Raw genomic sequence first — 72,089 nt, 5'->3', positions numbered from 1 at the left:
TCCTGTAAATTGCTTTATCATCTAAATATTAATAAAATTCCACTTTTACCTGGCAGGATAGTTCATTTTTCATGTGATTGTCTTTTTTTTTTTTTTTTTTTTTTTTTGGCCAGCAAAATGTTGTTTTCCACATTAAGAAAAGATTTCCCTAATTTTGAGAGAAGTTTAGGTATGTCTTCAATACCTAATACAAAATAATGGTATTTAGAGTATGACTTGAGAAGCTGAGTTTTAAAAATTTAGGATATTACTATTATAAGGACCATAAAGTTTCACTGGGATAACTCTTTCCATATACCAGAAAGTCAGTTTTGTAGCTAAGTGACAATGCAACTTTAAAATTTTTCCCCAATCTCTTAAACTGGGAACTAGAAAAAATATGGAGAATATTCCATATATGGATGATCTGTATCTTGTAAGCTATAGAATTTGTGTTATATAATGTGGAATTAATTATTAAAAAATTATAGAACCTTTTTCTTGAAAGGAAATGATTTAGTGACCAGTTGAGGACTTCTTTAAAAGGGAAAGATAGGACAATGGAGAAGAGTGAATCAGGGAGCAGGCAGTTTATTGGGTGTTAGGAGGAAGCTGATGAAGAAAAATAATGCCCAAGACAATTTTTCCAGAGTAGAAGAGTTCAAAGAAAGCACAAATCAGTGCCAGTAATGACACCATATTAAGTTCATCCTGTTCTTCCCTAAGCTAATCATACAATCAGGCCAGCTTCCTTAAAAAGGTTAGTGACATTGGTGAGATGATTAGGCAGTTATGGTCCATGCAACATACAAGAATTATTAAAGAGAATAGGATTTTAGTTCAGGTGATTAGTTAAAATCTAAAATATGTGGTAGAAAAGAGAAATATTTTTAAGAAAAAAATAATGAATTTAGTGATGTTAAAAAACAAATTGTGACTATTGTTTACTCATGGCTTCAAAAATGTATTTTTAAAGTTCTATCCCCAAAGTATTGATGTACCTACTTGCAGAAATTATTTGGGATCTGGGTGAAATTTAGATTATTCTAAATTTCGGTCTCTAATACTCTTTTCAAAGTAACTAGAGGTTTTATTTTGAAGTTTTTATCATTATTATTGTTATTTTAAGAGAGAGAATGCACATGAGCAATGGAGGGAAAGAGGGAGAGAGGGAGAGAATCTTGACTCAGGGCTTCATCTCACAACCCTGAGATCATGACTTGAGTCAATATCAAGAGTTGGATACTAAATGGACTGAGCCACCCAGGCATCCCTAAATTTATATTTTTAATTCTAGTTGGTTAACATACAGTGTTACATTAGTTCAGGTGTACACTACAGTGATTCAACAATTTCATATATCACCGTATGTTCAACATGACAGATATACCCCTTAATCCCCATCACCTATTTAATCCATCCTTCCATCCACTTCTGCTCTGGTGACCATCACCTTGTTCTCTATAGTTAAGGTCTGTTTCTTGATTTGTCTCTTCCTTATTTTTTTCCCTTTGCTTATTTGTATTGTTTCTTAAGTTCCACATATGAGGGCAATCATATGGTATTTGCCTTTCTTTGTCTTGTTTTGCTTAGCATTATACTCTATCTCCACATATGTCATAGCAAATGGTGAGATTTCATTTTTTATGGCTGAATAATATTCCATTGTGTGTGTGTGTGTGTGTGTGTGTGTGTGTGTACAAGACCTCTTCTTTCATCAATTCATCGACATTTGGACTGCTCCCATATCTTGGCTATAGTAAATAATGCTGCAATAAACACAGGGTTGCATATATTCATTTGAATTAGTATTATTGTTTTCTTCAGGTATATACCCAGTTGCATTTGTTTTTAACTTTTTGAGGAACCTTTGTACTGTTTTATACAGTGGCTGTACCAGTTTGCATTCCCACTGAGAGTCCAAGAGGGTTCCTTTTTCTCCACATCTTCCTGAGCACCTCTTGTTTCTTGTGTTTCTGAATTTAGTTATTCTGATTCTAACAGGTATGAGGTGATAGTTCATTATAGCTTTGATTTGCATTTCCCTAATAAGGGATGGTGAGCATCTTCTCATTTGTCTGTTGTCTTCTTTGGAGATATGTATGTTCATGTCTTCTGCCCATTTTTAACTGGATTTTCCTTTATTTTTTGGTTTTGAGTTGTATAAGTTCTTTATAGATTTTGGATACTAACTCTTTATCAGGTATGTCATTTGCAAATATCTTCTCCCATTCAGTAGGTTGCCTTTTAGTTTTATTGTTTCTTTCACTATGCAGAAGCTTAATTTTTTTTTAAATACTGTTCTAAGGTAGTCCCAATTTTGGTTTTTGTTTTCTTTGCTTTAGGAGACCTATCTAGAAAAAAGTTTTAGCAACTGATGTCAAAGAAGTTATTGCCTGTGCTCTCTTCCAGGATTTTTATGGTTTCAGGTTTCACATTTAGCTCTTTTATCCATTTTGAATATATTTTTGTGTATGATATAAAAAAGTGGTCCAGTTTCATTCTTTCATATGTAGCTGACCAGTTTTCTCAATGCCATTTGTTGAAGAGATTGTCCTTTTCCATTGGATATTCTTTCATTCTTTGTCAGAGATTGACCATATAGTTGTGGGTTCGTTTCTGGGTTTCCTGTTCTGTTCCACTGATCAAAGTATCTATTTTTGTGCCAGGGCCATACTGTTTTGAGACCTAGAGCTTTGATATACAACTTAAAGTCCAGAATTGTGATGCCTCTAGGTTTGTGAAGTACTAGTTTTTTTTTTTTAAGAGAAGCTTCAAGCTACCTTTAAAAAAATGTCTAAACTTACTAAACTAAATAAACTTTTTACTAATGAAGTGATACTAAGTAAATACTAAAGGATGCATCACTTCAGGAATAGGCATGAGTTTATAAAAACCTGAAAAATCTGTGAAAGGAAGAACTGGAAACCTACTATATGCCTAGCAAAGAAACCAGGGCTTCAAAATAAGAGTCCATCTTGGAGAACATTGGTTGGCATTGGATAATCTTGGAAGTGTTTCCAGATCCAGGTATTACCAGGTATCACCCCTCCCACCACTCAGGAGTCACTTATTCCATAACAAAGATCTGTAACTTAGATTGCTGTAATGATATATTTCTCCTTCTGAGTATTTTTTATCAGGAGTTCTAAAGATAAGCATAAAATGTACCTCAAAGATAAGTTAGATCCTTGTGTCAATATTTGATGCTAGGTTAATGCAAGTATAATAATGAGTTTTAGAATAATTTTTGATAATTTACCCATTTTTTCTATTTTAAAATAGCTTAGAGGCTTAAAGTTGATGTGTGAAATTATTGCCATGATTGATACATTTTAGTGTTGAATCATTAGCTTTTATACGTAGGATTTATATACTAGAATTTTTTGTGTGTATTAAAATTATAATTGTACTATTCCATGCACAAAAGTCTTTGGACATTAAATACAATCTCAATTGATATCTGAACCCAATGGCCAGAAAAAAATTTAATAAGATCTTGGTGAAAATGTTATTTCACAAAATGGTGGTCAGTCTCTTTTACTGTGTTGGGTGACACCTGGCTGTGGAGTAATGCCTTCTCTACTATAGATACTGGATTTTGTTGTGCTGCCCAGGGATATTTGTAATTTTCTCCAAAACAAGATAATTACAAGGACTATATTTTCTTTTTTTTTAATTTGAGGATGTAGTTTCATATGAAAGCCTTTTGAGATATTGAACTTTTATCATATAATTTTCAAGGTGAAATTCCTGCTATATATCGAGGAGGAAAGAAAAGATTAAGTTTCAGCATTGGTGAAGGTATTGGTCTCAGTTAATGAGAATATTATGGATTACTCTTTTTCTACTTTCATATTTTAATTTCTTAAACATAGATGACCTATTTTATTTGGAATTTAAATACCAAAAACCACTGATGATAATGTCAGTCAGAAAACCACATGGTGACAAAAGAGGAAGGAGAGGTGGGTAGGTTGCCTCAGATTGCTATGAGGCTGTGAGTCTCTGTGGGCTGATGGGGAGCTCTGAGCAAAGAGTACTCATTAGAGGAATCTTGCAGGAATGACCAGTTTTACCGCCCTACTCAGTTGCTGGCTAGAAGCAGCCTGGGGAGGATGAGGCCCTGGTGTGAACACTAGAGCAGATCCTCCAAAAGCAGCAGCCAGAAGCTGCTAGCTAACTGTCCTCCACTCAGCAGTTCTTCCCCCTTTTTTTGGAGGGGGGGTGCAAAATGGTGGTTTATTAAAACACAGAGACAGGATCCATGGGTAGACAAGGGAGACCTTAGCAGTGATCCTCCATGATTGTCACCCTGTGAAGCAGGCAGAGGAGAAACTAGTAGCCCAATTTAAAAGTTTTAGACAATTAAAAATGTTCAATGTCATAGAGGCAGACTTTCGGATTTCACAGTTGCCTTAAGTGGGGTTTTAAAGTATTTTTAGGGGTGCCTGGGTGGCTCAGTCGTTCTCAGTCGTGGCATCTGCCTTCAGCTCAGGTCCTGATGCCAGGGTCCTGAGATCAAGCCCCTCAATGGGGTCCCTGCTTGGCTGCTTCTCTCTCCCACTCCCCCTGCTTGTGTTCCCTCTCTCACGGTGTCTCTCTTTGTCAAATAAATAAACAAATAAAAATCTTAAAAAAGAAAGTATTTTTAGAAACTTAGTGGTAGAAATAGTCTTAAAAGATGACCATTGTCTGTTACTTCCATTCCTGTAGGTTAGTCTTCTCCAGAGGTGGCATCAATGGCCTCTCCCCTTGAATCTGTGTTGAATCTGTGTTGGCCTTATTCCTTGCTTTGATGGATAGGACATAGCCAAAGTGAAGTTCTATAGGCTTTAAGAGGACAGGCATCTTCCTTTTGTCCCTCTTGGGAACTAGACATCATATAAATAATCTGACCATAAATTCATTCCAATTACGATAAAATATCAAAACCATATTGAGATACATTCTACAAAATAACTGACTAGTGCTTTTGAAAAGTGTCAAGACCATGAAAGACAAAGCCAATAAACTGTTACAGATTGGAGAAGCTTAAGGAAAAAATAACAACTAAATACAATGTGGGATCCTGGGTAGAATCTTGAGATAGAAAAAGATCATTGGTGGATCAGCTGGTGAAATTTAATAGGATTAGAGGTATAGTTAATAGTTTTGTGGTATGTTAATGTCTTAGCTGTAATAATGTAAAGTTGTTTAAGAAGCTAACATTAGGAGAACCTGGGTGGTGAGTGTAGAGGAACCCTCTGTTCTATTTTGTAACTTTTATATAAGTCTCAAATTAATTCAAAGTAAAAAGTTAAAAAAATTAAGTAAAAATATATACATATTGTATTATCTGTTACTTGCAGTTTCATGTCTTAAAGAGGAAAGTAAATTAAAGATGCTAAATAAACTAGATGTAAATAACAACCCCCCCAAAACCCCATTAATTATATGGACTTTAGTACAGATTCCGTTAAGATGTTTATCAGATGACTCTTAGGTACAAGAAAGAAACAAGGCACTTAGGGGGGCACCTGGGTGGCTCTGTTGGTTAAGCATCCTACTCTTGATTTCGGCTAAGCCATGATCTCAGGGTTGTGGGATTGAGCCGGGCCTTGGGCTCCATGCTCAGCATAGAGTCTGGTTGAGATTCTCTCCTTCTCCCTCTGCCCCTCCCCTTGCTATGCATTCTATAAATAAATAAATAAATAAATAAATAAAATCTTAAAAAAAGAAACAAGGCACTTAGGAAGAAACTACTAAACTATATGCCTCATTAATTTCAAAGCCTCTGGTATAAGAAATGAATAATTATAAAGAAAAACTTATGGGGAGTTCTAGAGTGAAGGAGTGATGGCTGCTGCCTGGGATTCCAGGAAGAGGGGAAACTATGCTGGGTTTTCAAGGATGTGTAAGAGTTCTATTAGCAAGGATGTGGGTGGAGAAATACAAGTCTAGGTTGTGCATGTCATGGGTAAATATATGTGTACTGCAAAACATAGGAATTGTGTGTAAGACTTTTATCTCCCTCAAAGTATTGTGTAATGATTGAAAGATATGTTTGAATTAAGTTGTATATGGTCAACAATGTCAGGCCAAAGTATGAATTAATAGGTTAATATAATTCTTCAATATGAAAATATTTTCAGTAGGAGAAATATATTGAATGCTTTTTACATTGAAATTACACTGAATGCCTAGGGACTGCAAAGAAATACAAGATGTGGTTTATATATAACTGTTCTTCATAAAATGGACAACGGTCCATCTCGTCCTCTTGAAAACTTGCTATTACTTCAAGGTCCAGATCAAATGCTGTCTCCTTCAAACAGAAATTTCTGTTAGGAACATTAGCAGCAACCTGCTTAGACTTTAGTTCACTTTTAGTAGATCTCTGGTATGAGGTATGGCCAGTGCTGTTTAACTTCAACTCCAAAGCCATTTCTTATCTGCATTTAAAAATACAAACCTTCTTTTCTCTCTTATGGAACACCATATTGCTTTCTATACTAATGATAGAAAAAGCTTTTCCATAAATGCTTTCCAATCTCTGATACTATTCTAAGTACAAGTTTCAGTGCCTATGGCATTTTTCAATTTAGAAGTGAAATATTAGTAGATATGGTTCTTTCTGTGTACCTGAATCCTATGTCAGAAGCAACAAAGATATTCTAAGATACAAAAGATGCAGACAATATCTATCAGTCCTGAAGCCAATTGCTGACCTGTTGCAAGTGTGACCATATTGGGGAGAGGAAAGTAATGCTGAGATGATTGATCAGTTGTTCTTAATGATATTTTTGCTGATTTCCTGCTGATTTTCCTATTGCTCTTTGAGCTTTTTTTTTTTTTTTTTCCTTTTACATATTATTCTATTCACAGTCTGGCAAAAATTTGCAGAAAAAGTATCCAAGTGATGGGCTCACAGCAGGTGCTGGATCAAACAGGCCTTGTTCTCTGGCCCTTGGGAAGTCTGCATGGATCAGAGGAATCCAGGGGTTGCCCTTCAGATGACCTGTAGTAAAACTGCAGAAGACATGCTCAGTTTCTTTCCATGGATAAACAAAGTGTAGATAAAATATTTTTGTTAGCTTGAATAGAGGAATTTATTTTATATATACACTGCCTATCTGTACAGTTGATTGAAAATGGCATGAAGTAAATCTTGTCTAATAGATACTTACAGAAGAATATTATTTAAATACTTAACTGTGGAAAGGATACTATTTTACCTTTTGATCTTTGCAGGGATATACTGGTTTTAACTGAATATGGGACAAAAAAAAATCACAAGAAATGGGAAGGCTGTATAGTGAAAAAATTGCACTCCCAATAACACACAATTCGAGAAGGTTAATATGAGCTTCAAAAGCCTGACAAAAATGTCATGTCAATTTTTGAATTTTGTCCATAGGTTTTAGCTATATTAGCTTTTAAGTATGGTATTTAGCTGAGACTACACTAATATAATCTTGCCTGTTTATGGAATGTGAAATGGTTTTTTAGTTTATTTGATGTTTATGAAGATTACAATTTGGCTAACATTTATTGATTATCTATTTGTATATAGCATTGTTTTAGAAACTCAGAATGCAAAGCAGAATTGATATCACTTCTGTCTATACAGAACTTAATATTTAGTCAGTTAGTAAAAGTTAATAAAAATGAGAGAAAAAGAAAATGGACTAAAATTTTTTCTACTGAAAGGATTAAATTTACAATAGTTTTGCTATTTGGGGAATCTCAGATCCTTTTTTTCCCCCCACCAAGGCAAAAAGGAATATATGTATATGTATTTTTCTCTAGTCTGGTCAAAAGATAGTTTTTTATGTGGTTTATAAAGGCAGAGTGAAGGAGATTACATTTTTATATTTTAATTAAAAATGTTATTTTTAAAGATTTACTATTTGATAGCATAATTGATAAACACATGGATCAATGCTTAAGTTGATATAGTGAATTTTCTATATCTGTATAAGAATTCTCAAAATTATGGAAATATTTATTAGGTTTATTTTCTTCAAATTAGCAGAAATATGTAATATCCTTACAGATATCACTTAAAACTTATGGTTAAGAATTTAGCTCTATGGAGACTGTATATTTGAATCCCCAAATAAATGTCAAATTCTACTTTTCCTGGAAAGTAATATACAATTGAAGATTCTCCTATTCCAGGTGTAAAAGAAGGCTACATTGTCATTTAACTTTTTCTTTCCCCTAAGTAATTGATACGTCCCATAATTCTTATACTATATTAGGAAAATCTTGACAATATATTTATTAAGCATCACACAGGTTTTCTGTTTACAAATTTGCAAGGTAACAGTCTACTCATTTTGGACATGTAGTTTGCTGGCACTTGGAGGGCAATTAAGATTAAATTCAGATAAAACAGAGTGAAGATTAATACTTAGTGAGTGGCTGATGCAATTTGTGATTTCATGTATTTGCAATACTTCATAATACTTGCATATTTATGCGTGACTTCTTATTGAAATCATGGTGAAGTGTGAATCATCATACAAGCAAATCTCTGGGTTTTTGTTCTCTTAGAAAGATGCTCACTAGGAAGAGCATATATTAGTTTTGGAGTGACCTATGCTTAGATGAGGATTAAACTAGAATATGGTTTTCAAAGTGCTCTTTGTTTCAGGTCAATCATTCTCATAATGATGCCATCATATTTTTAGTCTCCGCATTAGATAAGCATTGCTATTGCTCTCTACAATTTTCAAGTCTATGGTTTCTTGTTGTGACAATTTATATATGTTTTGTAAAAATTTAGAATTTCAAATTTTTATTTAAAATATTATACAATTTTTAAGCGTACTTTTGAGGGCTCTGGTTAATAAGAAGACCAAAATTACAATAAAACATTTTGAAAAATACTATGAAAGACATTAAATTACAGTGTATTTACTAAAAGGCAAATTAGTATTGATATCATCTTAGGAAATCCTGAGCTAAATGACAATATGATAGTCAAAACACACATCTCCAAGACCTTTATGCTAGCAGAGACTACATTAATATAGGCAGGTCAAAGTAGTGTAAAACTGAGAAATTTTTATGTGCCTTTATTGTGTTGTTTTTATAGTAAAACCTAGCTACTGAAGCCTAACTTAAAAGTTGCAGAATTATATACTCTTAAAATTTATGCTACTCAAAAATTTTAACACACTTACAACTTTAACAAGGCCTAGTAGAAGTCCTTACAACATTTCTGTATAAATGGCTAAGAATTATTTATGATTAGTAAGCTGATTATAAATGCATGTATGTGTGATACTAGAAGGACCATTAGCAAAGTTATTCCTTTAAAATGTTTTTTAAAATGTTGTTTAAATTTATGTTTAAATGTTGTTTAAACATTTAAAATGTTGTTTAAAAATGTCTCCTGTAATCTTAGTTATACCATTAGTTTATAAGAAAACATATGCTTCAAAGATAATATAAAGGTAAACACATTACCAGTTTTATTTGAAATGACCACAAAAATCAGAAACATCAACATCCAGTTTAGTAAGAGTCCCATGTCTAATGGTTGAGAATTCAAAATTATTGAAATAACTAGTTTTTGCTATAAAGATCTACTTAGATTTCTTTTCCTATTTTCCCTTTAGGAGTAATTTTCCCTCTTGTTTATGGGCTACATAACCATGCCAACTGATATACACCAGGCTGAGCAAGACTGTCCTCTCTTTTGGGCCATTGACTATCTGGTTCATATCTTCCCAGTTGGGTAGTAGGGCTGTGGGAGTAGCTGCCTGCTTAAAAGACCTTACAGGATCTACAGGAGGGGATAAAGAACCATAAGAGAGGACATAGGCACCTGATCTTAAGGCAATTGAGTGAAGAATGAAAATTTAAATTGTATGTGAATATGAAAATTTTTAATTTTTAAATAATTTTTAATTCCTTGAAATGCAAAGTTAACTAAAAATAGAAATGTTTTCTCTCTCCTATTTTTGAGAACTTTGTATGAGTGAATTTTTCTAAGTATTTCATGTACTTTCTCTCTTTTTTCCTGGAACTAAATTAGATATTAGAAATTAAAGTATTCCTTATGGATTGAAGAGAATGTTAAAGGTAATAGTAACTCTTGTGAAAGATGAAGAAAAAACTCATTAGGAAACATGGAATTTCTGGCAAAATGATTCATTTTTGGCTAAATTGCTTGTTATAAACCATTAATGAGCAATTTCTATATTGTCTTCACAGTCAGTGAACTTTCTAGAATGATGTCTAAGAAGATAGTTCATGGGAAGGCATTTTTCCTTTTTTTCCCCCCTTAGTACTTGACCATTTTCTTTGAGGGAATGTTAATAAATAAGAGCTAGCTGTACTTAGATGGTCCTTTTATGACCTATAACTTTAATCCTTGAAGTATGGTTCCTGGACCAGTAGGAGCAGCATTACTTTATAACCTGTTAGAAATTCCTGTTCTTGGGCTCTACCCAGGATCTGGGGAATCAGAAACTCTAGGGGTGTGGTTTAGTAATTTATGAATCACCCTCCAGATGATTTTGATACATGATAAATTTTGAGAACTACTTCTCTACATGATGAGTTTGGGCCATGAAATGTCATTTGCCATGAAAAAACATTAAATACATGTATCCACTCTGCTAGTAATTCTAAAGGAAGTTCTATTTGTGTGAAACATTGAGTCAGAGAGCATCCCATTTAATTTCCCTCTGTAGCAGAAAATAAGTGTGTTAATTTTCAATTGATTTCTAGTTAATAGTTGTGTGAGATTTATATAAATATTTCTAAATATTGGGGCACCTGGGTGGCTTAGTAGGTTAAGCTGCTGCCTTTGGCTCAGGTCATGATCCCAGGGTCCTGGGATCGAGCCCCGCATCAGGCTCTTTGCTCATCAGGGAGCCTGCTTTTCTCTCTCTCTCTCTCTCTCTGCCTGCCTCTCTGTTTACTTTCTCTGTCAAATAAATAAATAAAATCTTTAAAAATTTTTTTCTAAATATCATGCAGAATATAAAAGTCTTATTAAAACACATCTTTATCTATAAATGAGATTTCAAAAGAAAAATTGCATAGTAGAAACTTTGACCAGTATAATACTGTCATCCAGATGTTTTGTGCACCCTTTGGGATGTAGCTCATTTCAAGATCTATATAGTAGAAACAAATTGCGCATTTGTAGAGCCAATGACTAACTGAATTCTCTCAAGAACAGCATGAGGATGTTTGAGCAAGTTCTGTGTTCTGCTATTTTGGCAATGAGATATCAACAATGACACCTTAGTAGCAGTAGAAGCATATTTTCACCATATGGGTTATATAACTTAGGAGTGTGTTCCTTGGCTACATTTAAAAACTCCAGTTTAAGAAGATAATAAATAAGATCAACTTGAATAGGCCATAAACCACATCATAGATTAAACATTTTCCTTCAACTTGATTTGCACCTTATTCAGGATATATACTAGAAAGAAGCCAGTTAGTCACAGTACTTAACTATTAAAGGTAAATTCAAGAAATACTGCCAATGTGCCAACCAAAATTTGATTTAAAAACAAAGTGAAGATTGTTATCTTTATTATAAAAATATTTATTATATGTCTTTATTACTTCTAAATATGTTTTATTTGAAACTTTATTTTTCATTATATATTGACTTTCCTTAAAGACGTCGAGGAATTATAGAAAGATCACTCAAACAATATTTAACATTATGACAATAATTAACTTTGAGAGCAGGAGGTAGAAGTTTTCAGATGGGTAAAGAGAAAAAGGGAAGGAGGTTGGAGGTAAAGTGGATCAGGATGATTTTTGCTCATTATAGATAACATACTCTGGGGTCTGGTGCAGTGGAAAACTATGTACTTTAGTTGGAGCATGAGTTTAGTTCAGCATGGATTAATAAAATTGAAGAATATCTGGTCATTTTGAGAGAAATTGGCCACTGAACACTTATTTTGTTATTAAATGGAACTTGATTTTTTGAAGACTATAATACATTATATATATTATATATGTATATTGTATATTGTATATGTTATATAGATACATTATATGTATTATATATACACACACAATGTACAGTTACCCATACAACATATTTTTCTTTTTGTGTGTGTGTGTGTTAAAAGCATCTTTTTTCCAATTTAAATTCAATTAGCCAACATAGAGCACATCATTAGTTTCAGATGTAGAGTTCAGGTATTTATCAGTTGCATATAACATCCAGGGTTCATCATACCGTATGCCCTACTTAATGGATACTTCTCCAAAGAAGACCTACAAATGGCTATACAACACATGAAAAAATGCTCAACATCACTTGGAATCAGGGAAATACAAATCAAAACCACAATGGGATACCACCTCACACCAGTCAAATAGCTAGAATTAATAAGTCAGGAAACAAGAAATGTTGGTGAGGATTCAGAGAAAGGGAAACCCTCTTACACTGTTGGTGGGAATTCAAGCTGGTACATCCACTCTGGAAAACCATATGGCGTTTCCTTAAGTTAAAAATAGAGTTGCCCTATGACCCAGCAATTGCACTGCTTAGGTATTTACCCCAAAGATAGAAATGTAGTGATCCAAAGGGGCACCTGCACCTCAGTGTTTATAAATATTTTTCTTATAAAAATTTTTGACAAGCAATGAACAGCAGGCAATAAATTAAAGCAAACCATGAGAACACATTTAAGAAGTAAATTACCTCTAAATAAAGCTGAGAAGAAAAGTAAGTTAATAAAATGTATAAGAATATATAGTTGTCTGGAATAAAAATGCTGCTGGCAAAATCTAAAAACCAATGGAATTCCAATGGTGAAAACCTGAACATTGTATTAATTTTTGCATTCCTAGCACTTAACCTGGAACTAGCATGTAGAAATTACTTAAGTTTGTTAAACACATAAATGAAGTTAAATACTCATGATCATGGTGATATCAGCAAGATGGCAGAATAGGAATCCTCAGACCTTGCTTCTTCACAGAGACAGTGATTTGATGACACTATATGGTCCAAGAAACCTTTATGAGAACTCCAGAAACTGTTTAAGAAGTTGTAGCACTCCAGGAAAATTCAAAGCCAAGAATAATCACATTGAAGTGGGTAAGAAAAGCTATTTATTCCATGGTAGTCCTTCCCCCAAGCCAACACTTCAGCAAAACAAGAGTAAACAACCTACTTGTAGCTTCTCACTCAAGAGGGAAAAAGAAAAGTGAAATGTATGTCCAGCATTCTGGCTTTGCAGAGAGCTGCTTAAGAAACTGGATTATGTCTTACCTTATTCTCAGCACTGACGGAACTGACATATTTTGGATATCTGGGGGGTGCTGTGAACAAGAGCAAGTTCAGAGAGTTGTTGCAGTGTTAGAGAACCTGCATTACAGCAGATAGACACCAGAGGGAAGCAAGAGATTACATGCTCCTGGAAAACAAAACAAAACAAAACAAAAACCCTGCAAAGCTCTTTAATTATGAAATTGCATGCATATCCCAGAGAAAATGCCTTCCCAGAAAAAGTTTGCAAGATTTGCCCCAAATCCCTTGACAGCCTAATTGGTGAGGGTTTTTCCTGATGAAACCCAGTCCACAAAGACTGGGATAGGTGGCTGTCTTTTCAAATGTACACATCTCAGCAAAAATGTAACAAAATATACAAAAAGTGTGTTTCTCTAGAAACTGACCCTGAAGAAATGGAGATCTATGAATTACCTGACAAAAAAATCAAAATAATCTTAAAGAAACTCAGTGGGCTACAAAGTAACACAGACCACTAAACAAAATGAGGAGAATAATGCATGAGCAAAATGAAATTATCAACAAAGAGATGGAAATAATAAGAATCCAACAGAAACTTTGGTATTGCATAATAACTAAATGGAAAAATTCAGTTTTTAGGGAGCTCATGAACAGACTTGGTCAAGCAGAAGAAAGACTTGGCAAACTTGAAGACAGGCCACTTGAAATTATTAAGTCAAAGGAACAAAAAGGGAAAAGAATGACCAGTGAAGAAAGCCTAATTGGATTTATGAGATACCATCAAGTAGACCAAAATACATTTTTTGAAATCTTCATAAATTTCACTTTATAAGAAAGAAAAGACCCAAGAGCTTATTAGAAGAAATCATGGCCAAAACTTGCCAAACTAGGGGAGGAATATAGGCATCCAGATTCATGAAACTCAAAATATCCCAAATAGGATGAATTAAGTCTACACCAAGACATAAATACATTGTCAAAAATCACAAAATTTTGAAGCAGCAAGGAAAAAGTGACCTGTCCCATGGAGGGGAGCTCCTATAGCCAATCAGTGGATTTCTTAGCACAAACCTGAAGACCAAAAGGGAGTGGGATAATGTATCCAAACTCCTGAAAGAATAATTTTGAACCAAGAATATTGTATCAGGCAGAACTGTCATTCAAAAAAGAAGGAAAAATAAGGAACTTTTCAGATAAAAACAGAGGGACTTTATCACTACTATACATGCCTCACAAAAAGTGAAAAAGGGCATCCTTCAATTTGAAACTAAAGGATTGTTAGGCAACAACACAAAAGCATTTCAAAGTATAAAGCCCTCTGGTAAAGATTTATATATAGACAAATACAGAATCCTGTGATTTTTTAATAGTGGTGCATAAATTACTTTTAATTCTGGTAGATGATTTAAAAGATAAAAGATTAAAAATAGTATAGCTGTAAAATTAAGCAAATGAATACAAAATGTAAAAAAGATATAGTTTGGGACATTGATAAAGTGGGAGGAGTGTAAAGAGTTGTTTATGCAACTGAAGTTAAATTGCTATCAGTTAAAATAGATTGCTATAAAATGATTTATATAATGTCCATGGTAACCACAAAGAAATAATCCACAGACGATAAACCAAAAAGAGAGAAAGAGCTTCATTACCAAAAATAAATAAATAAATAAATAAATGAAACACACAAAAGAGACAGAAAAACAGCAGAGACAAAATAGAAGACCTACAGAAAACAATTAATAAAATGGCAGTAGTAAGGCCTTCCCTATCACTAATTACTTTAAATGTAAATGTACTAAACTACCTAATCAAAAGACTAAATGAAGTAGCTGAATAGATAGAAACAAAACCCAACTATATGCCTTCTACATGAGATTTTTTTGTTATCACATTTCTTATTTTAAATTTTTATTTTTTAAAAATTTTAATTTCAGTATGATTAGCAGTTAACACAAGGCAACAGTTACATTAGTTTCAGGTGTACAATACAGTGATACAACAATTTTATATATTACTTACTGCTCATAGTGATAAGTGTACTCCTAATCACCTTCACTTATTTCATCCATCTGGCCACCCACCTGCCATCTGGTAATCATCAGTTTGTTCCTTATAATTAAGAGTCTGTGTTTGGTTTGTCTCTCTTTTGGTTCACTTAGTTTGTTTTTTAAAATCCACATATGAGTAAAATTATATGATATTTGTCTTTCTCTGACTGACTTAATTCACTTAGCATTATACTTTCTAGATCCAGCCATGTTGTTGCAAATGGCAAGATCTCATTCATTTTTGCATCTGCGTAATATTCTTCTGTGTGTGGGTGTGTGTGTGCCCATATGTTCATGCATGTGGCAGGTGTGTGTATCACTTCTTTATCCATTCATTTATTGATGGACACAGGCTCCTACCATAATGTGCTTATTGGAAATAATCCTGCTATAATCATAGGGAGCATATATCTTTTCAAATTAGTGGTTTTGTGTTTTGGGGGTAAATCAGTAGTGTGATTACTGGATCATATCTACTTCTATGTTTTTTTTAAATCTTTTGAGGTACCTCTATAATGTTTTCCATAGTGGCTATGGTGGTTTACATCCCTACCAACAGTGCATGAGGCTTTCCTTTTCTACACATGCTCAACAACTCTTATTGTTTCTTCTACTTTTTGATTTTTAGCCATTCTGCTAGGTGTGAGGTAAATATGACTGTGATTTTAATTTGCATTTCCCTAATGATAAATGATATTGAGCATTTTTTCATGTGTCTGTTGGCCATTTGTGTATTACATCTGGAGAAATGTCTGTTCATGTCATTTGCCCAGTTCTTTTTAAAAAAAGATTTTATTTGTTTGAAAGAGCAAGAAAAAGAGAGAGAGATTGAGAGAATGCATGGGGAGAGAGACAGAGGGAAAAACAGACTCCTTGTGGAGCAGATTGCCCAACGTGGAACTCAACGTCAGGACCGTGAGCTGAAGGCAGACACTTAAGGACTGAGCCAACCAGGTGCCCATCATCTGCCCATTTCTAATTGGATTATTTGTTTTATTGGAGTTGAGTTGTAGAAGTTCTTAATATATTTTAGTTACTAGCCCTTTATACAATATGTCATTTGTAAATTATCTTCTCCCATTCAGTAGGTTGTCTTTTAGTTCTGTTGTTTGCTGTGCAGGAACTTTATTTTTATATAGTCCCACTAGTTTATTTTATTTTTATTTTTTTTCCCACTAGCTTATTTTTGCTTTTGTTTCCCTTGCCTCAGGAGACACCTCTAGAAAAATGTTCTATGGCCAATGTTAGGGAAATTATGGGCTTGTGCTCTCTTCAAGGATTTTTATGGTTTTAGGTCTCACATTTAGGTCCTTAATCCATTTTAGGTATTTTTGTATATGGTGTAAGAAAGTGGTCTAGTTTCATTCTTTTTCATGTAGCTGTCCAGTTTCCCCAGCACCATTTGTTAAAGAGACTGCCTTTACCCATTGTGTTTTCTTGCCTCCTTTGTTGAAGTTTAATTGCTCATATAATCATGGGTTTATTTTTGAGTTCTCTATTCTGTTTATGTGTCCACTTTTGTGCCACTACCATATTGTTTTGGTTACTACAGCATTATAGTATGTCTTGAAGTCTGGGGTTGTGATACCTCCAGTCCTGTTATTTTTTAAGATTGCTTTGGCTATTTAGGGTCTTTTGTTGTTCCATACAAATTTTAGTATTATTTTTTCTAGTTCTGTGAAGAAAATGCAATAGGATTGCATTAAAAGTGTAGAATTGCTTTGGGTAGTATGGGAATTTTAACAGTATTTGTTCTTCTAATCCATAAGCATGGAATGTATTTCCGTTTCTTTGTGTCATCATCTTTGATTTCTTTCATCAATATTTTATAGTTTTCAGAGTACAGGTTTTTCACGTCCTTGATTAAGTTTGTTTTTAGGTATTATTTTTTGGTGCAATTGTAAATGGAATTTTTTTCTTAATTTATCTTTCTACTACATTATTAGTATAGAAACACAATGGATTTGTGTACACTGGTTTTTCATCCTGTGACCCTACTGAATTCATCTATCAGTTCTAGTAGTTTTTTGATAGAGTCATTAGGGCTTCTCAATATAGTATCACGTCATCCGCAAATAGTGAGTTTCACTTCTTCCTTGCCAATTTGGATGGCTGTATTTATGTTGTTGCCTGATTGCTGTGGCCAGGACTTTCAGTATTATGTTGAATAAATGTGGTGAGTGGGCATCCTTGTCTTGTTCTTGATCTTAGGGGAAAAGTTGTCACTTTTTCACCATTGAATATGACATTAGCTGTGGGTTTTTCATATATGGTCTTTATTATGCTGAGGCTAAGCCTACTTTGTTGAGGGGTTTTATCATGACTGGATGTTGTACATTGTCAAAGGCTTTTTCTGCATCTACCAAAGTGATCATATGTTTTTTATACATCCTCTTATTGATGTAATGTATCATGTTGAATAATTTTAAATATTGGACCACCCCTGCATCCCAGGAATAAATCCCACTTGATTGTGGTGAGTGATTTTTTTAAAGTATTGTTGGATTTGGTTTGCTATTATTTTGTTAAGGATTTGTACATCTATATTTGTCAGGGATATTAGCCTGTAGTTCTCTTTTTTGTAGTATCTTTATCAGGTTTTGGTATCAGAGTAATGCTGACTTCATAGAAAGAATTTGTAAGTTTTCCTTCTCCTTTATTTCTTAGAATAGTTTGAGAGGAATAAGTATTAATTCTTCTTTAAAAGTTTGATAGAATTCCTCTGTGAAGCCATCTGGTCTTGGACTTTTGTTTGTTGGGAATTTTTGGATTACTGATTCAATTGTATTGCTTGTAATCCATCTGTTCAAATTTTTCTATTTATTCCTGATTCAGTTTTGGGAGATTATGTTTTTAGGAATTTATCTATTTCTCCTAAGATGTCCAATTGATTGGCATGAAATTTTTCATAGTATTCTCTTATAATCTTCTATATTTCTGTTGTATCAGTTGCTATTTCTCCTCTATCATTCTGATTTTATTTGAGTCCCCCCATCCCCCCTTGTTTGTGAGTCTGGCTAAAGGTTTCTCAATGCTATTAATGTTTTAAAAAAATAAACAAAACAGCTTCTGGCTTCATTGATTTGTTATATTGTATTTTAGTTTTTCATTTTGTTAATTTCTGCTCTAACCTTTATTATTTCCTTCCTTCTACTGATTTGGGTGTCTCTTTTGGTCTTTTTTTTTTTTTTTCTAGCTAGATATATGGTTAGGTTGTTTATTTGATTTTTTTCTTCCTTCTTGGGGTAGGCCTATGTTCCTAAAACCTTCCCTCTTAAAACAGCTTTTGCTGTATCCCAGAGATTTTGTGTTTTCATTTTCACCTGTATCCTGCTTTTTTTTCTAGATTTTATTTACTTATTTGTGTGAGAGAGAGAGTGTGTGAGAGCATGAGAGAGAGCATGAGCATGAGCTGGCGGAGGGGTAGAGAGCGAGGAAGAAGCAGGCTCCCCACTGAGCAGGGACCCTCTCATGGGTCTTGATTCCAGGACACAGGTATCATGACATGAGCTAAAGGCAGACACTTAACTGACTGAGTCACCCAGGTGCCCCAATGTTGTATAAGATTAATGTGTACAGTATGTTACCTTGATACATTATATCTTGTCATGTAATGGCTGATGTAGTGATATATATCACATTACATAATTATAGTACAATATTATTGCCTTTATTCATTATACCATGCATTAGATATTTATGGCTTATTTACTATTTCTTATAAATTTGCACACTGAAGCACCACCAGTCTTATCTCTCCCCTCCCACTTATCCTCAAGTACCTATCATTTTAATTTGTTTTTACAAGTTTATTTTTGATTTCACATATAAGTGATCTCCTACAGTACTTGTCTTTGTCTAACTCATCTCATTTAGCATAATATGCTCAAGGTCCACCCATGTTGTCATAAATGGAAGGATATGTTTCATAGCTGAAACCTATTCCATTGTGTATATGTACAGCATCATTTTTACCTATTCATCTGTTGATGGCCATTTGGGTTGTTTCTTGGCTACTGTGAATAATGTTGCAATAAATATGGAAATGCTTATGTCTTGTTGAAATCGTGTTTTCATTTCTTTTGGGAATATACCCAAAGGTGAAATTGCTGGATCATATGGTAAAACTATTTTTAATTTTTTGAGGAAACTTCATTTTGTTTTCCATAGTGGTTGGACCAATTTACATTTTCTCCAACAATGTATAAGGTTTGTCTTCACATCTTCACCAGGACTTCTCTCTTATCTTCTTGATGATAGCCATTCTAATAGATATGAGGGGATATTTTTTGTGTTTTGATTTGCATTTCCCTGATGATTAATGATGAATATCTTTTCATATATTTTTGCCATGTTAATGTCTTCTTTGGAGAAATGTATATTTCATTCTTATTTTTTAATCAGATTGTTTTGTTAATAAGTTGACTGACTTCTATATATATTTTGGATATTAACCCCTTATCCAATATATGGCTTGCAGAGAACGTCTTCCCATTCTGTAGATTATCTTTTCATTTTGTTAATTGTTTTGCTGTGCAAAAGCTTTTGAGTTTATAGTCTCATTTGTTGATTTCTTTTTCTTTAGTTGTGTTTTTGGTATTGTCCCTCTGAAAATATTCCCTAGAGCAATATCAGTGGGTTTCTTTCCTATGCTTTCTTCTAGGAGGTTTATAGGATTAAATCTTAGTTTTAAGTCTTATTCATTTTGAGTTAATTTTTATAAATAGTGTGAGATAGGATCTAATTTTCATTGATCTGCATGTGCTTCTCCAGTGTTCCCAGGCCCATTTGTTGAAAAGACTATCCTTTCTCAATTGTACATTCTTGGGTCTCCTGTTAAATAGTTGAATGTATATGCTCGGGCTTAATTCTGGGCTCTCTATCCTGTTCCATTGTTTGATGTACCTACCAAACTGTTTTTATTACTATGGCTTGGAGTATAGTTTGAAATCTGGGAGCATGATACCTTTGGCTTTGTTTTTTTTTCTCAGGATTGCTTTGGCTAATTGGGATCTTTCATGGTTCCACACACATTTTAGAATTGCGAATTCTTCTATTCCTATTAAGAGTGTCTATGTATTTTGATGGGGATTGCACTGAATCTCTGGATAGTTTTGGGTAGTATGGCCATTTTAATAATACTAATTCTTATCCATGAATATGAGATCTTTATTCATTCGTGTCTTTTTAAAATTTCTTTCAGTAAAGTTTGTAGTTTTCATTCTACAGATTTTCCATTTCCTTGAAGAAATTTTTTTAGTATTTCATTGTTTTTAATGCTATTGTGAATGGGATGACTCTCCTTATTTTTCAGATGCTTTTTCATTAGTGTAAAGGAATGCAATTGTGTTCTATATGTTGATTTTGTATCCTGCCACTTACTAAAATCACTGATTAATTTTGACAGTTTTTTGACTGACTCATTGGGAATTTCTTTATATAGGATCAGATTATCAGCAAATAATGATAATTTTACTTCTTTCTTTTTGACTTGGGTGCTTTTCTTTCTTTGTCTTTTCTAATTGCTTTAGCTAGGACTTCCAGTACTATATTGAATAGGAGTGGTGAGAATGGACATCCTTGTCTTGTCCCTGATCATAGAGGAATTGCTTTCAATTTCCCTCCATTAAGTATAATGTTAGCTGTGGGTTTGTTGTATATGTCTTTTATAATGTGGAGTTATGTTCCTTCTATATATAGTCTGTTAAATGACTATTATCATGAAGGAATGCTGCATTTTTTTGAATGTTTTTCTGTATCTATTAAGATGATTATGTGGTTTTTATTTTTCATTTCATTGGTGTGATATATTATATTTATTGATTTTCATATGTTGATCTCTCCTTGCATCATAGGGATGAATCCCACTTGGTCATTGCATATAATACTTCTAATACATTCTTGAATACCATTTGCTAATATTTAGTTGAGAATTTTTATACCTATGTTGATCAGGAATATTGGTCTAAAGTTTTCTTATGGTACATTTACCTGGTTTTGATATTAAAGTAATGCTGACTTTGTAGAATGAGTTTGGAAGTGTTCATTCCTTTTCAATATTTCAGTCTTCTTAAATTGGCTGCAATGTGTTTTGTAGACTATAATATGATCTATTCTGGAGAATGTTTCATATGTACTTGAAAAGACTGCGTATTCTGCTCCTTTCAGGTGGAATGTTGTATATGTCTATTTAATCCATTTACTTGAGAGTCTACTTCAATTACAAGATTTCTTTTTTTTTTTCCTGTCTGGACAATCTATTCATTGTTTATAGTAGGGTATTGAAGCCCTGTGATTATTGTATTATTGTCTATTTTTCTGTTTTGATTTATTATTTGCTTAAGATAGATACTTATTTTAGATATAAGGACACACATAGTCTGAAAGTAAAAGGATAAAAAAAGATATTCCATACAAATAGTAGCCAAGAGAGCAGTAGTGGCTATATGTGTACCAAACAAATAGATTTTAAGCCAAAAATTATCACAAGAGACAAAGATATTATTTAGTATTAGGGGATCAATTTACCAGGAAAACATAACACATATAAATATGTATGCACCTAACAGCACAGCACCCAAATATATGAAGCACATGCTGATAGGATTGAAGGAAAAATAATAGTAACACTGTAATAGAAGTCCATTTCCATATGCAACTTTTAATCATGGATAGAACAACCAGACAGAAAATCAGTAAAGAAACAGAGGGTTTGAACAGAACTATAGACCAACTGGGTCTAACAAGACAAATACAGAAAATTCCACTTAATGTCATAATATATTCTTCTCAAGTATACACAGAAAATTCCCCAGGATAGATTATGTTTAGGTCATAAACCAAGCCTTACCAAATTTAAGAGTGTTACAATCATACCCAGTATCTTTTCTGACCACAATGGAATGAAACCCCTACCCCCCAAACAACCAACCCCCCAAAATGCAAATATGTGGGAACCAAACAATACATTTTTGAAAATTAATTTTTTTAAAGATTGATTCATTTCAGTGGGAGAGAGATAGTGCATGAGTGGGGGGAGGTGAAGAGAGGGAGAGAATCTTCAAGCACATTCCCCACTGAGCAGGGAACCTGATGCTGGTCTTGATCTCAGGACCCTGAGATCATGTCCTGAGCTGAAATCAAGAGTTGGTTGCTCAACCAACTGAACCATCCAGGTGCCCCCAAATACACTTTTTTCAATTTTAATAAAAAAAAGATTTTATTTATTTGAGAGAGAGCATGGGCAGGGAGGGGAAGGGGTAGTGGAGAGGGAAGCAGGCTTTCTACTGAGCAGAGACCCCACTGTGGGGCTCAATCTCAAGATCCTGGGATCATGACCTGAGCCAAAGGCAGACATTTAGAGTACTGAGCCACCCAGGTGCCTCCCAACAATACATTTTTGATAAACCAATGAATGAAAGGAGAAATCAGAAGGAAAATTAGAAAATGGCCTGAGACTAACAAAAATAGAAAGACAACATACGAAAACTTATCAGAGTCACCAAAAGCAGTTCTTGAAGGGAAATTTATGGTGGTAAATGCTTCTATTAAAGAAAGATTGTAAATAAGTATCTAACCATGGACTTCAAAGAACTAGAAAAAGAACAAACTAAACCCAATATTAACAGAAGGAAGAAATAATAAAGAGTGGAGAAGAAATCAAGAGGTTTTTCTTTTTTTTTTTTGAGTTGGTTTTTTTAAAAGATCAATAAAATTGATAAATTCCTTGTGTAGACTAAGAAAAAAAGAAGACTCAAATAACAAAAAATAGTAATAAAAGGTATTTCAACTGATGCCACAGAAATGAACAGGTTCATGAGACTAAAATGGAAAATTATATGCCTACAATTGGGAGAACCTAAAAAGAATACATTAAGTTCTAGAAGCATACAACTTAAGAGGGAATCACGAAAAAACAGAAAATCTGTAATTAGTAAAGAGACTGAATCAGTAACCAAAAACTTCTAGCAAAGCAATGCTAGGACTGGATGGCTTCACTGATGTATTATACCAAACATTTAAAGAACTAACATCAATCTCTCTCAAATTATTCCAAAAAATTTAAGTGGAGGGAACATTTCCAAATGCTTTTTTATTTTTTAATGAGGCCAGCACTACCTAATTCCAAAATCAGACAAAGATATTACAAGAAAAGAAAATTATAGGTCAATATCCCTGATGAGCATAGATGCAAAAATCCTCAACAAAATACTAGCTAATTGAATTCAACAACATATTAAAAGGATTATACACTGTGACAAAGTGGGATTTCTTTCTGGAATGTAAGGATTATTGAACATATGAAAATCATCAATGTAATATACCACATTAAAGAATGAAGGACACTACCACATGTTCATCTCAGTTGCTGCAGAACAACCATTTGACAAAATTCAACATTCTTTCAAAGTACAGACATACTTTGGAAATACTGTGGATTTGCTTCCAGACCACCATAATGAAACAAATATCACAATAAAGCAAGTCGATTTTTTTACTTTTCTGGTGCATATACAACTTATGTTTACACTATGCTGTAGCCTATTAAGTATGTAACAATATTTCTTAAAAAATGTACATATCTAAACAAAAATACTTTAATGTTAAAATGCCAATCATCATTTGGATTTCAGTGAATTATTATCTTTTTGGTGTTGGAGGGTCTTGCCTCAATGTTGATGGCTGCTGACTGGTCAGGGTGATTGTTGCTGAGGACTGGGATGGCTTTGGCACTTTTTAAAAATAAGATGACAGTGAAGTTGGCTACATTGTTTGACTCTTCCTTTCACACATCACATGTGATGCTCTTTGATAGCATTTTGCCCACAATAGAACTTCTTTCAAAATTGGAATCGTTTCTCTCAAACACTCCAGCTGCATTATCTGCTATGTTTATGTAATATCCTAAATCTTTTGTTACTTCAACAATAGACACACCATCTTCACGAGGAGTAGATTCTATTGCAAGAAACCACTTCATTTGTTCATCCATAAGAAGCAACTCTTCATCCCTTAATGTTTTATCATGAGATAGCAGCAATTCAGTCACACTTTCAGGATACACTTCTAATTCTATTTCTCTTGCTATTTCCACCACACCTGCAATTATTTACTTCACTGAAGTTTTGAACCTTCAGAGTCATACATGAGAGTTTGAGTCAACTTCTTTCAAACTCTTGTTGATATTTCGACCTCTTCTGCAGAATCATAAAAGTTCTTAATTGCATCTACAATGATGAATCCTTTCCAAGATTCACTGTTTCCAAATTTCATTTGCCAAGATCCATCAGAGGAATTACTATCTATGGCAGCTACAACTTACACAAGGTATTTTTTAAAAAGATTTTATTTATTTACTTGACAGAGATCACAAGTAGGCAGAGAGGCAGGCAGAGAGAGAGGAGGAAGCAGGCTCCCTGCTGAGCAGAGAGCAGGATGCGGGGCTAGATCCCAGGACCTTGGGATCATGGCCTGAGCCGAAGGCAGAGGCTTCACCCACTGAGCCACCCAGGTGCCCCAACACAAGGTATTTTTAAAATAAAGGTATTTTTAAAATAAAAATGAAAATTACTCCTTGATCCATGGGTTGCAGAATGGATTTTATGTTAGCAGTCATGGAAACAACTTTCATCTCATTGTATATCTTCACTGGAGCTAAAGTGTATTACGCTAAGTGAAACACATCAGTCAGAGAAAGACAAATGCCATATGATTTCACTCATAAGTGGAAGTTGAAAAACAAGACAAATGAACTTAGGGGAAGGGCAAAAAGGGGAAGAAGGAGGCAAAACCACAAGACTCTTAACTATAGAGAACAAACTGAGGGTTGATGGAGGGGAGGTGGGCAGAAGATGGGCTATATGGATGATGGATATTAAAGAGGGCACTTGTTGTGATGAGCAGTGGGTGTTAAAGTGATGAGTCACTAAATTCTACTCCTGAAACCAGTATCAGATTATATGTTAACTAGTGAATTAAAACAAAAACTTGAAACTACAACAAAAAAGTTCTTTGGTGACCAGATGTATTGTCAAAGGGCAATAATATTTTGAAAGAAATGTTTTCTTCTGAACAGTAAATTTCAACCGTGGGCTTAAGATATTCAGTAAACCATATTATAAATAGATGTGCTGTCATTCAGGCTTTGTTGTTCCATCTATAGAGCAGAGGCAGAGTAGATTTAGCATAATTCTTAAGGGCCCTGGGGTTTTCAGAATGTTAAATGAGCATTGGTTTCCACTTTAAGTCACAATTTGCTTAGCCCCTAACAAGAGAGTCAGCCTATCTTCTGAAGTTTTGGTGCCAGTCATTGACTTCTCTAGCTGTGAAAGTCCTAGGTGGCATCTTCTAATATAAGACTCTTTGTCTACATTGAAAATCTGTCGTTTAGTGTGGCCACCTTTATTATTTTAGCTAGATCTCCTGGATAACTTGCTGCAGCTTCTATATCAGCACATTTTGCTTCATCTTACACTTTTATGTTATGAAGATGGCTTCTGTCCTTAAACCTCATGAACCAACCTATTCTAGCTTCAAACTTTTCTTCTGCAGCTTCCTCACCTCTCTGTCTTCATAGAACTGAAGAGAATTAGGGTCTTGTTCCAGATTATGCTTTAGCTTAAAAAAAATGTGACTGGTTTAATCTTATATCCAGACACTAAAATGTTCTCCACATCAACAATAAGGCTGTTTCTCCTTCTCATCATTTGTGTGGTCACTGGAATGGTACTTTTAATTTCCTTCAGAAATTTTTCCTTTGCATTTGCACTTTGGCTAACTCATGTGAGTGCCCTCACTTTTGGCCTATCTAAGGTTTAAAATGCCTTCCTCAGTAACTTTAATCATTTCTAGCTTTTGATTTAAAGTGAGAGATAGGAATTTTCCTTTCACTTAAACACTTACAAGCAATTGTAGAATGATTAATTGGCTTAATTTCAATATTGTTGTGTTTCAAGGAATAGAGAGACCTGAAGAGGAGAGAGATGGAGGAATGTCTGGTTAGTGGAGCAGTCAGAACACAATATTTATTAATTAATTTTATTATATTATATGGGTAGATCATGGTGACCCAAAAGAGTTATGATAGTAACATCAAAGGCACTGTTAACAGATCACCATAACAGATATAATAATCATAAATGATTTGAAATATTGTGAGAATTACCAAAATGTGACTGACACAAAGTGAGTGAATGCTATGGAAAAATGGCACTGATAGACTTGCCCAATGCAGGGTGTCTACAGATCTTCAGTTTAGAAAAAATGCAGTATTTGTGAAGTGTTATAAAGTGAAACACAATGAATTGAGGTGTACCTATAAAATCATTCAATAAATTAGGAACAGAGAAATTTCATCAACATAACAAAAATCATATATAGGAAGCCTATAGCTGACATCATATTCACTGGTTAGAAACTGAAATCTGTCCCTCTAAAATTAAAAAAAAAAGCAAAGATTCCCACTCTTACCACTTCTCTTCAGCATAATATTAGAAGTACAAGCCAGAGCAATCAGGCAAGAAAAATAAATAAAAAGCATTTTTTAAAAAGATTTTATTTATTTATTTGACAGAGAGAGAGAGATCACAAGGAGGCAGAGAGGCAGGCAGAGAGAGAGGGGGAAGCAGGCTCTCCGCTGAGCAAAGAGCCCGATGCAGGGCTCGATCCCAGGACCCTGAGATCATGACCGGAGCCGAAGGCAGAGGCCCAACCCACTGAGCCACCCAGGTGCCCCAAATAAAAAGCATTTAAGTTGGAAAGGAATAAGTAAAACAATCTATTTACAGATGGCATGCTATTGTGTGTAAAATCTGTAAAAATTACACACAAAAAAACTTTTAGAATGAATAAACAAATTCAACTAAATTATAGGACACAAAATCAACTTGCAAAAGTCAGTTGTGTTTATACATTAACAAACAGTCTGAAAAGAAAATTAAAATAATCCTATTTACAATAGCATCAAAAATAATAAAATATATAGAAATAAACTTAATCAAGATGTGAGAAACTTGTACACTGAAAATTGTTAAATATTTCTGAAAGTAAAGAAGACTAAAAGAAAATGGAAAGAACTCCATCCTGCTTTTATGGAGTGGAAGACAATATTAAAATATTGTTTTTTATTTTATCATTATTATTTTTTACTAACTATAATGTATTATTTCTGTCAGGAATACAGGTCTGTTATTCATCAGTCTTACACAATACGCAGTGCTAATCACAACACACACCTTCCCCAATATCTGTCATCTAGCCACCCCATCCCCACCAACCTCCCCTCCACCAAACCTCAGTTTGTTTCCTGAGATTAAGAGTTTATTATGGTTTATCTCCCTCTCTTGCTTCAATTTTCCTGTCTTCCCCTATGATCCTCTGCCTTGTTTATTAAATTCCACATATCAGTGAGATCACATGATAATTATCTTTCTCTGATTGACTTATTATTTACTTTATCCATTTATCTGTTGATGAAGATCTGGGTTCTTTCCATAGTTTGGCTCTTGTGGACATTGCTGCTACAAACAAACAAACAAACAAACAAAAAAACTTCATTTACATGCCATAAGATTTACCCATAAGTGTACAATTTAATAATTTTCACCAGCTCATAGAATTCTGCAACCATCACCACAGTCCAATCTTAGAATATTTGCATCACTCTAAAAAGTTCCCATAGGGACCTTTGTGATCAGCCCTTGTACCCAGCCCTAGTCATTAGTATGTGCTATCCATGTATATAGATTTGTCTTTTCTGGGAATTTCATAAATTTGTGGTCTTTTGTGTTAGAATTCTTTCACTTAACAACGTATTTTTGATGTTTTGAGGTTCCTTAATATTGTTTAGCTAAAAAAATGTGACTGGTTCAATCTTGTATCCAGACACTAAAATGTTCCTTGATTTTTTTTTTTTTTTGAGGTTCCTTGTTGTTACGGAATATATTGGGGTTGGTTACTTTTTATTGTTTAATAGTATTTCATTGTATAAGTATATTTTGTTTATCCATTCCACGGTGGGTAGACATTTGGATTTTTTCAGTTTAGGGCTTTTATGAATAATGCTTCTGTCACATTCATGTGCAAGTCTTTGTATGGACACAGCTTTCATTTCTCTTATGCTAATACCTAGAAGTAGAGTTGGTGACTCATATATGGTAAGTTTATATTTAGCTGTTTAAAGAATTGCTGGACTCTTCTGAAGTGGCTGTACTGTTTTACATATCCACCAGCCTTGTGGGAAGCTTTCAGTTTTTCTTCTTCAGTAACAGTTGATAATGTCAGCCTTCAAGAACATAGCCATTCTCTTAGATGTGTAGGGGTATCTTATCATGGTTTTTAATTTGCATTTCCTTAAAGACTAATGATGTCAGGCTTATTTTCATGTGCTGTTAGTCATCTACATCTTCTGATTAAAATCTTTTGCCTGTTTTAAAAAATATTCATACTACCCAAAGCCATTTATAGATTCAATGCAGCCTCAAAATTACAATGGCATGTGTGTGTGTGTGTGTGTGTGTGTGTGTGTAAATAGAAAAGTAAATTCATACGGAATCTCAAGGGACCCTGAATAGCCAAAACAGTTTTGAGTAAGAAAAACAAAGCTGGAAGCCTGGCACTTCATGATTTCAAAACTTATTACAAAGCTACAATAATTAAACTAATCTGTGATTAGTACAAAGACAGACCTATAGACCAATGGAATAGAATAGAGAGCAAAGACAGTGGAACAAACTAAAGAGACAGTGGAACAGTGGAACAAACTAAAGAGCCCAGAAATAAACCTTTACATATTCAGGTAAATGGATCTTTGATAAAAGTGCAAAGTTACACACTGGAGTCTCTAAAAATGATGCTGGTAAAATGACTTACATGCAAGAAAAACGATGTTTGACCCCTGCTTTATGCCATATACAAAAATTAACTCAAAATGATTAAAGACCTAATTGTAAGACTTGGAACTATAAATCTTCAAAAAGAAAACATAGGGGAAAATCTTCGTGATATAGTGATTTCGTAGCTATGCCACCAAATGCCCAGGCAAGAAAAGTGAAGATTCATGAATGAGACTACATCAAATTTCAAATTTATGCACAACCAGAAACAATCAACAGAGTGAAAATGTAACCTACAGAATGAGAGGGGGAAAAAATGGAAAAAATACCTAATGAGGGGTTTATATTAAAAATATATAAACAACCCCTCAAACTAAATGCAAAAAAGTAACTTGGTTAAAAAATGGGCAAAAAACTTGAATAGACATTTTCCAAAGTAGATACAAAAACAACTGACAAGCATATGAAAAGATGCCCAACATCACTAATAACCACACAAATGCAAATCAAAATTATAGTATGTCAACTCACAACTGTTAGAAGTTAGGGCCACTATTTAAAAAAGATAATAAATGATGCTGAGGATGTGGAGAAATTTGGAGCCCTTTGTGCACTGTTGATGGGGATGTGAAATATGCAGTCACTGAAAAATTCTATACAGGTTTCTGAAAATCTTAAAAAAAAAAATAGCATTACCATGCGATCCAGCAAATCCACTTCTGGGTATATAGCCACAAGAATTGAAAACAGAGTCATGAAGAGATATTTGCACAGCCATGTACATTGTTTATTGTAACATTATTCACAATAGCCAAAAGGTGGAAGTGACCTATATGTCTGTACAGTTGAATGGATGAAGAAAGTGTGTGTGTATGTGTGTGTGTGTGTGCGCGCGCAGATGTGTATTAACATCACCATATTATTCAACTTTAAAAAACAAGAAATCTTGTCATATACTACAACATAGATGAACCTTGACATTATGCTAAGTGAAATAAGCCTGTCTACAAAAAGAAAACAATTACATGATTACACCTACATCTATAGGTAGTATCCAAAGTATTCAGATCCTTAGAAACAGAAAATAAAGTGGTATTTCCAGGGATTGGAGGAGGGAGAAAGGAAGTTGTTCCATGGATATAGTGTTTCAGTTTTGCAAAACGAAAAAGTTCTAGGTTATCTGATGCACCACAACATACATATAGTTAACACTACTATCTATTTAACATAAAATTTGCCATCTTAACAATTTTAGGTACTTTTATCACAATAAAAAAGTACCTGTAAATAAAAACCACTCATACCATTTTGTCAACAAAATTATTAACTTAGAGGTTCCAAAGAGTTTACAACTTCCTTTTAAGTTGTAAATGTAATTATATCCTTTTAAAAACAGGCTTCTGACCTAGGTTTTCGTTACACTTAATGGAATTTTAAGGAGGCATACATTTAGATTTCTGTTGTTAGATAAACCATAGATTGTGAATCTGTACACATCAAATTAACTTCTGTTTTGTTGTATCTTACTGCCTCATGTAAAGCCAGGATAACAGATTTGCCTTAAGTCTGGGTGTGTGGTTAAAATGTTATGACTTAAAATATAGAAATTCAGAAAGCTTATTTTGAGAGGCAATTTGGGGACCTTACAATGGACAGGGGTCTTTCTATAGATGTGGACTTGTGATTTGTGAGGAGTCACTCTCTGGTTAACAGCAGTGATTAACAGCAGTCTTTATTTAAACTTAGTTAATAATTTTCTTGAGCAACGCTGGGAGACTATTTCCTAGAATTGTTTGAAATATATGATTCAGAGAGGCAAGTGTAACTCTTTTCTTCTCAATTCTTCTTTTTCTTTTATGGTTGAAATTTCTTCTTCGAGAGATGCCGACATATTTACTCTTTCAACAAACACAAGGGGGAAAGTAAATCAAGTAAAAGAAATATCCAAATCACGCAGGACTTTTGGGACAAGTCTTTGTTGATTTGAGCCACAGGTAATAATAATACTAATCTTAGTTTCTTTGTCTTGTCTGTGGTTTATTCTTTTCAGTCAAGACAGAGCACTGGAATGTCAGGAAAGGAGGTAGAAAAGGGAGAAATGGAATGTGTATGACTGAACTGGGTTTGAGTAGATACTATTCTAGGCTTTATCCTTGTCCCGTTTAATCAAGTAATGGAAGCTATCAGAAAAGAACAATTTTAGTACTGGTTCTGTCATGAAGTACTATAACTAGGTATTTTTTTCTGAGAGGGACTTCAAAATCTCTATCTCTAATGTCCATTCCATTGAGCTTTCATGTTCATTAAAACTATTGTGTTAATTTAATTCTAAGTATCTTATTTAATTATTTTGCATATGTTATGGCTTTAGAAGTTTACTTTTCTTTCTTTTAAGATTTTATTTATTTGTCGGGGTGGAGGGAGAGAGAGAGAGCGAGAGAGAGAACACAAGCATGGGGAGTGGCAGGCAGAGGGAGAAGCAGGCTCCCTGCTGAACAAGGAGACCAATGCAGGACTTGATCCCAGGACCCTGGGATCATGACCTTAGCTGAAGGCAGACACTTAATTGACTGAGCCACCAGACACCCCAGAAGATTCTTTTCATAAGGCTTCAAAGCTGATGTATCTCTATGTATCGAATTTTTCACTTTTGTTCATAGCCCCATGGGGCTAACTGACTTGTTTATAGGTATCTCCTCAAAGCTAGCATGGTACTTGGAACATAGCTTATGTTCAATAAGTATTTAAAAAAATAAATACATGAATGCATTATAAGTGAATCAGGAGAATAATCCTTTCTATTCTGATTAAGACTTATAGATGAGGAATACAAATCTAACAAACCTTATGGGAACCAAACAGCAACTTAAATTTCAAAAGTTTGTATAAAAATATCTTTTTAAGATTTTATTTATCTATTTGACAGACAGAGATCACAAGTGGGCAGAGAGGCAGGCAGAGAGAGAGGAGGAAGGAGGCTCTCCGCAGAGCAGAGAGCCCGATGTGGGGCTCGATCCCAGGACCCTGGGATCATGACCTGAGTGGAAGGCAGAGGCTTTAACCCACTGAGCCACCCAGGCGCCCCTGTATCAAAATATTTTTGAATGAGAGTGAGTCATTTTATGGTCAATTGTTTTTTTCATTTATAAAATGAAGATGTAGAAAATCTCATTTTTTAAAATTTAAATTCAATTAGCCAACATATAGTACATCATTAGTTTCAGATGTGGAGTTCGTTAATTCATCTATTACGTGTAACACCCAGTGCTCATCATATCACATGCCCTCTTTAATGCCCATCACCCAATTACCCCATCCCTCCAACCATTTCCCCTCCAACAACTGTGTTTGATTCCCATAGTTAAGAGTTTCTCATGGTTTTTCTCCCTCGCTGATGACTTCCCATTCAGTTTTCCCTCCCTTCTCCTATGATCCTCTGCACTGTTTCTTCTATTCCACATATGAGTGAAACCATACAATAATTGCCTTTCTCTGATTAGCTTATTTTGCTCAGCAGAATACCCTCCAGTTTTACCCACTTCAATGTAAATGGTAAGTATTCATCTTTTCTGATGGCTGAGTAATGTTCTTTTGTGTGTGTGTGTGTGTATCTCACATGTATTTATCCATTCATCTGTTGATGGACATGTGGGATCTTTCCATAGTTTGGCTATTGTGGATATTGCTGCTATAAACATTGAGGTGCAGATGTTCCTTTGGATCACTACATTTGTATCTTTGGAGTAAATACTTGGGGTACAATTGCTGGGTTGTAGGGTATCTCTATTTTTAACTTCTTGAGGAAACTCCATACTGGTTTTCAGAGTGGCTCTACCAACTTGTATTCCCACCAACAGTGTGAGGGTTGTCCTTTCTCTGCATCCTTGCTAACATTTGTTGTTTCCTGACTTGTTAATTTTAGCCATTCTGACTGGTGTGAGGTAGTATCTCATTGTAGTTTTGATTTGGTTTTTCCTGATGCCAAGTGAGGTGGAACATTTTTTTATGTGTCTGTTGGTTATTTGGATGTCTTCTTTACAGAAATGTCAGTTCATGTCTTTTGCCCATTTCTTGACTGGATTATTTCTTTTTTGGATCTTGAGTTTGATATGTTCTTTATAGATCTTGGATACTAGCCCCTTATCTGATATGTGTTTTGCAAATATCTTCTCACATTCTGTAGGACTTTTAGTTTTGTTGACTGTTTCCTTTGCTGTGCAGAAGCTTTTTATTTTGATCCCAATAGTTCAAATCCCAATAGTTCATTTTTGCCTTTGTTTTAACTTGCCTTTGGAGACATGTCTAGCAAGAAGTTGCTGTGGCCGAGGTCACAGAGGTTGCTGCTTGTGTCTCCTCTAGGATTTTAGTGGATTCCTGTCTCACATTGAGGTCTTTCATTCATTTTTGAGTTTATCTTTGAATATGGTGTAAGAAAATGGTCCAGTTTCATTCTTCTACATGTGACTGTCCAATTTTCTCAACACCATTTGTCAGAGAGACTATCCTTCTTCCATTGGATATTCTTTCCTGCTTTGTTGAAGATTAATTGCCCAGGAGTTGAAAGTCCATTTCTGGGTTCTCTATTGTGTTCCTTGGATCTATGTGTCCATTTTTGTACCAGTACCATATGGTCTTGATGATTACAGCTTTGTGGTAGAGCTTGAAGTCTGGCATTTTGATGCCTCCAGCTTTGGTTTTCTTTTTCAACATTCCTCTAGCTGTTCAAGTTCTTTTCTGGTTCCATACAAATTTTAGGATTATTTGTTCCAGCTCTGTGAAAAATATCAGTGGTATTTTGATAGATATTGCACTGTCTGTGTCGATTGCCCTGGGTAGCATGAACATTTTAGCAGTATTTATTCTTATAATCCCTGAGCATGGAATATTTTTCCATTTCTTTGTGTCTTCCACAATTTCTTTCTTTCTTTTCTTTTCTTTTTTTCTTTTCTTTTTTCTTTCTTTCTTTCTTTCTTTCTTAAGATTTTATATATTTATTTTGACAGAGATCACAAGTAGACAAAGAGGCAGGCAGGGGGTGGTGGGAGAAGCAGGACCCCTGCTGAGCAGAGAGTCTGATGCAGGGTTTAATTCCAGGACCCTGAGATCATGACCTGAGCCAAAGGCAGAGGCTTAACCCACTGAGCCATCCAGATGCCCCAAAGATTTTGTTGTTGTTGTTATTTATTATTTGACAGAGACACAGTGAGAGAGGGAACACAAGTAGGGGGAGTGGGGGAGGGAGAAGCAGGCTTCCTGCTGAGCAGAGAGCCCACTGAGGAGCTTGATCCTGGGACTCTGGGATCATGACCTGAGCCAAAGGTGGATGCTTAATGACTGAGCCATCCATGCGCCCCTCTCAATTTCTTTCATAAGCGTTCTATAGTTTTTAAGGTACAGAAACTTTCCTTCTTTGGTTAGGTTTATTCCTAGGTATTTTATGGTTTTGGTATAATTGTAAATGGAATCAATTCCTTAATTTCTCTTTCTTCTGTTTCATTGTTAGTGTATAGAAATACAACCAATGGAAAAGCTACTTTAAATGAAGATTCAAGACCTGAGGGCAGCAGCTGAAGACTACCTACAGAGAACTGATTGTGAAATGTTAGAAAGTTATTACAAAGTGAAAGTCATTAAGATAAACATTCAAACTGAATATGTACTGCTGGCTGACAGAAGTTAAAAAAAAAATACCTGTTTACTATTGCTAGTTTCCTCTAAGTTTGATCTGTAACAGCTCTAGTTTCTTGCTACCAAAGAGGCATGAGGAGGGTGAATAGAGATGATATCAGCTTATTGGATTTGTTATCATGATACTTCAATTTGCAAGCTTAAGTCGTTCTAGAAGACCAAGTATGGATTCTTTGTTAGCTTAACCAAATCCAATTTAAATTGCTCATTGTCTACATTACTTTTCAAAACAAAAAGTTGATCTCATAAGGCCAACATTGCCCAAAAAGAAAATATTCAGCTGTTGGTAGTTCAACTAGAAGGTACTATGTGCAAGATGTAAAAAATTCTTTTTTTCAAATTAACTTTAATTTTTTTGTGTGTATTCCAAAATTCATTGTTTATGCAACACACCCAGTGCTCCATGCAATATGTGCCCTTAATACTCACCACCAGGCTCACCCAACCCCCCAATCCCCTCTCCCTCCAAAACCCTCAGTTTGGTTCTCAAAGTCCACAGTCTCTCATGGTTTGTCTCCCCCTCCAATTTCCCCAACTCACTCCTCCTCTCCATCAAAAAAAAATTTTTTTTAAAGATTTTATTTATTTATTTGAGAAAGAGAAAAAGAGAGAGCATGAGAATCTGAGCGGGTGGAGAGGCAGAGGGAAAAGTGATAGAGAGAATCTTAAGCAGGCTAATAGCAAATGCCCAATGCAGAGCCTGATGCAGGGCTTGATCTCACAACCTTGAGATCCTGACATGAGCTGAAATCAAGAGTTGGATGCTTAACCAACTGAGCCACCCAGGCACACCTACAAAGAATTCTTAAAAATATAATTCCTGCCCTGAAAACATTTAGAATTTAGTGATATGATAAGATCATGTGCATAACAATATAACAGTAAGGTAAAAGGGTGAGCCTCAAACTAAGATAGTAGATAACCTTGAATTGTACTGCAGTCAAAAGTCTGGGGACCAAGCAGTTTGGAAAGGTTTCAGAAAGAAGGAAGAGCTGGTAGTGTTCCACTAAATGTAGGTAATCTGTGTCCTTAACTAGGGAAGTGTTTGTGTGAAACAAAAAAATCTCTCCCTTCTTCCTTTTTCCAACTGCTCCTCTACTGGTAAATCAAACCATACCCAGATCTTACTATATATAATATCTTGGAAAGACCTTTAAAATTTGTAAATAAATAAATACACACACACACACACACACACACACACACATATCTGTGAGAATATTTTTATATTCATGATATAGAAAACAAAAAAGTGATAAAAAATTGAATGTGGTTTGGTTTCTTGGCTAAAATTTACTTTTTCCCCCAAATTCATGTAAAGTATTACATATTCTAGCCTGCCTTCTGCCAATAAATGCCTTAACATTTATCCTTTCCCTTGGAATTTCTCATTAGAATTTTTATCATAATTATACTTGTGAAGTTCACCTTTTATCACACTGATTAATAGAATATAACTACCTCCTTTTTACTGAGTTAAAATAATTTTGATATGTATAATTTTTGATAGGAAAATATTTTATATCAAATATGCTGCAAAGCAGAAAAAGCAAATAATTCAAGATACTACTTAACTCTAATTATACTTTAGTTTTATGGAACTGGAACATGTGTCAATTACTAATCAATTAATGTTAATAATTTATTTAGGAACAATTATAGAAAGTAGGCTAGGGTGATATGAGTTAATAAATATCAAATTCTAATGCCCCAAAGTCTAAATTTGTCAAGAGAAGAAACTAAGACCTTTCTGCTCAGCTCTTTTAACTGAGCTGCTTAGAAATAGAATACAGTCCAGGGATAGAATAACAAAGAGAATTATCTATATAGGGTTCATACAGGTATCAGGGAACAGAGCAATCTGCAACGAGAGAGGCCAGGGTCAGGAGGAGAGGAAGCAGCCATAGGTCAAAATCCAAGAATGGAACAGGGAATTGGGGCCTACAAGGAAGGATTTATCATCTGATGTTATCTTCTCATTCTTCTTTTCTAATCTGGTTGTGTCTTAGGTGATTCTGAGTCTTCAGGGCACCTTTCAAGGGTATGTTTCAGGCTTACTTTAATATTTTAAAATCCATTCTAAGGAGCTACATTGAATAAATCCTGAATGTTTAGTTTACTGTTGGTTATTGGGTAAAAAATAAATGACAGTGAAGGAGAGATAGGCCTTTTGGTAGCCCATACATTACCTTTATGAGAGTTAGAAAAAAGACCCTCTTCCACCTAGACTGGTGAGAGTATATTAGAGTTTTCCAAAGAAACAGGACCAAAAGGGTGTATGTATGTGTGTGTATATATATATATATATATATATATATATATATATATATATTTACTTTAAGGAACTAGTTCACACTGCTGTAAAAGGCATGGTGAGTCCAGATCTGATGTGGCAGGCTGGTAGTCTTGAAACTCAGGGAAAAATGTAGTTCAGGTCCAAAGGCAGTCTGCTGGCAGAATTTCTTCCTTTGAGGGGGTGGTCAGTCTTTGTTCTGTTAAGGTCACAACTGATTGGATGAGACCCACTGACATTATGAAGGGTAATCTGCTTTACTCAAAATCCACTGACTTAAATATTAATCTTATCCAATAAAACACCTTCACAGAAATATCTAGAATAATGTTTGACCAAATATTTGGGCACCATGGCTCAGCCAACTTGGTGCATGAAATGAATCATCATCACACATAGAGCATAAGCTGAATTTCAGTTCATCTTCACTCACTTTATCAGGCATCTCAGTGCAGAGCCAAACATGGTGGGCTGGATTTTGGTAACACAATTTTAGGCCATATGCCAGTACCTGTGGGGACCACAGCCAAATCACTTTGTAATGAATAGCTTGATCAATGGCCAGAAGGCTTTGTACCTGGTCATGACCAACTGCTCCTTCCAGAGAGGAGGAGCTGGACTTTGATAAATGTGACTAGTTCACATAAGCAGAATAGACCGTGCTTGGTCACAAGGTGCTTATAATGCTGGATTTTAATTCACACTCTGGCACTGACTTGTGGGATGTTGAGGGAATCACTTTACTTCTCTGCGTCTGGATTTTCTTACTTGAAAACTAGGGGTTTATAACTTGAAATGTTTCTTCCATCTCTGACACGAAACATCAAACACATTGGCCTTGACATAGTCAGTTCTGGTCCTTAAGTGACATTGGCAATGACTAGGAAAGGATTTTTTTTTATTGAAATTAGATGTAAGCAAAAGCTCTTTCTTGTTTTCTAAACTATCTGATGCTCTTCTGGATTTAAAGGACAATTTGTGAATGAGACTATCAGCAAAATTCTTTTTGGGGGAAATATTTATTTTTAGGTGTAGAAATAATTTCATAAAGTAATTTTATCAAATGTAAAAAGAATTGAATAAGGCCCAGCTTCTGCTTCCGATAAAAAGTACAATGTATACCTCCTTTCTTAGATCAGAATCAATTAAATTTTAAGATTTAGCTCTTGAAATTCAGCAGAGCTGTGAAATAATACTTAGCATTTTTAATATACAATTCATTTGAAGCCACTTTGGAATACAAATGGCAATCAGGAAATGGAATGTTATTTTCTTTTTCCTCATCTGTAGTTCTTTTCTGGAAACCTTATTACATATATCCGTGGTTCATTGATACTTCTTGATGGATCCTATTACATTTCCTTCTCATGTTGCTTAAAATGTTTCACAGAAAATGACTATTTATACCCCTGATAATTCAGTTGAGATAAATAAAACAAGTATAGCCTTTTATGCAACCTCACCTCACCAGAATATACCATGCTATACACAACGTGAATGATTGTGTGGAGAATATTTGGAGCTTTAAAATTTTGTTAAGTATTTTAAAGAACTTAATATGGAGTTAATCATGAGGTTTCAGAAAAAAATTAGATCCAAAAAGACTTAAGAAGATAAGACTTTTAAGGGCACATATGTTTTTACAAATATACAGAAATGTTAACACCTCAATGTGTGCTGTACCTTTAGCACTAAACTTAAGAAGCTAATAAACTGATTTCCATATCTCAGAGCATTTTTGGAACTTCACTCATGGAATTGACTTTAGAGCTAGTTTATGAACCACACAAGGAAATTAGTTTTATTACTTTATTGTCACACCTCATATATTTTCATTCTCACGTTTCTCACAGTTGGCTATCTTCGCTATCTCTGACAGATTTTGCATTTTCCTTATTTCATATTGTCATTGCAAATAGATCTCCCAAAGAAAGTTTTGCTGTAGATATACTCACAGCTATATACAAGTAAATAAGATATGGTACAAAACTCAAATACAAAACATTGTACATTACCTGGCAGAATATTCAATTATACAAAATATTTTCTCTAACTGAAGTGGGCAGAAAACGTCATCTTTCTAAGCTTAAAGCCCACTGCTGAATTTGTGTGTTTACATTGTTTTAACCTGTTGGCTTGGATGTCTGCTTCTAAAAAATCTAATTTTCTCTAAAACATTAAAAAAAAATAAAAACCAATTGTTTATTCAAATTATCATTGAGAAGCATATATATGAATATAAGCATTGCTAAAATATAGAAATAAAATATTTTAATTACATGAATAAGTGAAGAAATATGAGTAGGTAAGATAATCTGTAGTAGTAAGTTTTCTTATTCTAACTTTGCTTTTCCCAGAGTCTTTTTCAAGAAAATTTTAGTAGCTTTACAAAGAACAAAAACTATCAGGAGAGAGAAATGCCAACTGTTTTAGTTTATACATATCCAGACTGTGTATTTCCCTGTCTTTGGTTCACTGAGGCAATATCACAGCATGACCTCTGGATAAAACAAGCAAAAGATAACACAGAATATACCAAACTAGAGTAGGTCAATTAAAAAAACTTATTAACAAGCAATTAAAGCTCAGTAGCTTTTTCTTTGTGTGAGTTTGTATACAGTAGTCAGTGGAGAGTTTAGCATGTTGGACCTATTCTTTCCCCAGGTGTCATTTACTGGAAATGCCTGAGGAACCGTGGAGAAGAATCAGAAGCAACTGAATGGTTATAAATTTGCCCCGTGTTACAAATGAATGGATTTTCTCACTGAAATGAGTCTAATTTTATATCTAGTTAAAAGAAAAAACAGATCTTGATATCAATGTACTGAACCATAAAGCAATGACTATGAAAATGGCACATCAAAGGCAGGACCCATTGTGGAAGTGCCAATCCTATGGTGAGCCTGGGTGGGTAAACTGCTATCTGGAAGTAGACTGTTCGCTCATGTGAAGTGAATTAATGCTTCCTGGACACTACGGTACTATTAGGTGCATTGAAACAACTGATTTAGTATGGGCATCCTGGTGCCCTTGCACACCCACTATCTCTATAGGATTGGGCATAATGAAATTATATGGTGCCAAGAAGCCAGCCCTAATTTTAGGCAGTAGCCCAGTGGTACAGACTCATGGTACTTAAATCAGGTGGGGTCCTTCTCTATTCATAGCAGAAATTTCATCTTTAGTCTCTGTAAAGCAAAGTTAGAGCAAACAGTTCATCCCTGATGACAAGTCCCCCAAAACTTTCTTTTATGTGTTTTTATGTGATTTTTGCAAGTTCTCTTATTGCTTGGAGAAGGAGAGGAGAGAAAAACCAGACTTCCTTCATTACTTCAAGCAAAGAACCAAGGAAGACATTGACATATCATAAAGACAACCCTTAAACATTTTTTTAAAATGTTGACTTGAATTTATTATATATTTATTCAATTATTATGTTGTGTTATTCACCATACATCATTAGTTTTTGATGTAGTATTCCAAGATTCATTGTTTGTGTATAACACCCAGTGCTGCATCCAACAAATGCCCTCCTTAATACCCATCATCAGGCCAACCCCTTCCCCTCTAAAAGCCCTTAGTTTGTTTCTCAGAGTCCATAGTCTCTCATGGTTCATCTCACCCTCCAATTCTCCCTGCCCCCCACCGCCCTTCATTTTTACCTTCTCCTAATGTCCTCCATGCTATTCTTTATGTTCCACAAAAGTGGAATCATATGGTAATTGACTTTCTCTGTTTGACTTATTTCACTTAGCATAATCTCATCCAGTCTCATCCATGTTGATGCAAATGCTGGGTATTCATCCTTTCTGATGGCCGAGTAATATTCCGTTGTATATATGGAGCACATCTTTATCCATTTGACTGTTGAAGGGCATCTCTGCTCTTTCCACAGTTTGGCCACTGTGAACATTGCTGCTATGAACACTGGAGAGCAGATGGCCCTTCTTTTCACTATATCTGTATCTTTAGGGTAAATACTCAGTAGTGTAATTGCCAGGTCATAGGGTAACTCTATTTTTAATTTTTTGAGGAATCTCCGTACTGTTCCCAAGTGGCTACACCAACTTGCATTCCCACCAACGGTGTAAGAGGATTCACCTTTCTCCACCCTCTCCAATATTTGTTGTTTCTTGCCTTATCAATTTTTGCCATTCTGAGTGGTGTAAGGTGGTATCTCAATGTGGTTTTGATTTGAATTTCCCTGATAGCTAATGATGATGAACATTTTTTCATGTGTCTTTTAGCCATTTGTATGTCTTCTTTTGAGAAGTGTCTGTTCATGTCTTCTGCCCATTTTTTGAGTTAATTATTTGTTTTTTGGGGGGGGTGTTGAGTTTGAGAAGTTCTTTAATAAGATTGATAAACCATTGGCCAGATGTATCCAAAAGAAAAGAGAAAGGACCCAGATTAATAAAATTATGAATGAAAAGGGAGAGATCATGACTAATGCCAAGGAAATAGAGACAATAATCAGAAATTGTTATCAACAGCTATATGCCAATAAATTAAGCAACCTCAAAGAAATGAACACATTCTTAGAAACCTATAAACTTCTAAGACTGAAACAGGAAAAAATTGACAACTTGAATGGACCAAAAATCAGTAACAAGATTGAAGCAGTGATCAAAAATCTCCCAAAGCACAGGAGTCCAGGACCTGATGGATTCCCTGGGGAATTCTGCCAAACATTCAAAGAAGAAATAATACCTGTTCTCCTGAAGTTGTTTCAAAAAATAGAAACAGAAGGAAAACTTCCAGACTCTTTCTATGAGGCCATTATTATCTTGATCCCAAAACCAGGCAAAGACCCCATCAAAAAGGAGAATTTCAGACCAATATCCCTGATGAATTCAAATGCCAAATTTCTCAACAAGATCCTAACTAATAGGATCCAACAGTACATTAAAAGGATTATCTACCACAACCAGGTGGGATTTATCCCAGGGATACAAGGGTGGTTCAACATTCACAAATTAATCAATGTGATAGAACACATTAATAAGAGAGAAGAACCACATGGTCCTCTCAATTGATGCAGAAAAAGCATTTGGTAGCATCCTTTACTGGCTAAAACTCTTCAGAGTATGGAGGGAACATTCCTCAACTTCATAAAATCTATCTATGAAAAACCCACAGTGAATAACATCCTCAATGGGAAAAAGCTGACAGCCTTCCCTTGGAGATCAGGAACACAACACAACAACTATTGTTTAACATAGTACTAGAAGTCCTAGCAACAGCAATCAGAAAACAAAAAGAAATAAAAGGTATTCAAATTGGCAAAGAAGTCAAACTCTCTCTCTTTGCAGACAACATGATACTTTATGTGAAAAAACTCAAAAGACACCATCCCCAAATTACTAGAACTCAGATAGCAACTCAGTAATATGGCAGGATACAAAATCAATGCACAAAAATCAGTTGCTTTCTTAAACACTAACAATGTAACTATAGAAAGAGAAATTAGAGAATTGATTCATTTACAAAGCACCAAAAACCATAAGATACCTTGGAATAAACCTAACCAAAGAGATAAAGGATCTATACTCTAGGAACTACAGACCACTCATGAAAGAAATTGAAGAAGACACAAAAATATGGAAAAACATTCCATGCTCTTGGATCAAAAGAATAAACATTATTAAAATGTCTACACTGCCCAGAGCAATCTATACTTTCAACACCAGCCCAATCAAAACACCATTGGCATTTTTCAAAGTTCTGGAACAAACAACCCGAAAATGTGTATAGAACCAGAAAAGATCCTGAGTAGCCAAGGAAATGTTGAAAAAGAAAAACATTTTCTCATCATTGGCTACTTAGAAAGAAAGAAAGAAAAAATAGCCGGATGAAAAGGAAGCAGCAAATCTTCATAAAAATAGAGGATCATGCCCATTTATGAGTTAGGTAGAGCATGCTCTATCTAACAAAGCTGGTTTTATTTGAAAATATATTATTTAGACTACATATCTATTGTAGCAGGAGTCATGTAGAAATAGACTGAATTAGTTATGAAAGAAATAAGTGCTTGAGTTAGTGGTTACATGGTGGGATGATACTAGCACCATTTGTAATTTTTATTCTTTTTAAAATACAGTTTAAAATTTACTGAGTTATTAATTCCAAAGGCTTTCTAGGATATTATAACTGGAAATGAACCAAGATTCATTTGGAGTCCTGCTTATAAAATTGGGTACATTTGAGTTTTAGGATTGACCATTAAACAACATACAAATACATGTAATTTTACCCAGAAATTAGATGGCCCAACAAAATAAGAGTGCTCTGTTGAATATAAGAAAATTATACTGGCATTATTTTGCTTTCTAATTTGATAGGCCTTTGTCCATCTAATTCCTGGCTTTATATATGACTTTTTATAAATATGAAGTTTATTTCTCAGACTAAAGCAGTTTAAATGATTATTGTTAAAATGATTCTTCTTTGAGCAAGGAAAACTTACTCATTTATTCTGCTCATCCTTGAAATATAGTAGAAGCCAAACTGTTATAAAATTATGTTGGCTGAAATACAAAATGAACACGTTGGGTTCTTTAAAGCTGGGGTATGTTAGGAGTAATCATCTTGATTTTCTGCTAAGCACCAGTCATGCTAATTTCTGCCATCAACAAATTTGATTAAATTCGAAGAGGGTAAACATTTTTTTCCTAACTTGCAACATTCCTAATGTTTAGAAACAGAAAATTTGTCAACCAGAAATGGGCTTTCTTAATGCGAAATTGTAATTGTATCTTTTAAAAAACCCAAAATGAAACAAAATGTATTTTCTCACATTTCCTTTTATTTCCAGGCAAAGTGAGAGTGATGCTACTCATGTGTTTTTACTTTGAGTTTTTTGTTCAAATAAGATAGCTAGTCTACTTAGACCCAGGGATAATTTCATTGCTCCCATCTAAATCATTTTAGAATATAAAACCAGTGCCAAAACATCTGGTCTGGAAAGTTAAAAAAAAAATCATTTCAGATGCTTGTAAAATCTGAATAAGTTAACCAAATATTTGGTATTATTTTTGAAAATTGATGTTACTTTTGCAACATTTCTTTGTTTTTAAACTTTGTAACATTTCAATCTCACATTTTTCCTTATTCTGTTTTTGAAAACAAAAATATGTATTACTCCATTAGTGTTTATTTAGAAAACAATACACAGAAGACTTATATCTGGGATATACAGACACGTGCTGATATTCAATAAGAGGCTGCTATGAGAGGCTCACTGAGGTGCTCTTGAAGACTGGATGTGGAAGACAGTCTCTGGAATTAAATTATTTGGGACTCCCAGAGACTTGCTATTGCCCTGCAGTAGATACAGAGAAGAAATCTACCAGCTAAATGTTCCCAAATGATGCCCATAGATAATTAATTTAGATTTTTACATCTACCAGTGACACTATAATAAATGTAGTCTTCCATTATTGACACTTATCAAAATGCAAAAAGCCAGAATTTAGAGTTACAACTGGGGAAAAGATACAAATTATATTTAAAATCCATCTTGGAAAATTAATATTGAGGTAATTTTCTAGTTCAGTTTTAAAAATAGTAGTTTATCATCTTAGAATCAACACCAAAACAGACGCCACCATCTCATAAAATAAACATGCAGTGAAAGGGTAACACACACATTAGCCACAAACTGAGTCTGTAGCCAATACAGTATGATGAGAAGGAATTCTCAGTATGGTGTGATGTGCGATCGAAGCCATTAGCCATATGGTGCAGTGTGAAGAGGGCCTCTGTGACTGAATAACAGTTGTATGTTATATGGTTTATTAAATAATTATGCAATGGCAAGCAATGCTTTTAAAATTATTGGCTGTTTTAAAATATTTTGGTTATTCTAGCTGCGTTTACCAGGTTGAAGGATGCATGTTCCATCAGGTCTCCATGCTTCATGTCTGCTTTGTGCATACAATGGAAATCAGCTGCCATATTGAAGATTTAGGGCACATTTCTTGTATCATACTGTGTATCATCAAGGTATGCCACAGGGCATTTAGAAATATAGGGGCACATTCCTTTTAGAGTTGCCTTTCCACCTGCCACCTGTCAGTGCAGACACTGTATGTGGGATAGAGAATGTGCTATTTTTATGTAATTTCCACAGAACATGATGACAGGGAAACATTAAAACATCTAAATGAAAAGCAAAACATTCAATAAAATATCTGGATATTTTGCTATGTGATGCTGTGCCAGCCCTTATTTGGATACTTAAAAAAAAAATTACGGATACCACCCTAACTCATTTCTACTAATAGTAGATTTTCCTCCAAGTAAATTGGTATTGCATTTATTTGTTTACCTCCAACTTATATGGCGTTGTCAGGTGACCTGTTAAACACTTTATTAACCAGTCAGACTACTCTGGCTTAAACTAGATAGTTAGTATAGTGCACTGCTTCTGCAAGGTGGGATCACCAGATGACTGGTGGCAATATCATGGTGAAAGCGGGGAAAAGGCCGTGATTGTGCTATGCCCACCGTGGGACCATAGGGCAGCTCTGTCTTTCACTGTGAGATACGTTGTAGCTCAATGAAATGCACTGGAGCAACACCATGCTTTTGCTTGCTTAAGGCTACTCTCAACTAAAGGAATTATAGTATCTTTAGAAAATGGGTGTATGCTTTCCTGAATAATTATTCACTGAAGATATTTAGAATTTTGGAAAATTTAAGAGTTTGTGAATGATAGTTGCTAATCGAAATAAAATATTGACATTACAAATAATAGCCACGGAGCTTATGGCAAAATTGAGATGGTATTTTTCTGTCTCTGTATATAAAGACTGAAGTAGTGTTATTATCATCTTTTATAAAATAACTGATTTTCTTATTCTTGACATGTAATCATTTATGTATACCCCATTATGGTAAGGTCTCCATATTTTAAGAGGAAAAACAAAAAGAAATGAAGATTAGTCATTAGGGCTGTTTGTCAGTATTTCAGTCTCCTTCTGTCAGAAATACAGGACTACCTTTCCATTTCCTCATGGCTTTGATGTTCATCATGGCCATTAGACCTCTCTGTTCAATAAACTTGGAGCAGAAGTCTTTACTAACCAACATGCAATCCACTATGGTGTCTTCCCACCAACACAGTGACCAGGCACATACCAAATGTAAGAACCTCCTTCAACTTCAGCCTCTGAATGAGGACAACATGAAACAGAGGCTCTGTAGAATGTTCCAGTCTGCAAAGTGTATGAGACATGGGTGAGGAACAAATCCGTGTTGTTTTTAAGCCATTAAGATTTTTAAGGTTGCTTTTTACTAACAACAACAACAACAACAAAAGATCATAATATTGGTGACTGCATAGATATTAGTACTTAAGGTTAATTAGAAATAGTATTTAAAGTTACTTTAATAAGTAATATTAGGCAAATAAAAATAGTCAGAGGCTCTTGCCCCATTTGTGAGACTGGTATGCCATGATGGATTACCAGTGACCACCTCAGTTCACAGGAAACCTGAGTGCAGTTGGGACAGTAGTAATTCTCTCTTCCTTTACTTCTTCTCTCAAGCAGCCTGGTGAGTGATGTCAGGAGAGTTGAATGAATATTATTTTCATATGGTGAAAGAAAGTTTGAGAAACACTAATATACGTAGTATATGTGTCAGTGTAGCAAAAGCCAAAGTTTTGGCTTTGGAACTATTGATAAAATGAGGAGAGTAAAGTAATATTTAGGGCTCCTTATGTATATTGTGTATAAATTGATCAAACTTACCAAATAACTGCTAATTCACCCCCTTGACTAGGCTCATGTACATCTACTAGGCAGCAAACTCAAAAGTTTTTGAATACCTGTCTGTATGTTACAGAGATTGTGTAAAATGATGAGGATAAAATCAGGAACTGTTTCTTTATCCTTCCAGTAACCGTTTCCACAGGAAAAGAAGATAATTCATTATAAGATATAAGCGATATTACAAATAAATACTATGTTCTGAGCACTGTCGCAGGTATTCAATTTTATTTAATTCTAAAAAGAACTAAAGGGAGTAGATAATATTACCTTCAATAGGTGGATAAGGATACTTGTTCTAAGCTTAAATAATTTTTTCAAAGTTCTATAAAAATAATGAAGAAAGGGTTTGAATTCAGTAATGTAGAGAACAGCATGTGCAAATGCATGAAGACAACCTTTGTTTGTACAATTATCAAAGGTTTCCTGCCAAGATGGGGTGTTCTTTGGTTATCATCAGGCTCTAGAAATAATGTTGGGTTTTAATCCATTGTTAGGATTCTCAGAGTTTGAGATCACACTCAGATCCCCTTCCAAATAGTAAAATTATTTTTATCCAGTGGGTGTACACACACACACACACACACACACACACACACGTGCATGCACGCACATAATCTGGAAGGAAACAAAGTATTTTGATGCAATATTTTTTTCTTTGTTTTGGATGGGGTTGAGTTGAAAAAGGAGACTGAAATTTGGGTTGGTAGTTAAAGGGAGTTTAACCTTGTGTGAAATGCTTTGTTTTCCAGTACTGTATAGATGTTAATTGTGTACTTAAAATTCACTAAAAAAAGTCATATCCTTTTTTTAGACACCTTTATTTAGGTGTGAAGCTTGATACTACACTTTTTCAGACAGTCGTTTTGCTTCACAGAATCCTTGATCTAGGCCTGCTTCACAACAGCTTTCTTCTGCCTTGTATCACGCACATTTATCCTTTCTTCATTTGTGAAATGAGAGCAAGGGGTCACACCAGGTGTCATAAGGTTTCTGTGGCTCTAACGTTGTATGATTTCTTTAGCTTTTGTAACTAGCAGGGTTGCTAACTGGTCTGATTCTCATTGTGCTCTGGGGGTATGTATACATGAAAAATGATTTTTTTTAGTTAATTTCAAGATCACATAGCCAGTGACAAAATCACAAGCAGGATTTTGTTCTTTGACTCTCTCTTTCAGAGATTTCTTTTGTAATGCATCGGGAAACCCTCACTTCCCAAAGTACTTGGAAAACACTTGGGTTTATTTCTCAGTGTATGATATATTGTTTCAAATGATTTGAATCTACTGACATCTGGAACGAGATATGACACTAAATGCTTGTATTTATTACCAGGTTATATGTAGTACTTGATTCCATACTTTTTTCTCAGTCTGGTAATTCTGGTGGGTGTGTGTGTGTATGCTGACAGGAAAATACTGGATAACAGGTGTCCGTGATTTCTTCTGTCCCACCCTGAAGAAACAGCTGTGTCGATATGTTGTTTTAAGATGTTTCTACGTATTTCTCATTTTGATGAATAAATAGTAATGGGAGATAAAGGAGAAGGATGGAGCTGGGTAGGAGGGAATGAGACCTTCTAGGGATAATGAATTAAGATATGTATACATTGCATGTATGTTCTTACTTCTGAACGGTAATTCTGGATACGAGCACCAAGAGTGGTATTTGGTGTAACACACAGGGAAGGTGTCTTAATTTCACAAATATATGCTATATTCAATTTAGAAAGAAAAATTTAATTGAGGAAAGAGGCCGAAGTTCCTGACAAGTTCTATGTAGCTTCTCATGATGGTAAGCATTTACATTCTAAGCATTTCTCCCCCGTTATAAACAACCTGATTTTCATCAATGAAAGCAGCTGACAGAAGCTGCTGAACCAGTTATTATACTTTATCAGGCATTGCTAGCAGAGATACCACTTTCATTTTTGCCAGCATTTGTAGTGTAAATGAGGAGCAACCTATCGTAAAATAACGCTAAGAAGATCAAAGGAAGCAATCCCTACTACCAAGCTAAAATCATTCTGGGAAAATGTTTTTGATTATGGTTAATAATGTAATCAAGCCAGAAACCTGCCTAGAAGTTGGAGTTACAGCAGAATTACTGCTAATATTATGGGGTACCTAATTGGCAGTAATATGGCAAGAAAGTTTTGGACATATGAAAACAAGGGGCTAATAAAATATTTACAAAGAGCTCTACAGTTTTTGTTAGAGTATTTTGTATATTTTCTCAGAAAAAAACCAGTGTTGTGACTGGAGATTTAGAATTAAGGCAGGAAGAGGAAAGCATAAAAAGAAGAAAAGTGGTCATCTAAAAAAAAATCTTTGATTTCATTCTTTAAAGACCAATTACTTTTCTGTCCCCTGTGGGAGGAAAAAAAACATTTTTCTTAATAGCAAAATCATTCTAAGACTTTTCTGATTCATTTTATATTTAGCAGATTACAGCTTTAGTCATCAGTAGGAAAGAGCCTCACAAACTGACAGACCTGAAATCATGTCCTTTGATTGTAATTGACAGAAAAAGCATTTAAGGTAAAGAAAAAAAATATTTTATTCATCTTTGATTACACTGTGATGTGATTTGGTGACATAATACAGCTGAGAACTGAGGCAAGAAAGGCAATAATTCCTTCTTGAGGGTTTTACAGGATGCAGCCCTTCAGTCGTCTTCCTACCAACGCCTCCAGCTATAATGTCTCCTTGATGGCGGCTAGACAACTAGATATACAGAGTGTTAGAATTTAAAAGGCAAACAGCTCTGAAATAACATTTCTTAAGGCCAACGTATTTCAGCATTAAATGCTTGACAACTACACATTTGACTGGACCTAAAATTAAATCTATTCAATTTAAACATTTTACAGTACAAAATACTACCATTTAAGCAACACTTTTTTAAAATAATGGAAAATAAATGGTTTAGACACAATAGCGCTCTAAAGAGATGCATGCCTTTTCGTGTGTGTGTGTATATGTGTCAGTGACTGAGTATATGATTCAACACATCCATATGGAATTGGGGTTTATTTTTATATTTTATTTGATGGTTCTCTTCATTACTCTTCTCTGACTCATTTACTTTCCAGATAGGATGTTGCCATATATATTTTGGAGATTTAACAACAGAGGTAAATGCAAATGTAACTGTAAATAATGTCAGACAATTGGCAAAGTCACACAAAGAGCATCACGTGTATTTCCGTGACAAATATATATGTCATGAAATAAATTTATATACTAGGATTTAAATGACCATGAAGCTTGCTTCAACATCTTCATTTTTTAAGTGCCATTATGAAAATCACTTCTCTGTTCATTTATGAGTGACTTCCTAATACTCAGATTTTAAAAGATCTAACTTAAACTACTGAAGAATATGTATTTTGTGAAGAAATAAAACAATATTAGGAAACATGTAAAAAGAATTTATAAAATAAAATTTAATAAATTTTGTTAACAATCAGATATTTGAAGAGTTAATATCTTAAAGTCATACAAGATTTGGAAGACTGCTAGGTCAGAGAACCTACTGCTTAGCAATATTTTTTAGTGATTAAGAGAAGATCTGAATGTCACAAATGTGTGTGTGTGTGTGTGTGTGTGTGTGTGTGTGGCCATATGGAGTATTAAATGAATATCCACCAGAGAATGACTTATGATAGAGTTACATTTTCCAAAGGAAGATTATGAATTGTCAGTGCATGATGATATTTATATATGTAAATCAAGTATTTGAATCTGCAAGTTAATTGTGTCTGGAAATGTCAGCCTAATTACAAACTCTTATGCTGTATTTACTTGAATGCCCCTAAAGCTGTTCAAACCTAAAAATTTCAACTTAAAGAAGGTTGTTTCACTATCAGACTCTATTAGTCATACTTTTAAGGGTAGTATAGCTATCACCTACTCAAGTACAGGTGGCAAGCAAGAAAGCTGTTCAACCTTCCGTGAAAAACATGTCCAGTGTTCTTCTGGTTCAGCTCAGAGTTCTGGATTACCTGTTGTCAGTGAGCTCCAAGAGCATATACCTCATCGGATTAATAATTTGAATTTATATCCAAAGAGACTTACATAAAAATGTTCCAAGACAAGTAAGAAGTATAGGGGTTGCTATGTATACTACCCTCCCCTCCATAGAGATCAACTTATATTTCATTCTGTGCCAATAACTGCTCTTAGCTCATATGAACCTTTGAGTATTTTTTAATGGTTTGGTTTAGTTCGCTCAAATCTTATTTTCAACTGTTTTTTATTTTTTTCTTAACTACTGGGACCATAATGAACTTTCAAGACATAACTGATATGCATGTGATCTCAGTTCTTGTCCAGCATTAGGCTATGTTGTTTGCATCCTTTTACATAAAGGAAAAATGCTAGTCTTTTCATGAATGCTCATTTACATATACATATGTGTACCTTGAGTGTATCTCTGCTTCCAAATATTATGGAAGTAAAAGAAAAAGCAAAAGAAGGAGGAATAGTGATTTACTTTTTGGAACCCAACTTTCCATTTTAGCCTTGACCAACTTCTTTTTCATTAAGAATGGAAGATTCAATTAAAACTATCTTTTCTTTCTTTTTTTTCTAAAACTACCTTTCTTTCTTTCTTTTTTTCTTTCTTTCTTTTTTTTTTATTCATCTAGATTTTTCATTTTCTATTCCATGTGGTTAGTGCCATAAGTCTTTTGACCAAGAGAGCAATACAATGGCAGCCTCTTTGTGAGATTTTTGCAAATAGTACTTGGAGACATTTCACACCATGCTCTTACCCCAAATTTACATTTCAGTTCATCATCCACAAGGCAATTGTCTATTATGGAAAAACAATTTTGAGAAATGCAAGAAGGCTTAGATTGATGAACCATTTTCATTATTTAAAAGCCTTTCACAACATTGTTGATCTTCATTTTCCAAATTCATTCATATAAAAGGAAAACATTTTTATCAAAATATTTTATTCAGTATCACCATTTACACAGAGCAAAAATCACATAGTCTAATCATAGGGCAATGTTAAAACTTTATTGAGTTATTTACATAATTTTCATATATTTCTTTGATACTTCCTTAGATAAAACAATGTGGAACGTAAGAAGAACTATGACTAGATTCATAGATTAATAATAGATTTATTATATATTTATTTTATTACTTAATATTATATTTATATTAATATAAATATAAGTGTAAATAAATATAAAATATTATTTATATATTTTATATCATATGTTATATATTTATATATTTAATTATATATTAATATAATATATTAAATTATTATATATTATTATATATAATAGAAATATTATATATAATATAATAGATTAATAATAGATTAATCTGAAATATCCAGTTACCCACTTTGATTTAATATCTAAAAGATTATAGTAACTAATGCTTTCATTATTTTCATTTTGCTATTTACAGAAGGGTAGTGTTTTATCTGGGAAACTCCATACAAGCTAGAACTCACAGTTTTAAGAAATTTTGAAAATTATATGTGAGAGCTCCAGTTATATCAGAAAACTTAGTCTCGTAAAGACTAGTCATTTTTTTCAGAATATATTTACATTCTGATAATTTAAGAGCTCTTGCTTTATAACCACTGAAGTTTAATATTTGTTATTGAAGTTTTGTAATTAAAGATTTTTTATTTATTTGATAGACAGAGATTACAAGTAGTCAGAGAGGCAGGCAGAGAGAGAGAGGAAGGGAAGCAGGCTCCCTGCTGAGCAGAGAGCCTGATGTGGGGCTCGATGTGGGGCTCAATTTGGGGCTCGATCCCAGGATCCTGGGATCATGACCTGAGCTGAAGGCAGAGGCTTTAACCCACTGAGCCACCCAGGCGCCCTGAAGTTTTATAATTAAAAAAGCCCTTAGAAATAATGACTCATCCTAATTATAAATTGGAAATAATTGATGTCATTGGTAAGCTAAAATCAACTGAGTAGAAAAGTTTTTTTCATGAGACTTTTATTTTAGATAACTGGGTTGGAAGTGGAGAGAAAAAAACCTTAGCAGCAATCATTTGAATGTGGTTTATTTGATTTCTTTTTTTTTTTTTGTTTATTTGATTTCTTAAGATCAATCCACATAGATTCAAATGGCATGATTCCCAGAAAAGCCATGCCTTGATAAGTATAGAGCCATTATCTCTTTCACTAAATATTTTATTCTACTCACTTTCATGTAATTACATGTAGACTTGGCTAAAGAATCAATAAAATAATGTATTTGAAAAATTAGATTCTTTCTGTATTGTGGCTATTGTTGCTAATGCTGCTATAAACTTTGGGATGTCTGTGTCCTTTAGGATGAGTATTTTTGTATCCTTTGGGTAAATACCTAGTAGTACAATTGCTGGATTACAGGGTAGTTCTATTTTTAACTCTTTGAGGAATCTCCATACTGTTTTCCAGAGTGGCTGAACGAGTTTGTATTCCCACTAACAGTGTAAGAGGTTTCCCCTTTCTCTGCATCATCATCAACATCTTTTGTTTCCTGTGTTGTTAATTTTAGCCATTCCAACAGGTGGGAGGTGATAGTTCATTGTAGTTTTGATTTGTATTTCCCTGATGATGAGTGATGTTGAACATCTTTTCATGTGTCTGCTACCCATCTGTATGTCTCTTTTTGAAACAATGTCTGCTCATGTCTTCTGCCCATTTTTAAACTAGATTATTTTTTCTTGGGTGTTGAGTTTTATAAGAACCCAAATGTCCATTGACCTATTATGGATAAAGAAGATGGGATAGTCACATCATACTCAGCCATAAAAAAAGAATGAAATCTTGTCATTTGCAATGATGTGAATTGAGCTAGAGAGTATTATGCTAAGCAAAGTAAGTCAGCCAGAGAAAGACAGGTACCCTATCATCTCACTCATATGTGGAATTTAAGAAACAAAACAAATGAACACGGTGGTGGGGTGGGGTGGGTGAAGAGGTAAGCCAGAAAACAATCTCTTAACTGTAGAGAACAAACTGAAGGTTACTGGAGGAGAGATGGGTGGGAAGAAGTGCCAGATGGATGATGGGTTTTAAGGAGAGCACTTGTAATGAGCATAGGATGTTGTATCTAAATGATGAATCACTAAATTCTAAACCTGAAATGAATATTACACTGTATATTAACTAACTGGAATTTAAAGAAAAACATGAAATTAGATTCTCACTTTGAAAGCTAGATTGCAAATTTAAACAAGTTGAAATCTATTATAGTACTGTTCTCAGGGTTTGACATCTTAAATAATGATCTAAAAATGAAACTCTAAATATACTAAGTGATATCGAAACTGTCCTATGTTCAAACTTTAGGGGGAAAAAGTAGAGAATAAAAATGTTGAACTAATGCAAAATCATGATTTAAAGCACATTTTGCAACAAGTGTGCTAATGCATATATAAAATTATAGTTTGATATTTGAAAGAAATGGAAGAACGTGTGCATAGATGATAGCCAAATTATCCTTTTGGACCTATTAATGTGAAAATATATTCAATCTGTCTGGAGAATAATATTGCTATTTTTCTCAGATGTATTCAATTTCATAGTGTTATTTTTTTTTTCTAAAAATACATGATACTGCCAAGCTCACTAATAGACCCAGTGCCCAGTGATATTTTGGCACAAAAGGTAATTTGTTCCACTTCTAGATCACTATATCACCTTATATTAACTTAATACTGATAATTAATAGTTGAATCCAAAAATGATACATAGCGTATGTTTATACTTTTAAATTATTAAATTTACCATGCCAGTAGTATATTTTTAGGATGCATTAAAAATAAGATCTTGAAAATTTTAAATAAAATAAGTTATGGCTATAAAAATATAATTTTTAAAATTTACATTTGAATGATAAGCAATTTGGGGGATAATTATAGTTCACATACTACATTCAGTGCATTTTGATATATGTATAATTGCTCTTAGTAATATCCCTCAGTTGGATTTTTTTGTAACAACAATAACAATTTATTGCAAAATTAATTCTTTGGCACAATTTAACATTTAGTGATCTGAAGTCAGAGCGAATTGATTTTTACAGCAGGCCACTTGTGCTCTGGTTTTCTACATTCAAGTACTAATTGTTTATTATAGGTCACTTCAGAATTTAGTATAAAAATAAATTAAATTGTTGCAAGGTGCATTTAGTAGAAATAGTTTGATATTTTCAGTTCATGGGGTTTTATTTAAATAAAAAATGGTAAAGTAATGCAATCATCTTTGGTTATAAAAGTGATGGATGAATTGAAAACATTTTTGAATCAGGTCAATGGTACTGATGATTAGTACATTGTTAATCAAGTTCTTCAGATTGCTATCAAATGCTTTAGCTCTTTTGCTCAGGCTGGTGAGAGGATCATGAATATTAAAGGGATTCAAATGGATGTGCTCTCATGTAATATGGAGCACTACAAATGAAACGACTAAATGAGGGCAGACTGTAACTCTATGTACTGATATATCTCTTAAATAAAGAAGAATGTCTAATCAGTTTCTTTGCTCACATGTAGCAACCATATAGATTTTTTTTGCTTTTTTATAATATATATCTTAATCATGTTGACAAACCAGTGGACATAATGCATGAAAAATATTTCTTAAAGAAAAGTTTTATGTAATAGTTAATTAGGTATCATTGGTAACTAGAATTTAAAAGAAGATTCAAATAAGAAATTAAGATAAAATGTATTTATTTTAAATTGTATGTGTTAGAGGCAAAAACTGAAAACTGCTAAGAAATGTCTTCTTAAAGGGAGATATACTAATGTTCTACTTTATCTTTTTATTTAGCAATAATCTCCTTTTTAAATCTATGCTATTAGAAACATGATACAACATAGTAGAAAGTTGTTGATTTTAGTCATTGCTAAAAGTGAAATTTTATTTTTTGAACCAAAATGGAAAAAAAAGATTTTACAGAACTCCTTAAATGTTTAGAGTTTATGTCACTCATAGAGCATGTTTTTTTTAGTATGAATAAGTATGTAAGGAATTATAAAATACGTCATTAAAACATTGCATATTTATGTATAAAATAGAAATAAAATATAAATGACTAAATTTTAGCAATCTCTAATGAATGGTATGATATATTTTTGGCATTTAAATTAATATTGCTTATTGTTGAAATTGAATTTGAGCAAATATATATTCATCTAATAGAAATATCCTGTTTAGAAAGAGTAACACATTACTTTTGTAGCCTATAAATCCAGCACAGATTAATAAATTGTGTTAGTTGATTTTCTATTTAGAAAGAGGAAATTTAGATTTATGATTGAATGAAATCTTAGGAGAATATAATTCTAAGGGAAAATGTGTTTTGGTGTGCAAGATATCTGACAATGATGAATTTCTCAGAAAGATCCAAGTTTTATGAAATTATCTGATGACTCTAGTTTGAGGATGAGAGAGGATACAGGGTATCTGGGATTTGTGGTTGCAAATGGGTGAGATAAAATACTGAAGAATAGGGCAATTTTTGTAAGGCACAGATTTTGAATTTTTCTAGATCCAGCCTTATGAATGAAGACCAACGGTTAATATATTATACCCATATCCTTATCCTCATAGTCAGAAAAAAACTACTGGGTGTACTATTTTGAGAAGGTCTGTACCTCAAGTTTTCATTATACCCATATAAAGTAGGAAAATGGTTGATTATCTCTTAAAATTTCATAGAATTCATAGGATCATAGAATGGCAGAATTTTTAAGCTACAACAAAATTTGGGAAGCCACTTTGTCCAAATAAGTCATTTCTTAAAAATGAGAACAGATAAGACTCTGGTAAGGTAAGCATGCTCAAGTTAATTAATGATAGGGTCAAGTAAGTTATTCCATCAAGGTAATGGTTCTGTGATTAAAAAACACTAAGTGTGTAAACCTGGCGATTCACAGACTTGTACCCCTGGGGAAAAAAATATATTATATATTTATAAAAAATAAAATTAAAAATAAAGTACTCATCTAAAAAGAAAAAACCACTTCACTAAGGCGGTGACATTTAATTCAAAGCTTGAGGATATAACAGAAAATTGGCAGATTAAGAATGAGCAAAAAGAATGTTCCAGTGCATAGGAGTGATGTGTTGAAGGATCTGATATGACCTGCATTTTTGAGAAATTAAAAGAAATTCAGTATACATTGAGCAAGTTGTGGAAATTGGTGAGAAATGAAGATGGAGAAATTGGCAAGGCCAATTCATGGAGATCATGAAAAAGAACTGGAATTTTATTCCAAATGCAATGGAAAACTATTGAAAAGTTTTGAACCAGGATTCTAAAATGCTGTGATTCTTTATTTCAAAGTTTAAATAGTGTTTACTTACAGTTTACTTACTGTTATGGAAAAAATTAATTGGAAGGTGATAAGAATGCAGAAATTGAAATTAGTTGGCAAGCCTTTTCAGTCTTCCAAATAAATTCTTATGGTTTGGATTAAGGTGGTGCCAGGGAAAATGAATGGAACTGAAATATACATTAAAAGTTGAGGCAACATGTCTTGGCAGCTGGTTGTGATGGATTGGGAAAGGTGCTGAGGAGAAGAGAAAAAGCATTTACTCCCAGATTTCTGGCATTCAAACAAAACAACCTGGAGTAGGGGTGCCTGGGTGGCTCAGTGGGTTAAAGCCTCTGCCTTTGCCTCAGGTCATGATCCCAGGGTCCTGGGATCGAGCCCCACATCGGGCTCTCTGCTAGGCGGGGAGCCTGCTTCCCTTCCTCTCTTTCTACCTCTCTCTCTGCCTACTTGTGATCTCTCTCTCTCTCTGTCAAATAAATAAACAAAATCTTTAAAAAAAAAAAAACAACAACAACCTGGAGTAAATAGACATTTAATTTACTGAGAAATCAAAGATATGAAGTGGAAGAAATTTGGGTAGAAAACCAGGGATTAGTTTTAAATATATAGTCTTAGAAATATAAGTTATTGAATAGAGAAGCTCTGTAGGCAGTTGGAAAGAAGAGCTACAAATTTGAGATCTTTTCAGATTTGGGGAAAAGTTTTCCTAGAAAGTGAATACAGAAGGAGAAGAGAAGATGGCTCAGAGTAGAATGCTGAAAATCTTTAAAATGTGGATGTTGGATAGAGAAAAATGAGCCCTTAAATGAAACGAAGGAGTACTCAGGAAGAAAATCGGTGTTCTAGAAGAAATTTAGTGTTTCAGAAGCCAAGAAAGGGAAGTAGGATTCAAGAGTAAGTTCAGATTTGTTGAATGCTATTAGAACTTGTGGTGAGTTGAATCGTGTTCTCCAAAGAGATGTGTTCAAGTCTGAACCTTCCTGTAAAAGTGACCTTATTTAGTTATAGAGTCTATATACATACAATCAAGTTAAGGTAAGGTTATCCAGGATTAAGTACAATGATTGGAATCCTTATAAAAAGAGGAGATTGCAGACACAAAGAGAGGGAAGTAATGTGAAATCAGAGGCAGAGATTGAAGTGATGCATGTATAAGCCAAGGAATGCCAAAACTTGCCGGGCCACCAGTAGCCAGGAGAGAGATAAGGGGTGGTTTCTCCCTCAGAGCCCCCAAAAGCAACAAATCTTGTGCCAAATCTTGAATTTGGACTCTTTGGACCCCTGAACTGTGAAAAGATAAATTTGTCATTTCTAGCTACCCAGTTTGTAGTAATTTGTTATGGAAGATTTCTGTGTATTGATTTTGTATCCTGTGACTTTACTGATTTCACTTATCAGTTCTAATAGTTTTTTTGGTGGAGTCTTTTGGGTTTTCTGTCTTTCTGTACACATCTCTCTCTCTCTCTAGATATATATAGATAGAGATACAGTGTCATGTTATCTTCAAGTAGTGAAAGTTTTACTTCTTTACTGTTTTGGGTGTCTTTTATTTCTTTTTCTTGTCAAATTACCATAGCCAGGACTCACAATACTAATTTGAATAAAAGTGTTGAGAGTGAACATCCTTGTCTTGTTCTTGATCTTAGGGAAAAAGTTTTTTTTTTTCCCCATTGAGTATGATATTAGCTAGGGGTTTTTCATATAAGGATTTTATTATGTTCAGATATGTTCCCTCTAAACCTACTTTGTTGAGGGTTGTTATCATGGACGGATGTTGTACTTTGTCCAATTCTTTTTCTATATCTCTTGAAATGATCATATTTTTTTTTCTTATTGATATAATGTATCACATTGATTGGAATATTGAAACACGCTTGAATCCCAGGAATAAATCCCACTTGATAGTGGTAAATGATTTTTTTTAATGTATTGTTGGATTTGGTTTGCTAGTATTTTGTTGAGGAATTTTGCATCTACGATCATAAGAGATATAGGCTTGTAGTTCTTTTTTGGTGGTGTCTTTATCTGGTTTTAGTATCAGGATTATGTTGGCTTCATGGACTGAATTTGGAAGTTTTCCTTCCTCTTCTAATTTCTGGAATAGTTTGAGAAGAATAGATATTAACTCTTTAAGTGCATGTAAAATTTTTCTGTGAAGCCACCTGGTCCTGGATTTTTTGCTTGTTGGGAGTTTTTTTGATTACCAGTTCAATTTTATTACTGGTAATCCATTTATTCAACTCTTATTTCTTCCTGCTTCAGTTTTTTTTTTTTAAAGATTTTATTTATTTATTTGACAGACACAGATTACAAGTAGGCAGAGAGACAGGCAGAGAGAGAGGGAGAAGCAGGCTCCCCGCTGAGCAGAGAGCCCGACGCGGGGCTCGATCCCAGGACCCTGGGATCATGACCTGAGCTGAAGGCAGAGGCCTTAACCCACTGAGCCACCCAGGCGCCCCCCTGCTTCAGTTTTGATAGGTTATATGTTTCTAGGAATTTATTCAATTCTTCTAGGTTGTCTAGTTTGTTGGCATATAATTTTTCAAAATATTCTCATAATCCTTTATATTTCAGTAGTGTCAGTTGTTCAATTGTTATTTCTCTTCATTACTGATTTTGAGTTTTTTTTTTTGTTTGTTTTTTTTAGTTTCTATATCATTTATTCCTGCTCTAATCTTTACTATTTTATTCCTTCTGCTAGGTTTGGGTTTTATTTGTTCTTTTTCTAGGCTCTTATAAGTTTAGGTTGTTTGAAATTTTTCTTGCCTTTTTTTTTTTTTTTTTAAGAGAGAAGTGAAAGTGAGTGTGGTGGAGGGGTAAAGAGACAGAGAGAGAGAGAATCTTAAGCAGGCTCCATGCCCAGCAAGGAGCCTTACCTCGGGTTCTAGCTCATAACCCTAATATCATGATCTGAGCCAAAATCAAGAATTGGATGCTTAATTGACTGAGCCACTCAGGTGCCCCCAAATTTTTCTTGCTTCTTGAGGTAGGCCTGTAGTGCCTGTAGTTGTATGAACTTTCCTATTACAACCACTTTTGCTGCATCCCAAAGATTTTGGACTGTTGTGTTTTCATTTTAATCTGTCTCCATGTAATTTTTTATTCCTTATTTGATCTCTTGGTTGACCAATTCATTGTTTAGTAGCATGTTATTTAACCTCCATGTATTTGTGCTCTTTCCAGATTTTTTCTTGTGGTTGATTTCTAGTTTCATAGCGTTGTGGTCAGAAAAGATGCACATATGACTTTTGTCTTTCTTAATTTGTTTAGAATTGTTAAAGAATGGGTATTCTGCTATTTAGGATAGAATGTTCTGAATATATCTATTAAATCCATCTGGTCCAGTGTGTCATTCAAAGCCACCATTTCCTTGTTTATTTTCACTTTAGATGATCTGTCCATTGATGTAAGTAGGGCTGTTAAAGTCCCCTAGTATTGTTGGATTACTATAAATTAGCTCTTTGATGCTTGTTATTGTTTTATGTATTGGGTGCTGCTCTGTTGGTGAATAAGTATTTGTTATATTTTCTTGTTGGGTTGCCTTTTTATTATATAGTGTCCTTCTTTGTCTTTTGTTACATTCTTTGTTTTAAAGTCCATTTTGTCTAAATACTATTTTTTGATAAATATTTCTCCATCCCTTCACTTTAAATCTGCATATGGCTTTATGTCTGAAATAAGCCTCTTATAGGCAGCATGTTTTTGGATATCTGTTTCCTTCTCCAGATTAGAGAAGTTTTCTGCAATTATTTCTTAAAATAAATTTTATTCCTCCTTTTATGTCTTCTTCTTGGACCTATAATGTTAATGTTATTATGCTAGATGGAGTCACTGAGTTTCCTAAGTCTATTGTCATTTCACATATTTTTTCACTCATCTGCTCAGCCTTATTACTTTCCATTACTCTGTTGTCCAGATTGTTAATTTGTTCCTCTGTTTCTTCTAGCCTACTATTTATTCCATCAAGTGTATTTAAACTTTCAAGTACTCTGTTCTTCATCTCTGATTGGTTCCTTTCTATCTCTTTGTCAAGGGTCTCACTGATGTCCTCCACCCTTTTCTCAAATCCAGTGAGTATCTTTATGATTATTTCTTTAAATTCTCTATCAGACATATTAATTGTATCTGTTTTGCTTAGGTTTTTTGCTGTGGCTTTTGTCCTGTTCTTTCACCTGGGACATAGTCCTCTGTCTCCTCATTTCATCTAACTCTCTGTGTCTATTTTTTTGTGTTAGGAAAGTCAGCTATGTCTCCTTCTTTTGAAAGTAGTGTTGACTTTTAATAAGGTGGCACTGGCCCTCCTCCACAGGAGACAAACAATTGTTGCAGAGACAGGCTGGTGAGGCTTTTCTGCAAACTACATGTGGCCATGGGGTGCCATTTTAACAGAGTGTGCACAGCCTCCTGGTAGGTGACCAGTTGCCACCCCTTGGACCAAAGTCCTGCAAAATATGTGGGTTGGGAGATGAAATGTTGTTGAAGTTTATGCTGGTCTTCTAGGGGAAGTAACCCACAAGGTAGGGATCGAGGCAAGCATGACTGGAAAGGGTGGATTCAATGAAGTGTGTGTGTGGCAAAGGGGCTGGTGTAAGAAAGGTAAATGAATGTTGGTACTGTGCTGGTTCCTGAAGGTGGCTGTGAGTTTATGCTGTGGGGCAGGGGGCGGAAATGGCATCTGCCAGCTTCTTTGTTCCTGGAGGGGGTCTTCCTATAATGCCTGCCTTTCCAGGACACAGTCTGAGATGAGTAAAGAACTCCCTCCCATAAGCCTCAAGTATTTTTCAAACTGCAGTTTCTAAGTTGGATCTTCACAGGATGTTTGCAGTAGTCTGTTTAAGGGCAGGGACTCAGCTTCCTAATTCATTCAGGATTCTCACAGAGCTGAGTCAGGTGATTTTTAAAATTCCAGGCTTTAAGTCCCTCAGGTTTTAAGAAAAGAATTAAGATATTTAGCCCCTCTTGCTTTCAAAGCCAAATGTTGTATGGACTTGTCTTCCCTGTGTGGGCTGGTTCTTGAGCCAAAGAGTCTGGTTCTTGCCTTTCTCTGGGCCCCCAGTTCCTTTCTGGCCACAGAAAGCAAGGGTCTTTTTATCTTCCCACTCTTCCTACAACTCTATGAAGTGGCCTCTTCTCTACCTTTAGTTAATAGAGTTTTTCTGCTAGTCTTTGGGTAGTGTTCTAGGTTACTTATGCTGATGTATTAGCTACCTGTATTGGTGTGACAAGGTAAGTTTAGTGTCCTCCTACTCTGTTATTTTCCTAGACTTCTTCCAGAAAACCCTTTGGTTTTTTTAAGGTTCAAAAAGAGGTGGGAAAAGAGCTAGAGAATGGCCATAGAGGTTTTGTTACTATTATTGTTTAATGAGGTCTAGTAATGGATGCTAATGGCAAGGACACAAAGTTATAGTAGAGGAGTAGAAATTGAAAATCTCCAGGAGGGGCTGACTGACAAAAGGAGGTTTCTGCAAAAACATCAGGGGCAATGGTTCCGGTTATAGGCACTCTCAATTTTAATTAGATAGCAGGAGAGAAATGGTGAAAATTCAACTGGATTTGTATGCTGAAGAGATGAAAACTATTTTGTTAATAGCTTTTATTTTCTTGGTTAAGAATGTTGCAAGATCACCTGTTGAGTATTAGAGGATGAAGAAAAGCTGAACATTCCAGGAAAAAAAAAAAAGAAGGTGCAAAATTGTAGGTATGAAGAAGAGAAAAGCAAATTTGTAAGATTGCCTGAGTAGTATGTAGTATTGATTTGAGGATAGTGGTCACAAATTGATAGTGAAATCAACCTGTCCAGCTGGAGATTAAAACCCAAGATTTGAAGAGATTTTTGAGAATCTGATATCTAAAACAAAAACTCCCTTAATTTTATTCTGACTTGTATTTTGCTTCCCATTTATTGATGATTATCTTGAAGCATCCTGATTCTCTAAAACAATACAAGTGAAAGATTCTATAATCATCAGGGTAAAAAGGAAGATAATATTTTTGTTGCAGCTCTTCTAATGCTGTTCATTGAGCTCCCAATGATCCAGCTGGTACCTACTAAAATAAGGCTAATACAGTAATGCCCAATAGTCAAAACTTAAGAAAAAATAACTGAGAGACTAATGAATATTAAACATAAAGCTATAACCATAATCCAGAGTAATTTAGCTTTTAGACTATTCTTTTTATTAGTTTTATATGTAGTTCAGTGGTGTTTGAAAAGGGATGGTAAAAACCTAAAAGCTCTGAAATAACTAAAAATATTTGGGAAGTTAATATCTTGGAAGTCTTTCAAAAAGATGCGATTGAAAGTAACTACCCTTGATTGAAAAGTATACTGCTTCCACAATGTAGTGTAGCCCAATAATAATTTATTTTGAAAGCTGTAATTCACTTTTGACATTATCATTTGAGGCCTTGGATGCTGTCAACTGTAATGATCGGCTCTAAGCTACAATGGAAAATTTCCTGAGAACATTAGTTCTTAATAACAGCAGTCAGAAGAGTACAAAGTAAAATGTGTGGAATCACATAGTTTCAGTCCAAAGCACCCGATGACATAAATCAGAATAGCAATCTATCATTAAAAACATTGTAATCCTTGAGCTACAAATGAATAAGGGAGGAGAAATAATTTAAAATAAAATAGCTGTGAGATTTCACTGTTTTAAATAGCTTAACATGTAATGTGCCTTAGCTAAACACTGTGGAGAAAAAAAAAAAGGCAGATGTCTTGAGCCTTTAGATAGCACTTAATAAAATTTTTAGAATTTTTAAACTGAGTCAGGTATATAAGTTTGGAATTTAGAATAGGAGTTCATTTAACCTAGCAGTTAAAAAAAATAGATATCTAGAGGATGTTGTCACCTGTTCTTTAACTCAAAATATGATCCTCAAACAGTACGAAAGATTATGTGGGAATAAAGAGATTTAGACTTCATTTTCCTATTCGCAACATGATTATTTCAGTATAGGATTTTTGCTGTGGAAGGCCTTCAGGATTGCCTATGTATTACTGCAGGTGATAGGGAACAGGAACTGAATACTTAATAGGAGATAAAGACCTACTTGCATCCCATTTCTACTGAGAGCTGGTTGAATTTGGAATATATAGAATTAACATGTGCTACTTTGCCAGAAGGACTTCTGTTGAAGAAGTTTTTAGAGCAATTCTGCAAAACAAAGGGGCTCATTACTTTTGCCTAATTAAAATGAGGAAGCAAACAGTAGAAACAAAAATAGGGTGGTATCACATGACAGTCCCTTCTTAGGTCCTTTAGTTTTTTCCTAGGTCTCTGGAGAGTAACTCTCCACTATGGAGGCCAAGTTCTATGAGTTTCCATTCATCCAAGCTGTACCTGGAATAGAATGTGACTAGCATTTACTGGGCTATGCATTGGACCAGAATCCCCCCCAGATTTTAGATAAAAGGGGGGAAAAAGTAACTTTTATGGTCAGAATTGAATGTTCTATATAAGGATTAAAGAAACAGGAACGTTAAAGGAAAGATTTGTGAACTGATAGGAAAAATTGAAATGAATATTGCTAATGCCATCTTTTTCTTGCAGAACCAAGAGCCTAAGACTTAGCGGGGTCAGAAATGAAGATGGAGTAGCAGTAGAAGGCAGGGAGGAAGAGGAGAAAGTGCAGTTGAAAATGTTGGGGGAGGAAAGCAGGGTAGAGAAAGGGAAAGAAATCTGAGGAGGGAATGCCATAGAGAGCACTGAACAATGCTTGTCATCAACCTCTGTTTAAGACCTCTTGTTTAACCAGACTTTAATCACAAGTAAATAACTACCTCACAAGCAGGAAAGAAGAATTTTTAAAATCAGATATTGTATTACTTAAAAATTCTTCATTCTGATAAGATAAATGCCCAATATACACAATACATACCTCATTTTCATTAGCCAGGAATATAAGGTCTTTTTTGTCTTATTAAAAACAATGCAGGGACGCCTGGGTGGCTCAGTTGGTTGGACAACTGCCTTCAGCTCAGGTCATGATCCTGGAGTCCCGGGATCGAGTCCCGCATCGGGACTCCACGGGGAGTCTGCTTCTCTCTCTGACCTTCTCCTAGCTCATGCTCTCTCTCACTGTCTCTCTCTCAAATAAATAAATAAAATCTTAAAAAAAATGCATATTTGCCTCTCATTATATCAATTTAGTACCTCTACAAAGAGAGTCTCAGTTGATTAATGACCTTAACCATCAATTTGGGGTGAAAATCTGCTTTGATAATTTAAAACACTTTCTAATGAATCTTTGCACATCTTTAATATTGGAAGGGTGCTTGGCCTTGATTATGAAATGTACATAGACCACAGAGGAGCCAACAGAGGGAGCCCTGCATGATCATTTCATTGCAAGAGATTAGGACCCAAATTTGATTGCAGCACATTATTCTCATTTTCTAATGCTTCCTGATTATCTTCTTTTAGTAGTTTAGGCAGCTTTGATTTAATAGCTTTAGCATGTAAAAGAAATGTCATTTATTGTTTAATTTAAAGAATGTCTCCCTCCCCCCTGACCTGCCTATTCTCCTTAGATGAAGTTTCTTTTACTTGGTATAATCATCTAAAGTTTTTCATTATAGAAAAGTCCATAAAGCTTCAGTGAAATATTATACCTGGATAATCTGTGCTACAGGTATATAAATTATTTATAAAGTAAATTAGGTCTTATGTGGGTCTATCTTCACATTGTAGTGTGTCTTCTTCTAGCTTTACCCCTTTGGTACTAGAAACTGTAGTGTAAAATGGCACATTTTCTAGGAGCATTTATGTTACTCCACAGAAATACACATATTAATTATATTAACTAAGATGTGTTATGTAAACAGTATAAAACAAGTTTGCATTTGAATAATAATATTTGAGACTTCAAAGAAATTTTGAGGTTAGGGCAGACATTGACTCTTTTCTCTGTTTTGGGGCATTCTTGTCAAAAAAGGTAAGACAAGCACTGCTATAGGTCTTAATAATTGTAATTTATAAGTCCCTTCTAGATGACTGCATTATGCTCTGATACTCTGTAAGAGTTGTCATTCAGGAACAAGCATTTCTCGATTGAAAAAAGTTTGCATTTGATTACTCAGATGTGTAAATTTGGAAAACAAAAATCTTCTTGCTAACATGAATAACAGAGACAGGTAATAGATTATTATCATGTTGAGCTAAGAGCACTATTCACATTGATTACTCTGAATTCAGTTCCTCAGTATCTGTCTTCTCTATTCTTTTATTAACAGTTGATGTAGGCAGACAGTATTGGGAGATAGGAAACATATGGTTAAGAAGCATTGACATTTTTAATCCTCGTAATACACACAATTTTCTAGCATCTTTTTATTTCACTATACACAGATATAATAACATAAACAACAAAAATTTATTAGAATTTCTAATGAAATACTGATGTATGAAAACATGGTAAATTTAGACTTTTGCAAAGGCAGTAGGCATTCTTGCTTTTCTTTTTTTTTGTAATGTTTAATATTATATTCTAAGTACATTAATAAAGAACAGGAAACAGCAACCCTTTAAAATTTATCAAATGCTTGCAAATACTAAAAACATTTTTTTTTCACATTCCATTCACTTTCCTAAATTCTTAGGTAAAGATAAAAGTAGTTCTTTTGTTATTTAAATATATTTAAAACACGTCTGTCCCCCAGAAAATTAATATTAATTTCCTTTTTCTAAATATTAGGACTTTCTTAATCCCATCAAAAGGAAATGCATTTTAAACCTTCTTAAATTTAATAGGGTTATTATTTTGCATTGTAAGCAACTCATGTAAGTAATCTTCAGCCTGACAGGCTGGCACCATTAGAGACTGGTTAAATCAAATATTTCCATGACCTATAATTTCAAGAGCAGAAGAATTCTAGTTCTGATTTACAAAGCTTTTCTGTATCTTGTCTTCCAGGTAATTTTCAACTCACAAAACCAGTGTCGGTTCCTGTCAAGCCTTCTCTTTCTTATACAATCTCTCAGAATTAATATGTATCCTCTGAACTTGAATCTGCTATTAAAGTGCTTTCTTCTTATTCCAAAACATTATGTGGATTTTTCTGCTCTTAACCATTGGCGTTTAGGGGGATGTTTAGTCACGTGACATACCAATCCTTTCATATCTCCTCCTCTTTTCCTCTGAAGCTGCAAAGGAATGTGAAATGATACACAGCTTGCATCTGCTCTCCATGCCTCACCACCTCTCAGCTTTATAGACCACATGCCTTTGTTCTCCCTCCTAATTCATGAGGACTGGTGTTTATAACATTCTCTCTTACACATTTGTCATTCTATCTCTTTCATATTAATATTTCCATTTTCCCTTCAAACTTCAAAGTTATTCACTTATACCTTGGATAAAATACTGGTCTGAGCAATGTTAAATAAAACTGAGTTTTATTTTGCAAATGTATTTTCTACATCTATTGACATGATCATATGGTTTTTATCCTTTCTTTTCTTAATGTGCTGTATCATGTTGATTGATTTGCAAATATAAACTACCCCCCTTGAGTTCCTGGAATAAATCCCACTTGATGGTGGTGAATGATTTTTTTAAAATGTATTATTGGATTCAGTTGGCTAATACTTGAAGATATTTACACCTCTGTTCATCAGAGACACTGGCCTATAGTTTTCTTTCTATCTATAGTTTTCTTTCTATCTATATCTATCTATAGTTATCTTTCTTTAGTTTTGATATCAGGATAATGCTGGCTTTGCAGAATGAATTTGGATGCTTTCTTTTCTCTTCTATTTTTTGGAATAGTTTGACAAGAATAAATATCAGTTCTTCTTTAAATGTTTGATAGAATTCATTTGTGATCCCTAAACTTTTGTTTTTTTGGGAGTTTTATGTTTAATGATTAGATTTCATTGCCTATAATGTCTCTTCAAATTTTCTATTTTTTCCCAATTCATTTCTGGAATGTTATAGGTTTTTAGGAATTTATCCATTTCTTCTAGATTGTCTAATTTGTTGGCATACAGTTTTTCATAATATTCTCATAATTCTTTGTATTTCTATGGTGCTGGTTATTATTTCTCCTTTTTTTATAATTTTGCTTATTTGAATCATCTCTCTCTTTTTATTGATGAGTCTGGCTGAAGTTTTGTTAATTTTATTTATCTTTTCAAGGAACCAACTTCTGGCCTCTTACTTTTCTTTTCTCTTCCTCTTTCTTTCTTTCTTTCTTTCTTTCTTTCTTTCTTTCTTTCTTTCTTTCTTTCTTTTTCTCTTTCTCTCTTTCTTCTCTTTCTTTCCTTCCTCCCTCCCTTCCTTCCTTCTTCTCCACCTCCCTTTTTACCTCCCTCACTCCATTTCAGTTATTTCTGCTTTAAGTATTACTCTTTTCTTTCTTCCACTGCTTTTGCAGTTTGTTTATTCTTTTTTTTCCCCCCTAGCTCCCTTAGGTGTAAGTTTAGGTTGTATTTGAGATTTTCTTATTTCTTGAGGTAGACCCATATTGCTATAATCTTACCTCTTAGAAGAGTTTTTGTTGTAACCTAAAGATTTTGGATTGTTGTTTTTCGTTTCATTTGCCTCCATGTATTTTTTTTTTTCTTCTTTGATTTCTTGGTTGACCCATTCATTATTTAGTAGCATGTTATATAACCCCCATATATTTGCATTCTTTCCTGATTTTTTCTCATGATTGATTTCTAGTTCCATAGCATGTGGTCAGGAAAGATGCATGATATGACTTCAATGTTTTTGAACTTGTTGAGACTTATTCTATAGCCTAATATGTGATTTATTCTGGAGGATGATTCATGTTCACTTTAAAAGCATATATTCTGCTGTTTTTAGATGTAATGTTCTGTGTGTATCTGTTAAGTCCTTCTGGTGTGATGTGCCATTCAAAGCCACTGTTTCCCTATTGATTTCCTATCTGGATTATTTCTCCACTGCTGTAAGTAGGGTATAAAGTCCCCTACTATTACTGAATTACTGTCAACTTCTCTCTTTAGTCTGTTAGTAGGTACTTCATGTATTTATACATGTTAGGTGTAGAGGTATTTATAACTGTTATACCCTCTTGCTGGATTGTTCCCTTTATTATTATGCAGTGTCCTTTTTCATCTATTGTTAGAGTCTTTGTTTTAATGTCTAGTTGTCTTATATAAGTATTGCTACCCTGGTGTTCTTTTCACTTCCATTTCCATGGTGAATGTTTTCCATTCCTTTGCTTTAATCTGCATGTGTTAGGTCTGAAGTGGGTCTCTTGTAGGTAGCATATAAATGGATCTTGATTTTTTTTTTTTTTTTTTTACCCATTTGGTCACCTTATGTCTTTTGATAGCAGCTTGTAGTTCATTTACATTTAGACTAATTATTAATAAGCATGTACTTATTGCCATTTTACTTGTTTTATGGTTGCTTTTGTAGTTTTTCTTTGTCCTTTCTTCCCTTGCTCTCTTCCTCTATAGTTTTTTTTCATGGTTTTCCTTAGTATTGTGCTTGGATTCCTTTCTCTTTATTTTATTTATTTATTTAATTTTTGTGTGCGTGTGTGTTCCAAAATACATTGTTTATGCACCACACCCAGTGCTCCATGCAATACATGCCCTCCTTAATACCCACCACCAGGCTCACCCAACCCCCCCACGTCCCCTCCACTCCAAAACCCTCTGTTTTTTTAAAGATTTTATTTATTTTTGAGAGTGAGCAGGAGCTGAGGGGTAGAGGGAGAGGGAGAATCAGGCTCCCTGCTGAGGGAGGTGAGGTCCTTGATGTGGGGCACCATCACAAGACCCTGGGATCATGAACTGGGCCAAAGGCAGATGCTTAATTGACTGAGCTACCAGGTGCCTCAGTCCTTTCTCTTTATTTTTTGTGCATCTCTTACAGATTTTTGATTTGTCGGTACCATAATGTGCATATATAACATCTTATGAATATAGCAATTAAAGTCCGTTGATGGTTGCTTAAGTTTGAACCCATTCTTTTTTATTATCTTTTTTTATTAACATATAATGTACTATTTGTTTCAGGGATACAGTTCTGTGATTCATCCATCTTACATAATTCACATTGCTCACCACAGCACATACCCTCTCCAGTTTTCATCACCCAACCACCCCATCCCTTCAACCCGCCTCCTCTCCAGCACCCTTCAGTTGTTTTGTGGGTTTAAGAGTGTCTTATGGTTTGTTTCCCTCTCTGGTGTTGTCTTGTTTCATTTTTCCCTCCCTTCCCCTATGATCCAGTCTTCTTTCTCAAATTCCTCATATTGGTCAGATCATATAATTGTCTTTCTCTGGTTGACTTAGCATAATACCCTCTAGTTCCATCCACATCATTGAAAATGGAAAGATTTAGTTTTTTGATGGCTGCAATATATATATATAACCACATTTCTTCATCCATTCATCTGTTGATAGACATATATGCTCTTTCCAGAGTTTGGCTATTGTGGATATTGCTGCAATAAACATTAGGGAGCATGTGCCTTTTCAGATCACTATATTTGTATCTTTAGGGCAAATACCCAGTAGTGCAATTGCTGGGTCATAGGTTATCTCTATTTTCAACTTTTTAGGAACCTCCATACTGTTTTCAAGAATGGCTGCACCAGCTTGCATTCCCACCAACAGTGTAGGTGGGTTCCCCTTTCTCCATATCCTCTTCAACATCTGTCATTTCTTGGCTTATTAATTCTAGGTATTCTGACTGGTGTGAGTAGTATCTCATTGTGGTTTTGATTTGTATTTCCCTGATGCCCAGTGATGTGGAGCACTTTTTCATTGTCTTTTGGCCATTTGGATGTCCTTGCAGATATGTCTGTTCATGTCTTCTGCCCATTTCTTGATTGGATTATTTGTTCTTTGGGTGTTGAGTTTGTTAAGTCTTTATAAATTTTGGATACTAGCCCTTTATCTAATATGCCATTTGCAAATATCTTCTCCCATTCTGTCAGCTGTCTTTTGGTTTTATTGACTGTTTCCTTTGCTGTGCAAAAGCTTTTTATCTTGATGAGGTCCCAATAGCTCATTTTTGCCCTTGCTTTCCTTGCCTTTGGTGATATCCCTGATGTACATGGATACAAAAATTCTCACCAAAATACTAGTCAATAGGACCCAACAGTACATTAAAAGGATTATTCACAACTTCCAAGTGATATTTATTCCTGGGCTGCAAGGTTGGTTCAACATCTGTAAATCAATCAATGTCATACAAGACATTGATAAAAGAAAGAAAAAGAACCATATGATACTCTCAACAGATGCAGAAAAAGCATTTGACAAAGTGCAGCACCCTTTCTTGATTAAAGCTCTTCACAGTGGAGGGATGGAGAGTACATACCTCAATGTCATAAAAGCCATCTATGAAAAACCCACAGTGAATATCATTCTTAATGGGGAAAAACTAAGAGCTTTTCCCCTAAGGTCAGGAACACAGCAGGATGTCCACTATCAGCACTGCTATTCAATGTAATAATAGAAATCCTAGCCTCAGCAATCAGACAACAAAAAGAAATTAAAGGCATCTGAATTGGCAAAGAAGTCAATCTCTCACTCTTTGCAGATGATATGATACTTTATGTAGAAAACCCAAAATACTCCACCCCAAAACTGCTAGAACTCATACAGGAATTCAGTAAAGTGTAAGGATATGAAATCAAAGCACAGAAATCAGTTGCATTTCTACATGCCAACATCAAGACAGAGAAATTAAGGAGTCAACCCCATTTACAATTGCACCCAAAACCATAAGATACCTAGGAATAAATCTAACCAAAGAGGCAAAGAATCTGTACTCAGAAAACTATAGAATACTCATGAGGGAAATTGAGGAAGACACAAAGAAATGGAAAAAGGTTCCATGATCATGGATTGGAAGAACAAATACTGGGAAAATGTCAATGCTACCTAGAGAAACCTACATATTTAATGCAATCTCTATCAAAATACCATC

Source organism: Lontra canadensis, unplaced genomic scaffold, assembly GCF_010015895.1.
Source record: "Lontra canadensis isolate GAN:19392208 unplaced genomic scaffold, GSC_riverotter_1.0 scaffold6, whole genome shotgun sequence".
Lineage (NCBI taxonomy): Eukaryota > Metazoa > Chordata > Mammalia > Carnivora > Mustelidae > Lontra > Lontra canadensis.
Note: the sequence above shows the minus strand (reverse complement) of the source record.